This window comes from Mandrillus leucophaeus, unplaced genomic scaffold (assembly GCF_000951045.1).
Source record: "Mandrillus leucophaeus isolate KB7577 unplaced genomic scaffold, Mleu.le_1.0 Scaffold285, whole genome shotgun sequence".
Classification (NCBI taxonomy): Eukaryota; Metazoa; Chordata; class Mammalia; order Primates; family Cercopithecidae; genus Mandrillus; species Mandrillus leucophaeus.
In genome coordinates this window covers 3408963-3470775 of record NW_012102976.1, presented here as the reverse complement: position 1 = coordinate 3470775, position 61813 = coordinate 3408963, and the positions used below count along the sequence as shown (strand labels likewise).

The following is a 61813-nucleotide window of genomic DNA, read 5'->3' as shown; positions in this document are numbered from 1 at the left end:
TCAGTCTAGGGTAGTAAAGTAATTATATAATAAATTATATAGTAAAGCAATTATATAAATTGTCTAGAATTTGAACCTGATTATTAGTTTAAACTTTGAGTTATTAAAGAACACTCACTCATTTTTGCTGGTTATGTAACTTGGTACCAACTTTTCAGAGGCCAACTTTGCAGAGTCTATCAAAAATTAAGGTTACATTCTTTGAAGCAGCAATTCTCTTACTGAGTATCTGACCTACAGAGATAGATATCTAACCATGTATGTGTACAAAAACATATGTAGAGCAATCCGTTGCATTCTGGTTTATAAAAATGAAAAATGGGTAGTGGATCAGTCCTCCTCCCGTGCCAGAGTCTGATCTTGGAAGAAGTCAGAGCCTCTTTTTTGATGTTTCCCAAATGTTGCATATGGCACATGTCAAAAGCTGTGCAAATTTTATCTAATCCACTGTGTTTATTTTCTTCAACATAAAGGTGAAATATTTTTACATTTTCCCAATGCATTTCTCAGTAATAACATAGCCAGTAAAAATATTTTGGTTCATGTAGAGCAATGCTATTATATCTTAGCCAAGGAAAAAGAACACTCTCATATATGGGTGGAGGGGAAAAAAGAAGCTGCATTTGTTATCAAGAAAGAGCCGAAAATATAGCAATTACTATACTGCCCTTTCCCTAATTTGACTTAAATTAGTGACTTCAAGTTATCAGAGGATATGAAATATACAATATGTGCACATAGGAGACAAAAATATTGCTTGCTAGTACCTACGTTTATGACATTAATCTATCTCTCAATGATCTAATATAAAATAAACCATTTGAAAGCAATTTCATTGAAATACTTTCAGAAGTGTTGAAATGAAAATATTAATCTTTTGGAAGTGTCATTTTAGATGTCTTTTTTTTTTTTCTTCTTATCCCAGGAAGATGGGTTGGGGAGTACTGAGAATAACAAAACAGCCAAGGAGAAGCAAAACCAAGAGGGCTACTTCCTTTTTACCTTTCTTCTTTCCTCCCGCTTTCTTTTTATCCTCCCTCTCTTCTTCCTTTCATTCTTCCTTCTCTCCACAAATATTATGGAAAGCCTGCACTAAATAAGATACTGGCTAGGCATGGACACACAGATGTAAAACAAAACAAGACTCTGTCCCATGGAGCCCAGGGATTTTCCGTAGAGTTGGAAATGGATTCCTTGAGGTGGGTGCAAGTGTGATGGGGAAGCTGCAGGGTCATACTGAGCTCGCTCGTGGATACTCACTTTAGGCTGTTGCCTGTTCAACAAGTCTCCCTCCCACTTCTTGTGCAATTATACTCCTGCACTCTTTTTTTTTTTTTTTTTTTAACTTCAGTCTACTTTTTCCTTAACCACAAATCAATAAGTCAATAAATAATAAAAAGAGTTGTTTTCAGTCTTTCAGGAACATTGAGATATGTTTCATAAACACAATTAAAATTATCCCAGAGAAATAGAATTGGAGCTGGGAATTATATAAATTTTTCTGTCTCTGGCATACAGGTGTATTTTATGCCTACCTATGTAGTTTCTTTACAATAGGAACAAAAGACAGTTCTACCTCAAAAATGACTAAAACCCTTAAGAATTTATCACCTCACTTAAAATAGAAACCAATCTGTTCACTGTGGTCCAGCATAATCCAACCCCACTCTACCTCTGCTTCATCTCATCTCCTTCAGTACCTTGAAAATGCTGGGGTCTTTTATAATTTAATTTTATCATACTAGTGTCGATTTCCTTTGTTGGGATGGATTATATTGCAATCTCTACATTGTTTGTGCTTGTTTATTTATTTAGTCTCCTCTGCAAAATGTAAGCTCCCTGAGAAAGTTTATCTCTCTTGTTTGCTATTATACTATATCCACAGAGCCTGGCATAGATGTCTGGCACATGTTTGCTGGATGAATGAATGAATGAACAAGTGAATGGGCATACTAATTTGAAACAGAGAAAAACAGAATAGTCAACTTTTTAGAAGATGGACTAAAGTGTTAAAAATATGAGTTTGGGGTGACACAGTTTGGCTTCAAATCAGTTTTATCACTTACAAACTGTGTGACCTTTGGGAAATTACTTAACTTCTCTGTGTCTCTGTTTCTAGAGAATGAAGATAATCATAGTATCTGTCTCGACACTTGTTGTGATTGCCAAACAATATAACACTTCTGAAATACTTTGATCAGTAAATGCTAAAGAATGGTCAGGAAGTCCTGTATTCAAGACCTTCAGAAATACCATCACCCACTAGGATTTGAATGCCTATGAAAGTTGGGAAGTAGGTCGTCCTGCTGCTCTTCACTTTGCCTAGTTTGTGAGCCTGAGAGCTGGTGGCCACTGTGAGAGCTGGGAGGACCGTTGTGCTTCCTCCCATATGGTTGACCAGGGCATCCCAAATGCACATAGCCCTGTCTGACTTTACTAATGGAAACCAAGGCCTTCTCACATAGGTGCAATGTGGAGCTGGTTCTCAATGACAGTATTTCACTAACAGCGCAGAGGAAAAAATTAGAGTGCACAACTCAGGGAATCCCTGCCCAACTGCCAGCCTCATAGCATCAGGGGTTTGCTCGGCAGAAATGACAAGACAGTGACAATTTTTAGACTGCACACTGGAGTTTGATTCAGAATCAAGATTTGTAACAAGCTGAAAGTGATTCATCAGTTCAGTTTTGTAGATAGATGAGCATTCCCTTGTTTCCTTGGAAACTCGGACCTGAGCATATGCAGCTTGGAATGTGCACCCTCATGTTTTCAATCGAGCAGATACAGGATGAGTTTCTCCCAAGAGATTCAATATGTTGCCTAAAACAGAAGAACCAAGAATAGGAGAGAATTGCCGTATTAAAATCAGACACTACAGACATGGCTGGATTTCATAAAACACAGTAATTCCAGATAACAGAAACAGATACTCTCATAATCTGGCCCTTGATGGGTTAACCATTTTCTTTATTTCCATAATTTATTTTTATCTGAATTGAAAAGGTGAGTGCGCTTCTTGAAATATCCCTTTGTGTACATTTAGAATGTCTAATATTTACACCGCTTACTCCTTGGGGATCTTCATGAGCTAAAAGTAAGCACCAAGCTCCCAGTTTTGCACCGTGGCATACAGAGAACAAGATAGATTAATTCTTGCCCTGGAATGTTTATGACATATATGAGATAATGTTAGTCTTTTCAAATAAAGTCTTAAATTTAGCATAATCTTTAGTTCCTAAAATGCTCCAAATGCTGCCTCTGCTTTATGTTTGGGGCTTGGAATGCTCTGGCACTTGCACATTTGCACATGGTACATTTAAAACGCCTGCTACTTCCTACTACTACTAATAGCTTCTTAATGTCAGGCACCATGTTGGATCCTATGTACCTTCTTTCAGATTCTCAGGCTTTTTTTCTCTGTTTAGCAAATGAAGAAATCAATGTTCAGAGAAGTTAAAGCAATTTTCTATGGCCAAACCATTTTTTAGTGGGGAAATTGGAAGTTGAACACAAATCTCTCTGATTCCAAAACCTGCATCTGTTACTCAAGAACAACATTATCTACTATAAAGCAGAGTGGAAGGATGGAATGCTCTGCTTAATTAATATTCTTGTTAATAAAAAGTACAGGCCGGGTGTGGTGGCTCAGTCCTCCTAGCATTTTGGGAGGCCGAGGAAGGCAGATCACTGGAGTCCAGAAGTTCGCGACCAGCCTGGCCAACATGGTGAAATCTGGTCTCTACTAAAAATACAAAAATTAGGCCAGACATGGTGGCACGTGCCTGTAACCCCAGCTACTCGGGAGGCTGAGGTGGGAGAATCACTTGAACCCAGGAGATGGAGGTTGTAGTGAGCCGAAATCACACCACTGCTCTCCAGCCTGGGCGACAGAGTGAGACTCTGACAACAACAACAAAAAAGTACAGATATTCTGATATATCATTTATAATTTACTAACAGTCAAAATATTATAATAGGGCAAATGAGTGGCAAGGAAAGAAATATTAACTCAGTGTGGGGGAAAACAATCCAATCAATAGTAAAAGAGCGAGAGCTGCCACAAATAGTATGGATACTATGAGAAGTTGTTCACCTGCTTCCACTGGGTCTATAATTAGAGACTGAAAGCCCACATGTAAGGCATATAGTGGAAAAGATTTCCACTTTTTTTGTGAAAGATGATGCTGAAGGCCCCTTTCAATTTTAAGGCTATGAATCTGGACAACAGAGACCCATAGTGAATGAGATTTAATCTTTGCTGATTCAGAAGGTGCTTCAAGGCTTTCCAGTGCCTCATGGACATCACTGTCATCATCAATTACAAGTCCTGGGATGAGACGAAATGTTGGATTCCTAGCTAAAAGAAGACCAGCTAAAACAAGCTTGTTAAAAAAAATATATATATATATCTTAAACTACTGCCAGGAGCCAAAGTTCCCTCTAGCTCAAGGGTCTGTAAACCTTTTCTTAAAGAGCCAGTTAGAAAATCTTTTAAGTTTTTTTTTGCCCTACGTAGCCTCTGTCACAACTACTTGACGCTGCCATCAAAGAGTGAAAGTGAACATAGGTGATATGTAAATGAATGAACAGGGCTATGATCCACTATAACATTATTTATAAAGCAATTTGTTGGTGCTTATTTTTAATTTTCCAACCCCTGCCCTAGATTAAACATCTCCCAAATTTCACACATTTTTTTCTTATCTGGTGAATATGCAAAGAGCCAGTCTCCAAACTTAATTACAATGGTTTAAGACCACCTAGGATTTTTTTTTTCTTTTAATGTAGACCATAGATAATGCAATAAAAAAAAGAACCGATAAAATAAGTAAATTTGCAAGGGATTTCCAACACTAAATCAAACCAACAAGCAAACAAACCAACAAACTTGGAAGAAGAGAGTTCTCACAATTGCCTATGGGAAATTAACTAGGACCATCAATTGAACTGAAATTATCTCCAAGGATTTAGTTGACATACAGCCAGTGTTCACTATGATGACCATAGCCAAATATTATTTGTGCAAGTATCTACAAATGAATTTAGAGGAAATTGTAATTTTTCTCTTTCGTCATTTAAGTGGTGAGAAGCCCATCAAAATAATAACACATGGTAGGGCTTACTGTGCTGCATGGAAATAATGCTTAAGTAACACAGTGCCAGAGCACCTCTGTCTAATTACTTAGGCACTATTGTGATGGATAGTTTACAAACATTGAGGTAGCTATTGATAAAGCAAATGGAAAATATGAATGTTCTTCAAATTTCTGACATCAGAGATGGACACTGAGCTCCTGGTTTAAATGGGAGGCTCATGGCTTCTTTCAATTGCTTGAAGCTTCCTCTGGAGTTAGATTATTTCAGTTTCACTAAGTGGAAGTTAGAATCAGCACAGGGCTTTCTGTGGGACATTTTAATTACTCCTAATTTAAAATATTATAAACCACTATTTTTTTCCTTTTTAAAGAAAGAAAGTCTGTCATTGACTCACTTCTGATTTTAAAATACCTAACTTATGAAGAATGCATGCCTCAAACACCCAGACAATTCTGCAGAAAGGAGATGCTTGTGTGGGGACATCTCTGGAGTTGCTATTTATGCACTGTGAAAATCTGGAGGAGTCGTGTGATCTCTCAGCCTCAATTTTTTACAAATTAAGTCTACAATATGTAGCTCAAATGCCACTGTGGTAGTTAAGAATATAACCTATGGGGAAGCATTCTATAAAACAAATAAAGCTATGACTGTTATTGATGTTGTTAAATAATTTAAAAAATAATATAAGAATATTTATGCCAAACAAAAATTAATTAATTCATTGGAAAAAATCAGTCAACTCTCCTCTTATCTTTAAAAAACTGCCTTAATTGAATCACAGTAATTAATGAAGTGGCCAAGTGTCAAGATAGCCACAACTTTTGTACTAATAAGGATTCTACTCTATGAAATTTCTCTGGTGATGGTTCCCTTTAGAAACTTTACAGAGAAATTGATAATTACTTTCTTGATGGAGTATGTGGGGCCTTTGTCTCCTCACATTCTTTCCAGAGGGTTTATTGGCCTTCCACTATCCATTTCAGTGACTACTTTGAAAAATGTTTACCCCCAAATAGTTAAGTTCATGATTCTGCTTGTGCAAAATGCAAAATTTTTTGTGTCTGTTTTTTTGGTGAGAGAAAAGCCAAGTTCATTATATATATGTTTGACATATATATGTTTATAACCATATATATGTTTATATATACCTTCCTGAAATAATGAAATCATATATTTAACATATATTTAATCAAATATATATACTTTCCAACTTTTAAGTTCAGGGGTATATGTGCTGGATGTGCAGGTTTGTTATATAGACAAACGTGTGCTATGGTGGTTTGCTGCACAGATCAACCCATCACCAAAGTATTAAGCCCAGCATCCATTAGCTATGCTTTATGATACTCTCCCTCCCCTCACCCTCCACCCTGGTGTGTGTTGTTCCCCACCATGTGTCATGTTAATTTTTCAAGTGTAAGAAATATGAAGTTATTAAATAATAATGTTCTACCTGAAAACTTGCTATTTAGTTAACATTATTATCAAAGTAGCAAAAATAATATATATTACTTTATATAAAAACCACGTATTATATGACTATATATACACATATAATTGAAATCAGGTAGTTTATCTTGGCCTTAAAGAAAAACTCTAACATATTTATTGCTTAAACATGAATGCCTTTATAAACTTTTTTCCTTTCCAGTCTGTCTCCAGACTATCCACAGGTCTTTGGTTCATCTCCCTACTTAGGCTGAACTCTTCAATAACTACAAATTCATAAACACTGCAATTTATTCTGTAACAAGCCATAAATCTTCTTTTTGTTGCTTTTACATTAGAAACAGAGCTAATGTTTATTGAGCTCTTGTCCTGTGTGAGATACTTTACTTGATTTGTTTTCATTTCATCTTTATAGCAACACTCTGGGAAGTAGATATTATTATTGTTATTTTAAAGATGAGGAAACTAAAGAGTAGAGATTAAAATTGGTTAAGGACATGCATTTAATGAATGATGTAGCTAGTGTTCAAACCTAGGGTAGTTAGATAATGAAAACTCAAATTCTAATCTCTCTCTTTTAATCTGCCCTTTAAATCCATTAATTTAGAAATCACCAATCGGAATGATCTCTTGACATATATATAATATATTCTATATAAACTATTATATATTATATGTAATTGTGTAATATGTAATGTATAGGCATCATATTGTATATAGGTATACATATAAAATATATGCATATAAATGCATTACACACATATAGACATATATATTTTATGTATACATCAAGAAAATTACCCAGCACATTGCAAATGCAACAGAATTTACATGGTCACTTGCATGTTTTCTGCATTTCTACAAAAGAATCTGCAATGAAAGATGTTAAATAGGATGCAATTTGTAAGCCTTTCATTAAATAATGATTCTCAGCTGGATTTCTGAGAAGGGAATATTAATGCAACCATATGTAACTAGCATTGCAAGAAATTAGCGTTGCTGATTTAGTCTTGAATCAATCATTTTAAGCTATGCATTAGACTCTTTGCTGACACATTTCTGTCTCAGGCAACTTAGAAATTGTGGGCTGAATGCAGCTATCCTCCAAGTATAATTTGTATGAAATATCACTACTATTTCAAGTTTCTTAGGTTTGAGTAGGGAGTGATCAAATCCATATGCAGAAAGACAAAATGGCACTACTCAAGGTCTGATGGCTAATTATTTAATACCAATCTCTAACATGTACCCTCTTGGGCATGCGGTTTGGTGATAAGTCAAGTTTCAGATGCCAACCAAAAGCTGAGTCTCTGGATGTGGGGGCTGAAATGAGTTACAGTGTGGGTGTGGATGCGTGAGTTAAAACCTTCAAAGCCCTTATTTGGTTGCCAAGTTTTGAAAATACTATGAGCCATTTTTGAATTTCCTTGGAAACCGTATTACCAAGCCAGTTCTACAGCATTTTCTCCAAGATTGAAGCGTTGAAGTATGCTATTGCCCATGCTTATTTTATTAGTCACAAGAGGTGTTTTAATAACAAAGATTAAGTCATCACCCAGTGACAGTCAGGATTTTAGCTAAGAGATCATAAAAGGAGAGGAAGCAGAATCCTAAATAGAACTAGATATGACTTGTCTTCTGGAGAGAAACTATGGTGAGAAATGTTGCTTGGACATACAGATTTGTGGCCACTTCAATGACTAAAATGTCCAGTTTGGCTGAACTCTGTGTATCATATGACATGATTGCATTTGATTATTATTTCTCTTAACTTTCTTTTATTCTATAAGTGCCTCCCTCCTCCACTTTTAACTTGAGTACTCTGTTATTTTTATTATGAGGAGTGGATTTAGTTAATCACTACCTCATAGTATGGCTTAACTTGTTTCTCTATTTCCTGTATTTCTTGCACACTAGTTAGATCTAGAGACTTGATTAGATTGATTCAAATTTATTGTCAGTAAGACTCCATGAGTGGTGCCGTGTCCTTGCTATTGCATAATATCCAAAGCACATAATATTGGGTTAATCAGTGGGTAGCTTCCCAGGTGATGTATTAGTCACCTGTATTAGTCCATTCTCACATTGCTATGAAGGAATTCCTAAGACTGGGTAATTTATAAAGAAAAGAGGTTTAATTGACTCACAGTTCCACATGGCTGGGGAGGCCTCAGGAAACTTATAATCATGGCAGAAGGCACTTCTTCATAGGGCGGCAGGAGAATGAGTGCCCAGAGAAGGGGGAAGCCCCTTATAAAACCGTCAGATTTCATGAGAACTCACTCACTATCATGAGAGCAGGATGGGGGAAACTGCTCCCATGATTCAATTATCTCCACCTAATCACTCCCGTGCAGGGATTATGGAAACTACAACTCAAGATGAGATTTGGGCGGGGATGCAGTGAAACCATATAACCACCCACCATAAAATCTCCCATCAACGTTACACCGAATGATTTTGGCAGCAATGCATGAAGGCTACCTTAATCTATTACTTCATTAGGGGGCACTAACATATTTTTCAATGAATGAAATCTACAGCAGCTAAGGTAGAAGGTGAGATGGGCCACAGCTCCTGAGAAATAGCCAAAGGCACTGGACAGGGATGGTACAACAGAACAGAGCAAATGACTCAAACGGGCAAGCTTATAAGACATCATCAGCATTTTCTAATATATCTCATAAACCTATTTTCCAGTATTAGGCAATAGAAAATCTCCAGTCTCCTGGGGGGGTGGCAAAGCCTCAATGCAAAGTGATTAAATTAAAATGAAGTGTCAAGGACAGAATGGACCTACCTTTCTGTTCCTTGATGTATCTTCTAGTCGTGTCCAGGTGGTTTCAGTCTCATTCAAGCCTCAAGTAAAACTCCAAGTAACGAGGTGACTGTTGTATCTTTTAAAATGAATATTGTACACATACTTCTTCCAAGGCAAATATTTAGTCAAAACTAAACAAATTGTAGAGACCAAATTGTCTTGTTGTTTCTCAGTTTATTTATCTCATAATAACAGCCACCAATACGGGGGGTTTGAATGTTTTCAAAAATAAACAACTACTACCAAAAATAAAACAAAACAAAACAGGTTTAGGATCTGTTTTTTGTCCATACTTTTCTCTGTCTTTTTCACTGGGTTCCTTACCTCTGCCATAGAAAACATAAAATGATTTGAGTCATTACCCGAAATTTATTTCAACAACTAATACACTCTGGATGCATAAAACAGGTTAAGTTCACAAAACCTGCTCTTTCTCAAGAAAGATAGAAATAGTGTCAACATTTCCAATTGCTCTGCTTCCTCAGCACTCCTAGCTCCCTCCAACGGGCTCTATGTTTTAGTATGTTTTTCTGTCTCCCCTCCCTAGAATTTTTAAAAATTTTTTCTGTTTTATTCACCACTTTTCCCCCCAGTGCCTAGAATAGTATCTGACACATAATGGATACCTAACAAATATTTTAGGAATATTCAGGGCTGTATATGAAATGTACAAATAACATACTCCCTGCCCATTTCTTTAACTCCATATTTGTATGTGTTAGCAAAATGTTCTCAAGTTCTCTTATTTCTATCTTGAGTATTTAAATAGAACTGTTCAAATCTATTTCCTGTGTAACTATAGGAAACTCTGCCACTGGATTGTTTTGTGGATTCCTGGTAGGTTCTTAGGTGTTCCATTCATTGTCTGTCCAGTCTTCTTCCAGGCTGTACTACCCCCAGACTGCTCTATTATTTCCACTGGCCTTCCAGGTAACAATTCTATAGGCTATGGCTCCTCCTTCTTCCCCAAGCACAGACACAGACTCTTCTTCTGTTCCCCAGGTTGTCACAGGAGTCACATTAGGTTTCCAAGGTTAAGCAGCTTCACTGAAGATTGCAGAGATAATGAGAGCTGTGCAACACACGCAGCTCTAGAGCAGACGCTGGTCATGAAGTCTATTGGTCCTGCTCCATCACAGGTGAGCCCTCTGGCCAATTTCCCCCTTAGACCTAGGTCTCCTGCGATTTTCTGGGGCCCATGCCCTCACCCATGCCAGAGGCTCCTTTCCTTTCTCCTTGCTTTTCTATCTATACACTTAGCTCCTCCCCAAGGCCTGGCCTTAGAATGGCCATAAAACAAGTAATATCAGATGACTGTTGAAGTTTGTAGATTATTTTACTTAGGTTAATATCACAATAACATCTCTTAACATCTCTGCATGTAGAAAACACTTATATTTTAACTTGTTGCATGATTCCCATAGCTGATGGTTTTTCTTCTAGATTAGAGTCTAAGTCTTGCCTTTGAAAAGCCAAAGAGCCCCATAAAAGAATTTTCTCAAAGCAAAATGAACCATTCCCATTTGATATGTTCTGCTGCTACTTTTAGAGTGTGATGTGGTATACTTACTTTACCTTTGTGTTACCTCTGGAGAGCAGAAACTGAGACAAAGACTTTTTTCTCTTTCAGAAGTTGTTCTAGGGAATAACGGATGAGACTGCAAGACAGAAACAATTCAAGGGTGCATTTTTGAGCAGGCTATCGATATGGGTAATGAGCTTGATCCCACTGGCACTTTCTAAGGAGTTGTCAGACAGATTCCAGAATTGTCCCAGAGAATGGGAGGAGAAAGCCTTTATCGATCAGCTTCTTGTGGTGACAGAATGAACTCCCAACACTTGTAGCTTCCCATGTGTGAATACCAGGCCCCTGTCACTGTGTCAGAGGACCTCTCTCTATATCATATGGCTGCAGGAGGCACTGCAGGCTCTACCTGTGCAAAACTGGCTGCCACTGCTGTGACTGGGGTACAAGGTGGGCTGGGAGCATAAAAGTTGGTACCCCAAGTTGTTAAATATAAAATCTAACAGTGGGCAGGGACTTAGAAATCCTGGGGTTCCAATTCTACTCTGCACCATTACTGGTTCATGACCTTGGACCAATTCCTTTACTTCTCTAAGGCTACATTTATTCAAAAATGGAGAATGCTCCCAAATAATAAATAAATAATACAGTTAAAAAAATTAAAACAAATTTATTTTACGATTCATTTATTTCAAAACTTAGAAATTACTAAAATAGATAATAACAAATAACATCAAAGAATTATTGAAATTTGGAGATCATTTACCTAAGATACAAAACAGAGGAATAAAACACTCAGTAGGTCCCTCAATTAGAGTAGCTATTATTATCATATAAAATTTTAATTTAAAAAGATAGTTGAATGACAACATGAATTGAACTCAAGAAAATATGAACTCTTTCTTTGGCAGTAGGCCAGCAGCCTTCCTTGGAAGAGGATGCTGCTCTTTACTGTGGGAGGTGGGTTCCTACATTTGCATTTTTCTTTATGTGAGTTATGTGAGGTGTAGGTCCCCTATTGCCTGAGAAGGGTCTTAAAGCATGGGCAGAGATGTACCAAAAACATGGTGGCATGCTTGTGTGTCAAGATGTGCAGCCACCCTGTGGAATGCTACGTAACACAAAGGCATGCTTTGGACTGTAAAGGAGGGAAACAGGAGTAGTGATGTGATAATGATCCTTCTTAAAGGAGAAAAATCTGTTTAGTAAAGCCAACCAAAACCAAGGCTGGAGACTTTTTCACTTTAGAACAACATGGTTGTCAGCACTTTGATGGGTATTCATGACAATTTTGGCAACGAAGGCAAGGAATTTGACTGAAGTTTCAAGTTGAATTTTGAAAGATGGTTGATCGTTCCAGGAAGTAAGAAATTGAATGAAATGTCATTGAAGTTTGTCTGAACACATCTAGACACAAAGCCCATCAAGATACACCCAGGCAAATCTAGATTCCTTCCTCAAAACCTCAAAATGTTTTCATGCAAGGCATCAACAGAGCTGCCAAGCCAAAGAGAAACACATCCACCAAATCCTGCAGAAAGTTTCATCTTGTCAAAAATTCCAGGGAAATTGTGAAATAAAAATAAGCACCACATATTCTTTAAAAATTATTAGAAATACTAACAATTATTATTGTTTTAGTAACTAAAAAAACCCACTAATTCAAGACTCTTATAGCCTATAAATGTAAAACAAAAACAACACAATAGAAGACTCAGCTTTTGTTAACACATTTAGGTTTGCATGAAATTACATCCTTTAGGAAAAGGAGAATTGACATTGTTTTTAATGACTGGTCATAGCAAGATTCCTGTGGTCATTTCCCTCACTAGATAAAAACACTTTGTTAAAGGCTGGCTCTTTAGGTGACTCTGGAACCAACACAGTTATTTGAGATATGCTTGGGCTAGTTTATGTCATTTCTGTAATTAATTATTTTTTCTGTAATTCTTTATTATTACTTTATTTAAGAAGGTCTGTGTCAAAGAAGTGGAAACATATTAGCACTAAATATTTACAGAATATTTATTAGTTTTCAAGGTCCTCTTATGGTTGTTAATCTCACGCTGATATGTCTTGATATTTCAATTTAAAGCGTCTGTGTGTGTCTGTGTGGATGCAACCCATGTGCGTATGCATACATCTCTGGTAGAACATATAAATATGGAAATCCCAGGAGGCCATCCTATCCACAAGGTATTATTCCAGTGGAATCTGGAAAACTCCTTTTCTGCCCCTGTGCTCTTCTTTAACCAGTAATGCTCAAAATGACAGCCTTGGTGGTTCATTGCTTTGGCTCAAGTGTTAGTCCTTTGTAACTCCCCCAAGAGAGGTGATACCTACAGTCATGTCAAACATTGAGGATGTATGAGCCAGTTTTCCAGAAATGTTTAATTTGAAGGAGGTGAGCATCTTGGGAGGACACTGGGCACTCAGAGGGCAAGGTTGGAGTTACCATGGAAAGATGTAAGGTGGTAAAGGACCCAGAAAGAAGAAGAAACTGGGAGCACCTAGGAACCACTGTGCCCACAGTGGGCCCTCTGCATAACTCTAAGGGCATGTAAACTGGAAACTGTGAAACTCATGAAGCTTTCATTTGTTCTCCCTTCCCAACAGCAACCTTGCCCTCAGTGGCATAGGTAAAGGCAGAAGGCAAATATCACTCTTGGGAGGATGATGAACATAGAGTAGGAGGAAGTCCCCATGGCCTGACCAAGAGGGGAAATAAAAGACAGCGCTTCTGGTTATCAGGGACTGTGGAAAGAAAGGTCAGAGGTAGGAGCTAGTCTTCTGAGCTTTCTAAAACAGGCTGAAGCAGAGTGCCAGGCGAGGCATGGGCTGGCTTGCCAACACAAGAGGCTGGGTGTTCCCAGGACATTGAATGTGAAACATGTAGATTCAGCCAGCACCCAAACACCATGTGAGACCCTGCAGCAGATGGCATGCCAAAAGCTAGAGTGATACCTGCCATGAGGGCCTATATCCCCACACCAATCAGGGAAAATGATGGATGGGGAAAGAAACAGCTTTCATTGGAAGCTAATCTGTTAAAAAGAAGAAATGGGATGGAGGTACTTTAGGAATTTTAAGTCAGCCATAGAAAATAAAGATACCACCATTTTCTAGCACACTTGAGTATTGTATGGGTAAATTTATAGCAGCAATAATAATTTTCAAGAGAAATATACAATTTGGAGGGATCTTATGTATGCCATTGTTTAGGTGCTCTAATGGGGGGGAATTTTTCCCTATCCTTGTTCCAGGAGAAAATTCTAATGCTTTCGTGTCTTTCTCAATGGGTAGAAATGGTAAATCAACCTTATGTGAACTGTTTCTCTTTTTCACAGGACATTTAGTTTTGTGAGATCAGATGGGAGTCTCCTGCTCATGATGAGTATATAGAAGCTTTGGTGGCTGTTTCATTATCAGATCCAAATTATGAGTTTTTATTAAAAATAATTTATCTCTGCCTAAAAAATGCTCCCAGGAACTTGGAAAACTTTCAGCCCCTTGGAACTGCTAATTCTGATAACCAGGCCAGTCCTACAATGGCGTGTTTTGGGGTTGAGGCATGCATTCTAGGTAAAAGCAAGATGGCAGCCATCTTCTGAATGAGATTGATGGAGGCCTTGGGCTCCCTATCTTTAATGGCTGTGGTTTGGGCGTATGGCAGTGGGTGGCAATAAAAGTTACTTGAGATGTCACATTATACAAAATACTAATGGTTTTTAAAAAAGGTGTAAATTGAAATGAAAAGACTACAACTCTGAAGTTTCAAGACAAGCTAGGCAATATAAATAATCAAAATATCATTTGCCTTCAGTTTGAGTCCTAATTCTAAACAGCTTACACATTTTCAAGTCAGAGTTACAGGAAAAATATTGATAGCTAAATAAACAGGGTGAGTACATGATTAATGTTTTAAAATAGTAAACACTTCACATTTGTAGCATTCCTTTAACAGATTGGTCTCGGAGACCTTGTTTTCATTCCTGCTTTGCAATCTGTGTTTTGTTTATTTATTCTCTTCGTGTTGAATTCCTCTCTTTTAATTTACCTTTCGTCTTAATTTACTCTAGGGGGCAAAGTGAAAATGTCTAAAATAAGTGAAAAATCTAAAACAATTAGAAAATTTAAGGTGAAGCAATAATCAACTCTAAGAATGTAACTGCCTTTTTCAGCAAGATAAATTGTGGGCCATAAAAGGATACTATTATTAGCTAATTTTCTTTAGACTTGTAAAGACTCCTATAGCTGCATTTTATATTTCTAAAAAAGATATAAAATTATCCAGGAAAATGCAGAGGCTCAGAGGTGGTGGAGTCTTTTTTGCTTATTACCTTAGGAATGAAATAAAAATATGATAATGAGAGGCTCTGGCAGGAATTTCCCCTCACAGACCCCAACAGTCTTGTCTAAGATGTGCACATGTTGTTTGATATTAGGTGTGGAACAAAATCTGATCACAGACATGTTAGAAAAACAAATTGAGAAACATATATATTACTCCTGTAGTTTTTACAAATCAAAAAAGATGTTCTAGAAACTATTCAGAGATAGTTGAGAGATAGTTCAGAGATAGAACTATTCAGTGATAGATCCAACCTGCTTCAACCACGTTGGATCTCACATCTGCTCCAACTGGAGACTTTAATCTACTCTTTGGGTGGAGAAGCTAACAAGTCCTATGCAAAAAGCTGTGAGGGGGTTGTTTAACTCAAATGCTGAACATGAAGGCACATTCAAAAATATGTTGGCCATGCCACCCTATGGGAGAAGGATAGGCATACGTGATATTGATAATTTGTTGGAGATAAGACAAGTAGATCCTGGCTACTCAAAATAATTTCCCTGGGTAGAAATTTACATCCCTGCTACAAGCTGAGATGGGCCTGCAACACAAATATAGATCACTGTCACTCATGGGGATTATCCAATGTAAGAATGGACCAGCTATACACAGAATGTATATCTTTCTCATTCTTCTTTTTTTCAGTAGTATTCCTTCCTGGAATAATACCAGTGTATTTTTGTGTTGCTAATCGCCCACCAAAACCAAAGGCTTATTTTGGGAGGTAGTTTAGAAAGTATCTGTTTATGATTCAGCAATTCATTATTTTTCTAGTTAGTGTCATGATTTTTATGTAACTACAGCTGATTTTTATTTCTTAAAAATCAAGAGCCCATAGAAAAATACAACCATGTTGGCCAGAGTCAGAGCTACCCTGAGCCTGCCACTTCCCCACAAGAGCAGTAACCACAAAGGACATTTGGGTTCCAGGCTACTCCTCACTGGAGAGTCCTTGTGATGCTTCTGGGAGGTCCTTCAGAAATAATTTTCCAGGGAAATTATCAAGAAGATAAACGATCTGACTGCACTGCGTATTTGGATTGTAGTGCCTGGGTTGCATACATTGCTTCTACAATGTACACATAATTTAAGATGCTAAATCCTTTGAAACTGCCGTGGTAGTGTTGCAGAGATTTTTATAGGGTCAGCATTGTATCTACAAGTCAATCACGAACACAATTACTTTTGCAAAGCAATGACTGAGACTGGAAGATCATAGACAGTCAGCAAAATCAAAATAGCACTCCTCCCACCAGGGGCCTGATGTTTCAAACATTTCAAAACACTGCCTAATATTTTGCAAATCTTTGCTTTAACTATAAATATGCTTTCTCTCTGGAGTTAAAATCAGGGAAAATCCCAGAGGATCTCATAGCAACTTAAAAAAAAAAAAAAAAAAAAAAAAAAAAAAAAAAAACTGGACATAGAGTTGAAATTCCTTTGCTAGAAACAAAAAGAACCCACCCCCCTCCAAATTTTTTATTCTCTAATTAGACAAGCTTTAGCTATTTCATGTAATTATGACCTTGCAAAGTTTGAATTTCAACTGGGATGATGTAGTTCATAGGGTTCAGAAAATAAATAGTTGTATTCATGATAGCAGGATATATTAAGACTGATAATATAATCCATTATCTTTTTCCCTTTATGTTTTCGTCACGTATTCCAAATACACTAGCATCTAGGCAATCAATATATTTCCTAGAATTTTTTGACAAATAACAACTTTCTGATGATTTGAACAATAATGAAACACCCACACGTAATTTCTCACCATGCCATTGGTACTCTCGGTATATACATTTTAAATTAAGAGCCATGTAGCATTGCATCATTTTCTAATCTGAAATGTAGTGCTAAGTGGTTGAAGCAAAATTTTTCTGATTAATCAGATCTTATTTAATAAATGCTATTACCTTTGACCACTCTTTTGTTGTGGAGGCTTTTTATTAGACATGAGGGCGAAAGAACCTCCTAGTGTCATCTCTGGCATATTTGCTTCCCCCCTCCAAGCCTAGCAGGGCTAGGTCTTCTGCCCTGGCATATGAGGTCTAAAACAGAATTTACAGAAATCAAACCACAGTTCCGCCATTCCTTGATGTCCTCCCAGGTGAGCTCCTAGGCTTCATGCTCATACTTCTAAAGCAAGCAAACTTTAAGCTAATTATGTGCTAGTGTATTCTCCCTTGCTGAATTTTGGCAGGTTGCTTCTGTAAATTATGAAAAATAAATGTGAAATATGCAGATGTCTTTTGTTTGAAGCAGATGTTTGGTCCATCTTGCCAGAATCCAATCAGCTGTTCCCCTGGGGGTCTTCCCCCGACAACATTATCCCAGAGCAACTCAGGAACATGAAGGGATGATCAGAATAGCACTTCACAGGCCTTTGCAGAAGATTCTGGACTTAGAGGTCTTTGTTAAGGAGAATTAAAAATAGAAATATCCCAATCTATAGGAATCAGATTGTCTCTGGTAAAAGACACTGGATTCAGAGTGATGCTCTCTGGTGGTGTACAGTAGAATGGGATAAAGGTAGGCTCCATGTTGCAGTGGTATTCTTGAGGGGGCCTGCCTTTAATTCTGCCATATTGATGATTTATAATAATACCTTGGGATCTTACAGTGACATTTCTGCCAATGCAGCTCGCACCAGGGTCCAGTGTGTCCTCACACCAAAATCTCACCTTAGACAGTGGATTCTACAATTCAAAAGGAAGTGGATATGTGACCACTATCTGGCTAATTGGTTGAGTTTACACAACTATACAGAATACTTCAACTGAAAGATCCCTTTATTGATATATCGCAAGATGACAGGAAAATTAAAATATTTAGGACCAAGTATACTGTATTGAAGATGAAATCTCTCTACTTGCTGATTCAGGGACTCTATCTTATGGGGCCTTAATTTTACTGTGAAATCTGGGTAAAAAGACTTATTAAGAGTAAAATATTTGCATAGGTATAGCATATATGTATAAGTTTAAACAAATAATTCTGTAGGCCACATTAGTAAATGTTTTGCATTATCATAGCCATCGATCAGTTTCCGCTTTCATGAAGTCTGTTAAGCAAAAATAGAAACTATTAAATAGTTGTAGGGTCTTCCAGGGTCCGTGGAAAAAAAAACTGTAGAGCTGGTGGATGTTGAGGTTGCAGGTGGCAAGTATCTTAAATGACTTTAACCCAGAAGGTAGAGATGGACACTCATTCCAGACTCTGCTGACCACTAGCATATGACTTTGGGCAAGTTATTTAATTGCTCATAGCCTCAGTTTCCTCATCATGATAAGATCTACTATAGAGAATTTGTTGAGTGAGACAATGTAAGTCAACTACTTAGACAGAGTGTCTGTGCCTGACGCATTTTTGGGCAAAAACTTGATCACTGAGAGCTAATTCTGTAATTTTCCTGTTCACTTTCCACCACTTCTCAATGGGGATATATTTTATTATGTATGTGTTTACATGTGTATTTATTTACTTTTGCCTAATGCATGTCTTTCATATGGCAAGGTGAACACATTTCCCTTGCATCTATTTGCAGCAGAGTTGAGGAGTCAGTCCCCTGCCGACATCTGCTTCATTATAGGCATCACCTAAGATGCTATCTGATGTTTGCAGTCTCCCTTTAATTTACGCCTTTTGAGTAATAGCTTTGTTTCCTTCACTTTTACTCATGGGTCCTATCTCCAACACTGTTTCTCTCTTCTCAATCCGCTTCAAAACTCCAAGTTCTTTTTTTAACTGCAAAGCTTCATAGTCTTTTAAGAATCTCAGTGATGTAAATATAATGAGATACTTTATACTTAGCTAGTATTTATTGAGCACCAATTGTGTGACAGGTTCTGAAAATAGTGAGTGTGAACGAGACAGACAAGGGCCCTTTTCCAATGGCTCTTTCCCTCTGGTAGGGTAAATAGGGAACATCTCACTGCCTGTGTACCTGAAGCCTTTACTCATGCTTTTCAGAATCATGTACCATGGCTTTTTTCTTAGTAACAGCATGATAGAGTATATATATATTTTATTTGCATGCCTTGAGGCTTGATGTGCTATTCAGGGGCATTTTCACCATGTGCATAAGACCATTACAACTGGTTAAAGGTAAAAAGTTTGGTTAAATAATAGATTATTATTTTCTTCCTGACACCAAATAAAATTAATCAGTTACTATGGCAATGTATAGACACAACCTTACTGAGCATTTATTGTCCAAAGCACTTTGTTATCTCTCCTAGAAAAATCTACCTTCTGAATCTATTCATCAAACCACCTAAAGGAAAAGAGCATAGGGAGAGAATGATATGAAAAAAAAAAGAGAGAGAGAGATGGCCTGTAGCCTCAGGGGTGTTAATTTTAAATTGATGATACAAAATCTACAGGCTAAAAATAGCAATAACTTATGATGTTAAAAATAACATTTTCACATAATTCATCTAATTCCTATGTTTATGAATATGGATGGGTTATAGTGCTCATCTTATATACTATTGTTTGAGGGATTAAACGAGATAGATATGCAAGAATTTTATAAACCCAGAGAAGTGCGCAGTTACTAGGTGACGTATTGCCAACTGCATGAAGCACATAGGTGGGGCTTCTTATTGCTCTTTCACATAAAATAAACTGAATTGCAGACAAATCAAACAATGTATCTAAGCCTGTACAAATAGTAAACCTCAGGGCTTAACTGTGAGCCTAGGTCTTCTGACTCTACTATACTTAACTCTCAAATGAGTTATGAATAATTAAAAAGCTACATAACAATGAGACCATATTAATGAAATATAGACTGGATACGTAAGTATTTGAGACATATAAAGAAGACAAGCGTAGTTAATTAGGAAGGCTTCATGGGAGAGCCTATTCATTTTGAAGGAGGTGGGACTTGGATTAATCTATGTACTGTACTATATATATTGTATGTACTGTAGTCTTCCTAATTCCTTGCTTCTGGCTCAATTTTAAATTTAGATTTATGATTCACTATTATTTTTTAACTTGGAAGGTATTTGCCTTGTGGTCCAGCATTTATTCTCCCACAAGGACCAAATCTCATGTCCTGAGAAGGTATCCCTGGCCAAGGAGCAATCTCACGTGAAACAGAGGTGGGGTACAGCCCACAGCAGGAGCCAGCAGCTTTCCCACTCACCATTTAGAGGGGATTCCAAATAGTGATTCAGAGCTCAAAGGTACCGTGAACCATGGGCAACCCGTTAAGAAACTGAAATTTCAAATTCCTGGCCATTTTTAATTGCAATTTTCCTAGGAAAAATAGAAAGTTCTAAAATAGACATCATACCAATAACAATAATAACATAATATTTTTTTGTAGATCTACATCCAGAGTTAAAGGGAATATATTTTAAAGACATCACTAAAGCATTTATCTAGCTTTAACTGCCTCATCAAAGAATATTATTTTTAAAAAAGAAGCCTCATAAAGATGTATGAATATATAGACCTATGATTATTCAAAAAAAATGTACAAATCAAAATAAATTTGCCAGAGCAATTTAAAATAATTAACCTTTGACAAACCTCCCTCTCTGGTAATGGAATAGTAACTATATGAATAAAAGATAAGTCGTGACATTCAATGAATTACAATATTCATCCCATAAATTACTTGATATAATAGCTCTATAGTCTACATTTTTATAACACGAAAATGTCCCAAACACGAAAGAACCCATTCATTTCCAGTGTGTGGTTTGCAGATAGGTTGGGTAATTTCTTTTGCTTTCATCAGATATCCTTCAGTTAAGTCTTTACTATTCTTTTCCTCCCAAAATATACTTCCTGTCAGCCTGTCAACCATTTCTGCGGTACATACACCTGGTAGCATTGAGGCTAGTGCTCACCGCCTAGAGTAGCTCAGGAACATAAGTGAGTGCTACCCTGATTTGCATGCTGGGTGGGGTGATTACCGGGCCAGCACTGCCATCTGGCTGATGACCACATTTCAGAATCCGGTAGCCCAGGCACTTCCGCAGACTGCATGCCCTTTGGACAAGCTGCTGATCTCCCTGTTCCGTCTCCACTTCCTTGAGATAAAAGAGTAGCCATCATCTGCTTTGCCAGGGTAAACAGAAGCCATCTTTGACCACGTAAAGATGATTATAGACCCAGAGCAAAGTATTATCAGTGCTACATAATGATAACTAAGAAGTGTTTGTTGGCATAGACAAACCTCAGGCTGGCAGAATGGATGCAAAATGCCCAAAGATTTTTGGTCCAAAATGTGTTGCAATTTTAAACGAAGAATGGAAATGTATGGCAAGAGGCTATCTGCTGAGAAATGGATGCATCCCTGGCTGCTCATTTTGCCCATTAAGTATACGATTTGCTAATCATCTAGGGGTGACCAGATTCCTTCAACTCTTCCAAGCCATTTGCTTGGAAAGTGAACAAAATGGACCATGAAGGTAGTGCTAGTTTCTAATTCAATGTGTATACCTCCCCATTGTCTTTCTAATGCATTCACATCACAGCAGAACGCATCTATACTGACATATCATTTAAATTTTCATTATCTTTGCTGTCTTAATCATAGTCTGGATTCAGTTATACTATAATAAAAACAGACACATTTATTGAGCACTTACTATGTATCAGATAATGGGTCAAGTCCTATACATATATTTACTTCTCTCCATAACTCATAATGTAGATTCTAGTTTCATTTCCATTTTGCATAAGGAAATGGAAGCTTAGAGTCACAGTGATATGCCTAATGGAATATGCTGTGCTTCCCCAGACACACCACGCCCTCTGGCTACCCAGATTCAAGACCTTCACAGAAGGGTTATCTTCACAGATAGGGTTATCTTTTCTAACTCTGGAGTTGTAGCTGTAAATAATGTTAGTCACAATTCCATCCAGAGCAGGGCCTCATTAGGCTCCCTTTTCATCCCAAAGTCACAGAAGTAGGTGAGTAGGGCTCCTGCTAATTCCAGTCCTCCAACTTGGTCCTGATGCTACAGAAGCACTCCTGAGCAAATGGTGCACAGTGCCCATTGCTGTATTGTCTTTTGGACAAGGTACTTATTTGAACCAAAAAGTACCTTCTCTTTCTCTGTGTTTTTGTGTGAAAGATCACACATATAAAAGAAAGGACATGTGAAAAATAAGTCTTTAATTCACAGACCAAACTATTGCTTCTTAGTTTGAGAAGCTTACTAGTATCTGGTCCATGGAGTTGGATATACTTTTACTTTTTATTGAAGAAATCCAGAGAGATTTCATTTTCTTCTTCTTTGGACCTTTTTTTTTCTTCTTCTTTGGAGGTCACCATTTCTGAGTTGGAAAGTTAGGACTCATTGGATGATCATGAATACATAAGAAGGTAGAAACTGGTGAAGGGCCCACTTATTAACCTATCATTTAGAAATGATTTTCATGGGTCATTTATTAACAGTCCATGGAAAGAGTTCTGCAAATATCCCTGAAAGAAATGTGGTTCTTGCCCAGTTATCACCTTTTACTGTTGAGAAAGTTGAAGCTCAGAGAAATTATAAACTCCATCCAGTTTTGTACAAGTTAGTAGCAGAGTCTAAAGTCTGCTGTTTTACCCTTATTTTGGTGTTCCTTTAACACGTATTATTGTACATCTACTGTCCCAGGAACTGAGCAAATTACATTTGTTGTTTACCCCAAACTTTGATATTAGGAAAGAAAAAAAAGGTATCGTAAAACAACGAAAGGAAGATCTGTTTCCTTTTTCATCCTTTGTGCATTTGTCCTTTTTCTAGTTTCTTAAGTTTAATATTTCTTTTTCAGCAACCTATAGGACATTGCACTAGGCCTGGAGGAGAAAGAACATTTTAGGCTGCAGTGACAAGAAAGTGATAGTTTAATACAAGGTTCCCCCAAAATTTTATGAGAAGCTTGTATTTTACATTTTATTTTCATTGTTGGTTTTTTGTTTTTAAAAATGGTGAGTAGGGCAAACGTGAAATTTCCACTGAAGTGAATTTTGGTCTTTTTTACTGTGATTCATGGTAAGAAAAAGTTTTGTATTATAACTTAGCATATATGTAATATATATACATACAGACACATACATATATATACACACACATAGTTATAACCGAAACATGAAAAATGTCATGAAATATACTCGTGTTAATATAAAAACAGCAAATTTAACATCAAATATGATTTTATTAATATTCAAATACTACAAGATGTGTCACCCTTTTTATTCTACTCTATTTCACTTTTTTAAGGTAAACAAAGCTCAATAAATTAACCAAAGCAATTTGAGCAAATGTTTCAATTCTCCATTTAATTTTGTTTGTGAAAATACAGAAAGGTCAGGTGACCAGTGAATTTTGGTCTGGCTTAGCCCTCTATCTCAGACTGAGAGATTTGTCATTTAAATGCTAAAGGTTTGTTACATATGTATACTTGTGCCATGTTGGTGTGCTGCACCCATCAACTCGTCATTTTACTTAAAGTATAATAATAATAAATAAATATAAAAAAAATAAAAAAAAATAAAAAAATAAATGCTAAAGGTACAGCGGGGAATCTCTCCCTAATTTCTTTTTTGCCTTCCAATTTCCTGAAATCCAATCATGTGAGTAATCTCGAGTGATAGCTGAACCTCTCTGAACTTTCATCACACCTGTTAAATGAGGGGTAGGTATACATGACTCTCATGATCCCTTCCAGCTTCAAAAGTGTGTGATTCCATGATATTTTTTTTATTTGATACCTGGATACTTGTGAAAACAAAGTCCTCTCGAATGTTTTTTATGCATAAACTAAGAATTTGTAGAACCACAAATGTATTCTTCTTGAAGTTACTCTAAAATGTTGACAGATGTGAAAGTGAGCATTATCGAATGCTTAGTTTTACATTTGCATTCAGATCTGTTGTTTCAATGGGGACATTTTTATAAAATAAAAATGTGTTACTGCTGTTCTTGGAATTCTCCTGGTTCCACAGCAGATTTAATTAGCTTAAGCACTGCATTCTTCTGTGCACTTTGGTTTTGGAGGCTTTGCCATTGTTAGCTTTATGGTATCCCAGGGAGAGAGAGGTCTAGTTTTTCACTGTCACAATATTACGACTGTAGCGCCTCTATTTGTGTGAGAGAATTAGAGTGGTAGCATTGCCAGTACCAAGGCATATTGTGCACATTCCTCAAAGGTGCAGGATGGCATTCCAGCTAAGTTTAGTAAAAGTAATGTGGGTAATGGCCTGAAGTAAAACCACCTTTATTGGTTATGTAGCTCAGTTGCCAAAAAGGTGAACTGTTTTTATATTTTCTCCACATACAGCTGTGTGAATGTTTGAGCCCTTGGATTAGTAAAGCAAGCGAATCAACTGAGAGAGATGTGGAGCTCATGTAGATTTGGTATCGAAGATTCAGCAGTCAGTGAAGGCTTAGGAAATTTTTATCCTTTCAGTCCAAAAGTAACTGAACTCAAGTTTTTGTGAAATTGATTTTCTATAGAACAAAGCCAATGTGTTCATTTACAGTGAGAAATACAACTGCCATATGGTCTGGAATATTTACATGAGCGTGACCCATGCGTACTCTCACCGTTGGCAGTCTGTGATAGAAGCCAAATGATAACCAGCAGGTTGCAGGGTGAGCTCTGAATTCCAAGAAGGGGTATCGGTTACACGGGTGGAATATTTAATGCCATTGGGCCAAGAGTGTTCATGCGTCCATCTCAGGAAAAGGAATTGGAATGCTTGCAGTTCGTTGGCTAAGCCTCCTTTCCCTCTGGATAGCAATAGGATGCAGGGTGTAACATTATCTACCCTTCAGTGCTGCTGTGAGGGATGGAGATGATGCACACCTCACAGTGTCTAGTGCATTATAAAAAGGCTCATAAAATGGTTATTTTAACCTTTGTGACTGGGCTTTTGTGTCTGATCAAGCACTTTTCTTCACTTCCGAGTGACGTTTTCTTTCTTTTTTCTATTAAACATATCATGATCATAATTGTTAAAATTGTAGAAATTTTGAAAATCCAGAAAAGCACCCCCCAAAAGCTATCCTACTACTACACAGAGAATAAAAAGCTCCTATTAAGATTCCAGCATAGAGTCTTCTCCAATATATGACTTGGGTTGAAATATAATTGTCTAATATGGAAGGACAGAACTATTTGATGCCATTAAAATTCTATATTCAGTCTTTCCACGGGATCTGACCTAGTTCATCTGCCTCACCTAAAAGTTTTTCATAATCTAATTCTGCCTTGTCTATCTCTGGCTAAGGAAAATAAATAATGAGAAATAAATTCTCTGGATTGGGTCTTCAAGTCACACTAAACCAGGTAGGTAAGTAGCAGGCCAGAAGTAATCTGTGAGGGGAAAAAAAGGGTATTGTTATTTGCAATGTAATTCCTGGTGGCTTGGATGTCAGGTCTGGAGTGCTGGAAGGGAGGTGGAGAAGGAATTGGGGGAGGGTAGATAGAGGTGGGGAATGGAAAAGAGGACAAGGGAGGTGTTTAGCTTTCATTTGCAAGCGTGATACCCGCTGCTTTGTTTATGGATTTGATGCTATTCATATAGTCTTTGCAATATTAATTTTTAATTTATGATGCTCATTAGGAGACACTTAAAACAGAACAATTATCATTTATCTTGATATATTATTTACTAGGACTGACTGTCATGGTTAGGGGCCCATGATTAGTGAGAGGGGGATGGAGAAGAGCTTCCAAAGGTGCTGGGGTAAAAGGATAGGAGCTTAGGAAGCAGTTGTCAGAACCCAAGGCCCAAAGTTCTGATGTCGAAGTGAAAGCCACACAATCCCTAATCAAGACTCAGGAGGCCCTCTCCAAGACAAGCCTGGAATAGTACTTAATGAACCTGCAGGATCATATTAATGAGACTCTCTCTTAGGCTACCAGCTCATCAATTATTCATCCAGCTGCATTCCTGGTACTTTGCTATCTTCCTCCTCTTTTTGCATTGGTGTGATTACTTTTTTTTAACCCTCCATTTCCTTACCTGGAGTGTAAACAAAGCCTTCTGTTCTATAGTTTCCTTTTCTTCTGCTCAAACACCATCTCTTCTCAGTACTCATCCAGGATATCAAACATGATAATGGAAGTCTGCTACAGGGGAAATCTAACTTCTGAGAGTGTCAGGGAATTAGGGCACTCCTGACTTTTTGACTCCTTCATACTCTGGGCTTGTCTGTACATTGCGCTGATTATCACACGGTGTTATAATTATCTATCTATGTATGATTCTTCCCCATTAGACTGTGAATTCCTAGAGAATGCCTGATATGTAACAGTTACTGAATAAGTAAATGAGTGAATGAATAAATGAATGAATATGGGTGCTCAGTTATGCCTAATATTCAGCCCTGTCTACCTATAGTCAAGAAGATTGGGAGGCTGAGGCCTAAGCACTGCCTGCATGTTCCAGAGGAAGCTAAATGAAACAGAACATAACAGAATTCTGCGTTTACAATCTGGGTCACTCAGGTGAAGATATGTCTGTAAGCTTGGTGTAGAAAACTCACCAAGTCCGTGTGGTAATCAGTTCTACATATGATTATTTTAATAATTTGTTTTAAAGAAATTACCACAATCGACCATAGTTTTAGGCACAGAATTATGTTTTATACAAGTGAGAGGAGAATTTCAGTGAGCTTTCTGAGTGAAGATCAATGTTCTTAAGGAGGAGGGAGCTTTGGAGTGGGACAGCAACTGAGCTTGTACTAAGTATATTATTTGGTTCACTCGCTCAAGGTCAATCAGGAAGCCAGTTTCCGTTCTTCAGGAAGAGAAGTGCTGGAGGCTGTGATGCTGATCAAGGTCATTACCCCATATAGATAGTGAGGATAGAAAAAAACAAAGACTGCAAGTGTTTTTCATTTGTCCTGGGCAGGTGGGATGATGGACCGTAGTGGTAGCACTACCCGAAAGGCAGATTGACAAGGTGAGGCAAGGCAGAGATGGGTGTGAGGAACCGTCTTGACATTCCATCCCCCAGCATTATGCCCAGCAAGTTATGACTACTCAAATACTAGAAAAGAAAGCAAAGATCCAAATGATTAGAACGAATAAAAGGAAGTAAGAATATGGGGATATAATTGTTCAGCTTTGGCAGGCAGGCTGCAAAGCCAAAAGTGATTGGAGACTTTTGCCAAATGGATTCTTGTTAAATCTCAACTAAGTTGCAATTCTATGGGGTCGTATCTAGAGAAGCATTGTCTGGAAGTTCTCTCTATAGACCTTTACGTTGGCTCTCATCAGTGAGTCATGCTGAGAATGGGTTATAAGTATGCTTGGGCTATTGCTGTCCTTACTCCTTGAGGCACCTAGCTGGTCTGGGATGGTTGGGATCCTCCAGCTGTTTGTCCTGTACCAAGAGAAGCCTTATCCATTGATCTTATGTTATGGATTCTAAAATTCATGTTATTTTTTTCTCTCATTTAACATTTCTGAAATTGGAATGTGTTTTCCCATGAATATTCTACAATCTCTTTTGGCCAGGTGGCAGTGATGAGGTAGTTGTTATTGCCTGCACATGCCAAAACCTGGTCCCAGCTGTTCATGCTATACAAACTTCAGTTGAGTGATGTGCATTGTACTGCTTGCATTGGGTTGAGTTTCCCTTAAAGTGTCTTCAATAAAATACACTATGATTTAGCATTGAAACAAAACAGTTATTATGCACATGGAAAGGCAGGGAAACAGAGAAGTATGTATAAATGTGATGTTGATAAAGGAAAATAAGTCACAGAAGTGATGAACAGCCAAATGCTTTATGAGTTTTGAAGAAAGGAAGATGCCCACAAATAGATGCAACCTGTCTGAAACGAAGCTCTTCAATTAGAGGTGGGAAAAATGGTTTTCTCTGTTTTAGGGATAAAGTAATGATGTGTCTTTCAGTGGATAGATTTTTAGCTTCTAATCATTTTCTGTGTGTGTCATGGTGTAAAATACATTGGAAACCCTGGCTTTAAGCTCTTGGATTATTTTTTCTCATTCGAGCTTTCTGGTAAAGAAATAATTTAAATTCAGCATAAACTTTTAAAATTATTAAAATAGTAGTACTGGTTGTGTTAAAGAATAGCTACCTTGTGACTGATTTACCATGTCTTGTATACAGTATTAATTTTTATCTAATTTCAGTTTAGCTTTACATGTTAAAGATGGAATTAAACTGCTGGTCCTTGAGGCAGTTTAAGTTCAGGCAATTGATATAAGTGGTGGGTACTGAGTCCAGCTTTGCCATTCCCAGTGGGAGCAATGGGAAGCACTCAGAGGGTAAGAGTCAATAGGTTCTTTCTGTGTTGTGTATAATATCTGTAATACACACTTCATGCTGACTGCATGTGATTAAACAGGATGCAATCTCTAATTTTTGGAGGTCTAATTAGAGGCTGGCCTCCAACTATCACTAGCTTCTTCATCAAAACAGACTAGGTCATTCTGAAAATGCAACTTAAGGATATAAATTAGAAAATCAAATAATTTTAGGTACAAAGTATCTTGAGATGATTTGGTTCAATTCTTTTATTTTAAAAATGCATAGACTAAAGCCCAAAGAAATGAAATGGCCACCTGGCATCTCACAGCTTATTTGTGGCAATAATTAGGCCTTCTGCGCCTGGTGGAGTGTCCTGCCACCATCACACACGTGGGTCTTGTGAGGCAAATTTCCACATAAACAAAATGTATAATTTTTATGTATTTTAGTTATGTATAAAACCTTATTAGATCCAATTCTTCTTCTAAATCTTCATGCTATTTGCACCGATGAAAACTTACTGAGATTTCATCACTAGAGACTTAATCCTGGGCTTAAAAATACACTATTCAGTCTTAGAAGTTTTCACTTCTGAGTTATTATGACCTTGGTGATTTTTACTGTTCATCGTTTAATCTTTCTATTTTCCCAATATAAAAAAATGTAAACTTGGAAAAAATGCTTCAATCTCTCTTGGATTTAAAAATGTATCAGCTTGACTCTAACCAGGAGGGTAGAGATGAGGAAGTAGGTAGCAAAAGTCATTTTCTCTCCTCTCTATTCCACTTCCTCCAATGGAATTGACAATATATTTTAGAGGCCTATTAAACTGATAAATACATTCTGGATGGAATGACCCATCTTACTGATTTTAGGATATGACATTTAAGGGCTTCTGAAGAAAGAGCAGAGAGGGCTTGCCAATATATCTTAGTATACAACAAATTGAGGTTGACTCTGCCTTGCTTTTTTATGTTTTGCAGCAGATGAAGCTTCAAAACTAAAATAGAAAGGAAAATATTTACAGTGTGTAGTGTGTGTGGGGGGTTATCTAAGATGTAACGTGTATGTGTACACACATAGACACACATACCTATTTGCTTCATGCATGACATAGATTTTTCTTCCCCACTACAGATCTTAAAGGTTAAGAATACCATTGTCCAGTATGTCCACAAAAGCCTGAGTGAAGCGTCACCCTTCTCTATATGGAAACTTAATTTTTTTTTAGTATTTATTCTCAAAATTAACTTCACCTTGGTTGTGTAGTTTATCTAGATTAAATATCAAGTATCTTTTCAAATAAAAAATATGAAAATAAAAAAATTTAAGAATAAAGAAAACAAAGAAAGAAAAGGAGAAGGAAAAAGGAACTCTCTTCTCCCTGAAATAAAATATAAGGGGCATGATAACATCAGAGAGACTTTCAAAACCATGCCTAAAAAAAGCCTGGTGCCTGGAAAGATGATACATGATGGTCAAGTGAACTGAAACTCATGGCTTGAGTCACTGTGAAAATAAGTAATACATGCATTAGCATTACAAATCTGCTTCTTGACAATGTATAGAGAAAGGTTATTAGAATGAACAATTTTAGAAAAGTGATAGCATGCAAACTGCCATTCAAAATAGAAATAATTTACTTTACCTATGACTATTTTACAACATGAGGAGCTTTGCTAGATGTTTTTGTTGAAAATGTGTTGTTGTTGTTCTAAAAGTCTTTGGGATAATAATTCAAAGTTGTGCTGAGCCGTGGAGTGAGCACAGGGGTAGAGGTGATGGTGTTTTGTCCAGTTCCTGACAGGGACTTACTTACTAGGTATCTTACAGAACCAGCTCCAGGGTGGGCAGTCCTGAACCTACGTGTCCCAAACTGTGTGGGGGCTGACTAAGATCATTGCCCTAATTACCTCTAACTTCAAAATTCTGTGGTTCATTTGCTTGTCTTGTGTGATAAAATCTATCTGAAACCTTTACCAGAAATGAAGATAGAAAATAACCATTAGATCGGAAGAAAAAAGTCTACATCCATCCCCCGCTCAAAATAGAAATTTTTCCCATCGAAAACTATATTCTGGCCTCAATTACCATCACATACACTTGCTAAGAAATTAAATTTGTCAACTCTTATTTCCAGTCACTAGTGGGGCATAATATCTTCAAAATGTCATTTGTGCTCATTCCCCCTCAATACAGTGAAGCATCAAAGTTGAATGTCCACTTAGGCTTTCTCCTCTTCACCCTCATGTCTTAGTCATTTAAAGAACAATGCTTTTGAGTAATGGAGTTACTGTTTCCTCCTGATATTTTTTTTCTTACAGAATTCAGTTTCCTTGGCAGCTCCTAAAGGGAAAATTCAATCATGAGATGTACCATAGAAGAGGGCACCATGCTACTTTTAATATTAGCCCTTCTTAATCTAGATAAGGTCATCTAACTTTTCTGATTTTTGCCTGGGGAGAACCAGCCCCCGCCCAACTTTATTTTTTAAACATATATCCTTTTGTCTGGTTGGCCAGTAATTGACTTTGTCCCTTTTTTCATTTATTTCCCTGTCTCCTGGTTGTATCATCTTCTCCCAGGAGTCTTAGGTTAGAAGTTTTCCCTTTTGTGAAACCATGACAGGTGCCTAATTGAATGATGAATGTCCCTTTATTACTCTGTAATTGAACTGCCAGCTTTTTGATTGGTTTGTAGAGATGTTCCCGCCCGCATCAGGCACTGCAGGGGGCTTGGTAGTTGGCAGTCTGGTCCTACACTCCATCTGTCTAATCCCATCTAGCCCCCACTTGCTTTTTTGGGGGTGGTGATAGAGGTAGAGAGTGAGGGGGAGGGAAGTCATAATAAATTATGCTAATTCCATGTGGCTCTGACAATGAGAAGATCGTATTGTTCCGTGCATCTTGGGGGTAAATGCTTCAAGACATTTTGTCATCATGGGTTCCTAGCCTGACAGGCCCAGGATGAAGATTAATGGGCCTCACCTGAGTGACAGAACAGGGGATTGTGGGGAAGAGAGGGTCATTCATCATACTCTGACAGGTGTCATTCAATCCGACAGCAGCTCTACCGTCACCCAGCTAGCAGTTCCATTTTTCTGCCAGTTAAGCAAGGAGTTTAATAACATCCCCAGAATTAAAACTCATTCTTTGTAGCAGGTCTGACAGCTGAAAATAAGAAAATCAATTCTTCACATGTTATAGCACAGTTAACTGACTGGGGCTTTGACTCTAATTTAGTCTTTGGGCTGCATTTCAAGCAAAGAGCTTTTTGTAAGACATCGTCTATTAAAATTTACCCATAGTGCTAACTTTGGGGTTGTTATTATTGTGGGTGCAACAAAGATTCAGGCTTGCATGTCCAGTGTCATTTTACTCACTGCATGCTGAAACACATCCCTGCAGTAGCTGGGTCTCTCCTACTTTATCCTCATTAACAATGTTTACTGCTTCTCTCTTCATTAATATTGATCCCCTCCCCAACTACCAAGAACAATAAGACAGACACTAATTTGAAACATTTGGTATCATTAAACTGTTTGGATTTCAGGTTTCAGGGATCCTGGAAGGCAGAGAAAATGGTTCAAAAATTAAGAAGGGGAGTTAAATTTTGGAGCTTTAGCTTGAGCTGATGAATGATGACACTCTAGGTTGATAGGTGTGATAGACTGCAAAACAGAACTCTGGATTCCCTTTGTCCCTCTTCTTCTCTGCAGAAGTAATCTGTCTCTTCATCTCCATGAATCTTATGCCTGTTGTTAGTTTTGACCAATATAATGTGGCAAAAGTAATGCTATGTAACTTTGAAGCCTGGAGCTTAAGGGATCTGTACTTTCTACTTTTACCCCTTGTGGAACCTAGATACCATGTAAGATGTCGGTCCACCTTGCTCTAATGAAGCTCAAACTAGCTACATGGAAGAAAGAGAGGCTACATGGAGGTGCATGAAGTCCCCAGACATATGAGTGAAACATTTTTGGATTTTCCAGCCTATTTCAGCTGCCAGTTGGATGTAGCCACATGGAAGCCATCTTGGACATTCCAACTCTAGCTGATGTCATACAGAACAGAAGAATGGCCCTGCTGAACACTGCCTAAATTTCTGGCCCACAGAATTGTGAGCAAATAAAATTGTGGTAGTTAAAACCATTAAATTTTGCGGTAGTTTGTTATATAGCAATGAATAACTGAAGCTGAGGGTGAGATATTATAAGGGAGATAGGTACACAGCTGTTTCCTGTAAACACTGATGTGAAAATGTGTAGTTTTGGAGGCAACATTGTTCAAATTCTCCCTGTTTGAGTACCTTTGCCAACTCTTGTTGAGCCCTCCCCCATGACCACTTTCTCTTGTATATGACAGAATAGTTTTCAGTACTTTTTTTTTTTTTTGGTTGAGAGAAGCTGTGTCATTGTGTAGCTGAAGATAAATTGTCACATTATTTCTATCCTTCATAGTCTCATTGTCCCCATCTTATACAGCTAGGGTCAAAGAAGGCATTTTTGTAAAATAAATTCCAAAATTGGAGTATTTAGTTCATGGCACAATGCTGAGCATAAAGGGTTGTGAGTTATAGACACTGATGAAATAAACCAGATTACTGGTTAGTCTCACAGGGTGCCATTTAGGCACAGCACATATAGATAATTATTTTCTTGTGAATTATCTAATTTGATTTTCAGTGGTAATTAGATTAGCCAAAGACTTTGGTAAAATAATGTATTGGGACATCACAAATGAAAATTATTCTATCTCTGCTGCCTTTACGGAGACAGACACCATAATTGTAACTCTTTAGATTTCCAAGTAATAATATCAGAAAGCACTGGGGTAAAAGTGTGATGTGAAAGACAACTATTTGTTTAAGGAGAAAATCTTTAAAGGTACATGTTATAAGTACACAGAGGGCATGTGATAACAATTTTGGACTTTCCAAATCCAAAAGTAATGGATATTTATTATCGTAGAAGAACATCTGAAGTTTGGGGAGAAAAGAATTATATAAGGGCAATAGCATCTTGAGGAAGGTCTTGCGCCCATGGTTAATTCCAGGGAATGAAACAAAAGTAAGGATCACCACAGCAACTTTTATTATAGTAATTTATACAGCAGAAATTTTCCTTTCCTTAAAAGCATCATTCAAAACACACACGTGAATGTTTAGACATTGGGTTCATGATACAATGTCTTTGAGACAAGTAAGTTTCACTTGCCTGAGGAGTCTTAAAAAGAGGCCACTAAGGTGCCATGATGTTGAATGAATGGACTGTGTTGGCCTTGCCTCCTTAAGAATTTCTGCTGGGTGCAGTGGCTTGTGCCTGCAATCCCAGCACTTTGGGAGGCCGAGGTGGGAGGATCCCTTGAGATAGAATTTGAGACCAGCCTGGGCAACACAGTGAGACCCTGTCTCTACAAAAATAAAACATAAAAATGAAAATTAGCTGGAAATGGTGGTGCATGCCTGTAGTCCTAGTTACTTGGAAGGCTGAGATGGAAGAATCCCTTAAGTCCAGGAGTTCAAGGCTGCAGTGAGCTGTAATTGCTCCATGACACTCCAGCCTGAGTGATAGAGCAAGACCCTGTCTCTAAAAAAATAAAAATAAAAAGATAAAAAATTCTGCTGTCCTTAATTAAAAATTGATCTGCAGACTCACATGCCTGTTCAGAGTCAATATCTCCTGACCCCTAAACAATTGTGCTAAAACCTAATGATTTGATTATATCTCCTTAGCATTTTTCATGAATTATTTTCCTATTTTAGGTTTTCCTACTCCATGTCAACACTGATATTACAAAGGATCCCTGTCTTGATACCCTACCCTTGGGATAAATGGTGGAACATTTATGTATATATGGTGGTAGACTGTCTTTTCACTGAGCCTGCAGCCCAAGAATTAATTATAAAACAAATTATCAACTTCTAATAATCTTTCTGCAGCTAGAATAATCAGATCATTTTAAAGCATCTGGGGCAATGCTTTAATACAAAGCATACTGTATTAATTAATGGTTTATAAGCTAGCAGAGAGCCTGGCACATAGCAGATGCTCAAGAAATGGTTAGGAATAAATATTAACAAGCCAATCCATAATTATCAGCTGCTTACTGACTATAGCAGTTAAGAGTTTGCACAATATGAAAAAGTTACATTCACTGACTTCTAAAAATGTAGTTGAGACTAGGCAATTCTAATTCACTGCCCTGAATCTATGGATGTTTTTGTTTGTAACCAAGTACCAGGCTCTAACATATAAATGATTTATTGGAGGTAGAATTTTGAATTAAGAGTTAGAAGAGCCTAGAAATAAACCCAGGCACATACGGTCAATGATGTTTGACAAAGGTGCCAAGAATATACAACGGGAAAGAGATAGTCTTTTCAAAAAATGAAATTGGGCAAACTGTATATCCACATGCAAAAGAATAAAATTGGACCCTTACCTTACACAATACACAAAAATGAACTTGAAATGAATTAAAGATTTAAATGTGAGTCCTGAAACCATAAAAGTCCCAGAAAAAATAAGGAAAAGGCTTATTGACATTGACTGTGGCAATGATTTCTTTGATATGACAACCAAAAGCACAGATAGAAAAAGCAAAAATTGACAAGTGGGATTACATCAAACTGAAAAGCTTCTGCACAGCAAAGCAAACCATCAACAAAATGAGAAGACAACCTACAGATTGGGAGAAAATATTTGCAAACCATATCTGATAAAGGACTAATACCCCAAATACATGAAGAACACATTAGCAAAAACCCAGATAACTCAATTAAAATAATGGGCAAAGGAATTGAATAGATATTTCTCCACAGAAGATGTACAAATGGCCAACAGGTATATTAAAAGGTGCTCAATGTCACTAACCATCATAGACATGCAAATCAAAATCACAGCGAGATATCCTGTCACACCAGTTAGAAGATCTATTATCAAAAATATGCAAAGAACAAATTTTGGTGAGGGTGTGGAGAAAAGGGAACCTTTATACACAGTTAGTGGAAATGTAAATTAATGCAGTCACTATGAAAAATAGTATAGAAATTCCTAAAAAGTAAAAAAAAAAATCGGGGTACCATATGATCCAGCAATCTCATTTCTGGGTATATATCCAAAGAAGTGAAATTAAGGTCTTGAAAAGACACCTGCCTTCCCATGTCCATCTCAGCATTATTTACAATAACCAAGACATGGAAACAACCTAAGTGTCTATCATTGGATGAAAAGATAAAGGAAGTGTGGCCTATACATACAATGGAATATTATCCAACCTTAAAAAAGAAAGAGATACTGCCATTGGTGACGACATGGATGAATCTGGAGAATGTTACGCTAAGTGAAGTAAGCCAGACAGGAGGATAAATACTGCACATTTTTACTTATATGAAAAATCAAAAATAGTCAAACTCATAGAAGCAGAAAGGAGAATTATGGTTTCCAGGGCCTATGGGAAGGGAGAAACAGAGAGGTAAAGGTCAAAGGGTACAAATTTTCAGTTACGCAAGATGAGTGAGTTCTACGGATATACTACTGTACAGCATAGTGCCTATAGTTAATAATACTATATGGTATATTTAAAAATTTGCTAAAAGGGTAGATCTTCTGTCAAGTGTTCTTATGACAATAAACAGTAATAATAAAGAGGGTGGGAGGAAGCTTTTAGAGGTGATGGACATGTTTATGACATTGACTATGGTGATGGTTTCATGGGTATATACTTATCTCTAAACTCATCACGTTGTGTACTTTAAATATGTACAGCTTTTTGTATGTCCATTATACCTCAAAAAGTTTTTTTTTTTTTAAATGTGGGCTGTACACGGTGGCTCACGGCTGTAATCCCAGCACTTTGGGAGGCCGAGGCCGGTGGATCATGAGGTCAGGGGATTGAGACCATCTTGGCTAACATGGTGAAACCCCGTCTCTACTAAAAACACAACAACAACAACAAAATTAGCCGGGAGTCCCAGCTACTCGGAGGCTGAGGCAGGAGAATGGAGTGAACCCGGGAGGCGGAGCTTGCAGTAAGCCGAGATGGCACCATCATACTCCAGCCTGGGCGACAGAGAGAGACTCCATCTCAAAAAAAAAAAAAAAAAAGGTCAGGAACAGTCCGAGTGTAGTGGCTCAAGCCTATAATCACCGCACTTTGGGAGATCGAGGCGGAAGGATTGCTTGAGCCCAGGAGTTTAAGACCAGCCTAGGCAAAATAATGAGACCTCATCTCTTAAAAAAAAAAAAAAAAAAAAGCTGGTAACATGTGGACTGACTGCACTTACATCATGTCATGGAAACCTAAATGATACGTTACTTAGTGATATAGTTATCTATGTAAATTAAAAATAAAAGCAAATAAATTATAAACAAACAAAAATGAGCCAGAAGACTTGGATTGTAGTCATGTAGACTCTGCTGCATAGGAGGTGACTTTGGGCACCTCACTTCACATCTCTCAACACCAGCTTTCTTACTTACATAATTGAATTCATAATATAACCCTTTATGAGGATCACCTTGTGTGATGTGTATTAAAGCAATTAGCCAAAGCTTAGGTTAGCCCTATGCCCATCACCCTTACCAAACCTGCAAACCAGTTGAAACTTACTTGAATATGTTTTACACTGTGACTGAAACTTCAAATGTCATGTATTAAAAACAAAAACAACCTTTAAGATAGTAATCTAGGAGCTTCTGAAATGTATAAGTAATGACATCAAACTTCATTTTGTTTTTAGTCCAGACAAACCTTCTGCATAAATACCTATTCCATGGGTCTTTACATATGGCCCCAATTTTTCTAAATAATAGAAAACCGAAATGTATCCTTGGGTTTTGTAAATGGTAATGCACATTGTCTATGGAAGCAGCATCTGTACCAAGGAGGTCACCATTTCTTGGGAACAGAAGATGAAGAAGTGAATTGAAGAATACAAAACAGGAGGAAAGAAAACGCAAAAGCACTCCATCATCAGATGCGAAGGTCCTAGGGAGTAGAATGCAAGAAATCTGTCAGCTTGGGCAAAACTCAGAACTTGGGGATGAAAAATATGAATGCTAAAATCACAAATGTGCTGATGGCCTTTTTGCTGTATGGAAGAGAACAAATAATCAACCCACTACAAAGATGCAATCGTGTGGACAGCTCTGGAACAACAGCACCTACTTTGCAGTATGACATGTAGTTTCCATTCAGGGAAGCCCCAGTCAGAGGAGCAGTGTTCCAGTGGGTGGGTCTGACGTCAGGAAGGTGGATTCCATCCGACTTACAGCTGCGCCAAAGGCCGACTTTGGCAGCAATTCCTGGGCTATAATTTTATAAACAGTCTTCTCTTTCCAGACTTCCAATGTGAATTTAGACCTCAGCACAGATTCTGTCTCACATCTTTATTCTGTGTCATCACATTCTAATCCGATGACAAACAGTTGGTCTGAGATTTCAGTATATTACTATATTAGTGCAATTTATGTCCTGTGTGGAAGTTGATGAAGTGTAAAGACTATACTGCGGACTCGCCTGGATTCTAATCCAGCACCTAAACGGATAGTGTTGCTTTGGTGATCACAACGGCACTGTGTTATGAAATCAAATAGTTAGTTTGTGGTGCTGGCTCACTAGAAGGCACTGGCAGTGCTATTAATCACATTTTCCAAAAACTGGGCCAAAGCGCTGTGATTCTTCTTAAAATAATCATCACTATAATTTGGCGTTGAGTCATGCCATGTTTTGCTAGATAAAGTTTACAGAAATATTATTTTTAAATGCATACACTACTTTAAATAAGAAAGATATGTAGAATGCAGTGGATTCAGCTGAGAAGGCAGAAGATAACTACAGAGGTTACACGAGGCTGCCACTGCCTCATCAAGCAGACAGCGGCTTGATTCTCCTTGCTTAGAGAAAGAGGTAGTGCTAGATGGCAAACCAATTAGCCAAGTGCATTCTCATTCCAAGTTTCCTTCAGCTTTTTTTTTTTTAAAGAAATTTCCACCACTTGAAAGTAGTGCAGTCTCCTGGCACATCCCAGAAGAAGTAGACCTTAAATAGATGAGCTCAAGAAGGATAGAAAGTAAATCAATTTCCATTTTCACAAGCCTGGGTCTGTTCATTTTCAGAGACGACAAATCATGCAGAAAATAGTGCCAAATTACTCATGGTTTAATAACAATTTCGCAGAAAAGGCAACTGATCTCCACAGCTGTTATGCTCAGGACTATGTCTGGAGAGAGGTGGCTAGACCTGGATTGGGATATCAGGGTGAGGACTTAATGCCTCAGGGACTAAAGCCTCACTCTTTGCTTCCTGACTTGGCGTGGTGACGTAAACAAGATGCTCTACCTCGGGCAGCTGCCAAGTTGCTCTGCAGTACTCAATGCTATTTGTCATGTCTCCTTGTGACTGGCCTTTTTATCCTTGCTGAAACAAAAGAGATCAAACAATGTCATGTGGTATTACTTGAAGTAAATTCTTGGCCAACTCAACTATTTGCACGGTAGTGTCTGGTTTATAACTTCTCTTTATTTTTGCTAGATCAACAGATATTTTTCAGGCCATGCTCCTTTTTGAAAGGGTGAGTATACGGAGTTGGGGAGGGATTATTTGCTAATTTTGCTGGACTATATTAAAAATTTTAAAAAGAAGAGAAATAGGTGATTAGGTCTTTAGTCATGAGACATGACCTCAGTTTTCTCATAATGTTTAACAGGTAGATGTTGACTTATTGGGCTATTTCTTTCCTTGAACATTGCTCATTGTTGTTAGGGCTATGACATCAGCAGAGGCATGGGAACATAGTTCATTTTCTATAAGTGTATATCAATTTCCCTATCTCATTGGGCTTGCTTTCATAAATATTTTTTTCAAAATTTCTCCACCAGAAGCACATCTAAGAGAAATACAACATGACCCATATGGATACTTTTGAATTTTTTAGTAACTACATCACAAAAGTAAGAACAGTAAAAAATAGTTTTCATAATACATTTTTTAACCCAATATATCTAAAATACCATTTCAACATACAATATTACAAAAAATTCCTAATGATACATTTCATATTCATTTTTTCATACCATGTCTTAGAAATCCAGTCCATACAACATACCTCAATTTGAACTAGCCACATTTTAAGTGCTCAATAGCCACATGTGGTAGGTGGTCACTGTATTGGACAGCACAGACTGAAACTAAACATGATTACCCCAGCTGTTTTCAAAGTGTGTTTGCAATACCAGTGTAAGATTTTGCAGTATTCAGAAATAATCAAGGCTATAGAAGCCTTATATTATTTTGTGTGAACACTTTCAGTGTGTCAAGGCACAAAATAAGTATGTATAAATTTGCTTGCCAGCAGGATTTCTTCTTAGTCACCTATTTAAACTACAAAGATGCCAGTAACTCATAGTGAAATCATAAATATTGGATTTATTATTCCTCCTTTCAATGATATGACACACATGTGTACTTAAATGGAGAGACAATTTACAATTGTGAAGCATACTTTTTATAATTCCTGTCAAAATTATACTATTTTATTTTTTTAACTAGAAAAGTCACATGATAAGTAAACTCTAAATTGAAATTCAGAGATATCACCTCTAAGATGAGAATACAGTTGACATATGGTTTGGGTGTCTGGGTCATGGTTTGATTCCACGTATGTTGGTTCTTCCATGTAACAAACTGTGATCTCAGTTTGCACCACTCTAGTAAGAAGTGACTATTACTTTGATTTGGTTAGCTAATCGGAATCTAAGGTTTAAGTTGAAAGGAAAAACAGGAAGATTTAATTCTATTATTTATAAGATGAGAGGGTTGGACTACAATCAGGGGTTGACAGACTTTTTCCGTAAAGAGCCAGGGAGTAAATATATTTTAGGTTTTGTGGGCCACACACTCTGATGCAAGATTCAACTCTTGATGTAGAGGGAAAGCAGCTACAGAACATATATAAATGAATAGGTGTGGCCAGATTTGGTCCAGTATTTGATCACTGGACGAGGTCAAGGACAATAGACGTGATCTATTTCTACTTCTCCCATCCTCTTAAGCAATGTTGGCTCACTGAATGCAGCATCCCCACTGAATGTAAATGCAGCTCACAGTCCTTTACAACATAGTACTCCAGGCAACCACTACATGACATTTAGACTTGGCATGTTCATCGAAACTTAGTTTTTGTCATCCCTAGATGATTTCTAGGACCGTATCTATTTGAGAAATTCTTATTTTTACCATGGATATGCACTTTAATATTTGGAATAAAGAAAAGAGTACTATACACTATATTTTAAAAACTTTAATGTGAGGTGAAAGGAATTTTTAGAAACTTGTGTTGTTTGAGAAAGAAGGCCTGCTACCTGCATTTGTCCTGGGATAGACTGTAAGCTATCTACTCACCTCAAGGTCAATCTGTTCTTGGCAGAAAGATGAAATCTGCTCATCACCATCCAGCCTTTAATCTGAAGGAGAGGAATAGTGATGCCACAGGATATGACGTAGTTCGAGGGAGAGGTCTAGTCTCCTTACCAGCAGAGGCAACACCCAATTTATAGGTCAATTGAAGGACCTTGCATGAGATCCCGAGGCTCGATTTGAATGTATGGCTGTAGGAGGATAGTATTAGGCTTGGGGGCTTATGAGGAGTGAGAATAACAGACATAGATATTCTAGAAGGCACTGGAGATAACCACTTTGCTATTAGAGAAAAAAGGCTAATATTGCTTCTGTTGGTTTTTGGAGAATTCATAGGGTTTTTTTTCCAATTGAAAATTGTAATTCTAAGGCTGGGTGTGGTGGCTCACACCTGTAATCCCAGCACTTTGGGAGGCCAAGGCAGGTGGATCATGAGGTCAGGAGATCAAGACCATCCTGGTTAACATGGTGAAATCCCGTCTCTACTAAAAATGCAAAAAATTAGCCAGGCGTGGTGGCACGGGCCTGTAGTCCTAGCTACTCAAGAGGCTGAGGCAGGAGAAAGGCATGAATCCAGGAGGCAGAGCTTGCAGTGAGTGGAGATAGTGCCACTGCACTCCAGCCCGGGCGACAGAGTGAGACTCCATCTCAAAAAAAAAAAAAAAAAAAAGAAAATTATAATTCTAAAACAGATTATTTATTAGCACTTTTATTTAAGGGCCATAGCTTTCCTCTACTCATACTTTTATGCTCTGAGTCATGCCTGTGGCATAAATAATAAAGAACTGATTATTTTTCCATTACAATGAATGAGTAGGATGAGTTGGTTTAGGTATCCTATTCCATCCCAAGAATGGTTTCTTGGAATGTGGATCACTGAGTAGAAAACAACATTTACGTCAGCAATGGCAAACTAACGTCATTGCAGAATCCTGGAATGTTAAAGCAGAATCATGGCAGTTAAGCCCAACATTTTACAGATGAAGCAATTGAGGTGAGGAAAGGTGAGACCTTGACTTGTTCAAGGACACTTAGCTAGTAATGACTGAGATTAGAACCCAAATCTCACTCTGCCTCCAGTACAATTTCTGTTTATACTCATTAGTGTTTTCATGTTTTCTTTTTTTTTCTCTTTGGCAGACAGCTAGATCCTCCTTCCAGTCATCCAGCGAAGGTCTTCTCGGTGCCTGGTGCTATGCCAGATTCTCTCATGTAGGTTACTGTATTTAATCTTTCTGAATCTCCACAGCATCTCCTTGCTATTATCCCCATTTTACACTTGGAGAATCAGGATCACAGAGTGATGAAGTGATGTGCCCAGGTGACATGGCCAGCAGGTGACAGAATCAGAATTATAATCCAGTTCTCTGTACTCCAAATCCAAATCTACTACACTAGATTTGATAGGAATATTTAGCTAACATCCGAAATAGTTCACTCACTTTTTAACTTGCAGGTGGAAAATAGAACAGCAGTTGCTTTAGTGACTCTAAAACCAGCTGCTTGAATTGTGGTTGCCCCTGTCCCTATTCCCTCTGGTCTCTGTTGCAATGTTAGTTTCCTTAGTGAAGTAATGGGTGAGAAATAAACAACGTAGACAAGCTGTGGGAGGTGAGGGATGCCATTTGTCTTAGGTTCGTAGGGTTAGAAAAGATCTAGAGGGCAAATACAAGAACTCCCTTCTCTTTACAGACTAGGAACTTCATGCTCCAAACCATAAAGCAAGTTAGGGCTGAGTCCTAGAATAGGGGGAGAGTCAATAGGTTCAATAGGTTCTTTCTGTATTATCTATGATACCTGTAATACATACTTGATACTGACTGCATGTGATTCAACAGGTTCAACTTGTCTTTATTTTTTGGAGATGTAACTAGAGGCTGACTTCCTCATCAAAGTAGAATGAGTCATTGTGAAAACACAGCTTAAGGATATACAATAGAAAATCAAATAATTTTAGGTACAATGTATCTTGAGATGATTTGGTTCAATTCTTTTATTTTACAAATGCATAAACAAAAGCCCAAAGAAATGAAATGGCCACCTGGCATCTCACAGCTTGTTTGTGGCAATAATTAGGTCTTCCACACCTGGTGGAGTGTCCCGCCACCATCACACACACAGGTGTTGTGAGGCAAATTTCCACATAAACAAAATGTAGAAATTTTCATATATTTTGTTTATGTATAAAACATTGTTAGAGCCAATTCTTCTTCTAAATCTTTACGCTATTAGCTCCAATGAACGTTTATTGGCATTTCATCACTAGTTAGGGACTTAATCCTGGGTTTAAAGGTATACTCTTCAATCTAGAAGTTTTTACTTCTAAGTAATTATGACCTTGGTGATCTTTGCCATTCATCTTTTAATCTTGTCTAGTCCACTCTTTACAGACTAGGAACTTGATGCTTCAAATCACAAAGCTAGTTAAGGCTGAGTTGTAGAATAATAAAGTCATATAAATATAGGTAGTCTTAGTTCTTGCTCCTATTAAGCTGTGTGGTTGCAGGCAGTTTGTTCTCAATATATACGTATGGATCCAGACTGAGGGTTGCCCTTAGGAAAGTTAACTCCCTTGCACTTATGGCCTGCCCTGTGAACAAACTGTCAGAGATTCCATTGTTTAAAAAAAATTCTAGAGGCAGAAAAGTAAGGTGATGCTGGTGGGGGACTTGAGGTAGGACACTGCCAATATGCATGGAAATGCTTACCAGGCTGCAGCTGACATCTGAGGTGGCCAAGGGGACATGGCATTTGCTACAGTTTACCTCCTACCCCACTCAGTGACATTTGTGTGTCATATTAGGTCCGCTCTGTCCCTGACATTTCAGAAAGACTTAAGACAGATATGTATAGTCCCCTCTGCGACAGCTAGGAAGTAATTAATGAAGAGATAACTCTTCTGTTCTACTCATTCTGGGTTTTTCTCACTTCCAGCCAAATGTTTAATTGGCTCATGGTGGGCCTCATGTCCTCTTCCTTGAGGGGTCTGGTTCTTGTTTGCCTTACTTTTGTCAAGTTGAAATTGTCATGACTGCCCTTTCCCTGTTCTCCCACTCATGACAGCACCAAGAGGTGGTTCACTGGCATGAGTAACCCAAGAGGACTCCTTACTGTGTCCCCCCGTGAAAACATTCCTCATACTCCCCAAGCTGCGTCCCACTAGGACCTAGAAACTCTAACCCAACAGAGCCTTAAGTGGCAGTGATGAGACACACAAATTCAATAGGTGGGTTGCTGGGAGATCATGGCCCTGTGTATTCTAGCTCTTGGGGCATAGCCTCACATATTAGGTGTAGACTTTGCAGTGTACATCCTGGGGTGTAGCACCCTGGCCCTGCAGGTTGTGAACCCTGAGCCGGCACCTTTGTGGAAACTTTTATAGAACAATCAAGTGTTCTACCAAGTCAGCTGCTTTCAGGTGATGCCATATGTGGCAGTGTCAATAGATCCCATATTCCCATGCTCACCTCTTCCTTGTTCCATGTCCTTTACTGAAAAATGACAAGCATTGATCACTAAATAAATGATACATCATTATCGTGGTTAGTGCAGTAAAGAAATGTGCTGCTTTGAGAGGTTATAATATGAGTCTTGGCAATATAAGAGTTTTTTAAATAGGAGAGGTTATGATATTTTTCCTTGCCAAGGAGATCAGGGAGGCTTCCCTGAGGAGGTGATAATTGAATTGTCTTGTGGAGAAGGCCTAGGAGTTGTCTAGGTGAAGAGGAGTGGAAATAATGGTCCAGAAAGAATGAAAAGCATGTGCGAGCATTGAACATTCAAGGAAATGAAAGAGCTCCTGGCTGTGAGTTGAGTTTGGGGAGATGTGATGTGAGAGAAGGATGGGGAGAGAGAGGAGGCAAACTCCAGTCAAATGAAGGAGTTTTTATTTTATCTTAAGTGCCATGGAAAGCCATGGAAGCACAGTTGTTATGTAGACTTGAGTGCGTGAAATAGGAGGGTGGGGATAAACAAATCAATTTTGTAAACCAACTTTACAAAGACTTCCCTGGCTGCTGAAAGGAGAAGGCATCAGAAGGGGCCAGAGAGAAACTACAAACAGATCTATGAGGAAGCCGCAGAGTAGTCCAGGTGGGAGATGATGGTAGCTCAGCCAACCGGAAGCCCTCAATAAATCACATTGCCATGGTTGTTCTAATTGCTTTTCTAAGCGGTAGAGGACAGGCTCCTCCTGTTGGCTGGAAAGCATACATTTCTTTTGGATTTATTTGGCTTCTTGGCTTTTTCAGGAGTGAATGTGCGCTTGTAAAGGCATAGATTTGGGAGAGACATGGAAGCACAGAATGTGTGTATCAGTGCTGTGCCACACCAGGCTTAGCTGGTGCCTCTGCTCATGTTTAAAGGCTGTCACCTGGACCCAAGGCATTGCTTTGCTAATCTGGTGCCATCCACAGCTGAGTGGTCATAGCCCAGTAAAGAATTGAGATGAAGGTGATGGAGTCATTTGGGTAAATACAGTGGCAGTGTATTAGTCCATTCTCACACTACCATAAAGGACTGCCAGAGATTGGGCAACTTATAAAGGAAAGAGACTTAATTGACTCACAGTTCCACATGGCTAGGGAGGCCTCAGGAAACTTACAATCATGGTGGAAGGGGAAGTAAACAAGTCCTTAACATGATGTCAGGAAGAAGTGCTGAGCAAAGAGGGAAAAGCCCCTTATAAAATCATCAGATCTCTTGAGAACTCACTCACAATCATGGTAACCACTGCCATTATTCAGTTACCTCCCACTGGGTCCCTCCCACAACACATGGGGATTATGGGAACTAGAATTGAAGATGAGATTTGAGTGGAGACACAGCCAAACCATAACAGGCAGGAAAGGAGGAGTTAGTGCAAAGCCTCTCTACACCAATCTCTTTTTTTTCTAAGGGTCTTGGGGATTAACATACCTGCCTCTCTTTAGACATTTTACTTAGATCACAGACAGTGAGTCACTGGACACACCAGGCTCTTTCTGGGTCATGAGGTCCACTCTGCCCAGAACACTGTTCCCCTACTCGACTCTTTTCCTTCACTCATGCACTCACCTTTCGAACTCCATACCAGCTCTGGGTCCATTGCTCCAGGAGGCCTTCTCTGATCAGCTCTGAGAACACCCTTTGTGTTCTCAGAATCTCCTGTGCTGACTCCCTTCTTCATTATCTGTCCACATTGGACTCTCTCTGGTCATATGTCACTCTCTCCCTAGGCTGTGAAGTTCTTGACAACAGGTGATAACATCTCATTCATTTTTGCACCCTTAGAACCTATCGTGATGCCAGAAACTCAAATATAGACATGAGCAAATGGTTAAAAGAAGGAGGGGATGGATATAAATGTCACTTGCATTTAGACAAAATGCAGACAGATGAGACTTGATTAGTCAGGAGAGATGAAAACACTAGTTTTGGGCAGGGCAGAATGGTCAGTCTGGTGGTATTCGTAACAGGACAGGCCGTTTTTGCCCCCACATTGTGTTCTTGTCTCTTTCTGCTAGGTCCATTCTACCTTCTAATACCTCAGGCTGCACTCGTGACTTTCTTTGGTCTGATTCTAGGGTGAGGTAAGTGTGAGGAGAGCTGAAGAGGCAAGTGCTAGGGGTTGGCTGAAGAGGCCAGTTTGTATGCACCATGTTGGGGTTAGCATTGGATCACAGGTAAGGCTCATGTGGTGTCTGCAGAGGGGAAATTAAATAACTTATTACCAGGTATGTGGTTTTTGTTTGTTTGTTTGTTTAAAAAAAACTTTAAAAAAAACCAAACCCAACTTATTTTCCTCCTCAAATTAGTGCATGTGGATAGAATATCAGGTAATGTGAAAAGAGGAAACCATATTGGTGATAATACATGGGGTCTTGGTCCTCTGTCAATCTGCTTTCAATCCCCATCTCTGCCCCTTCCTCCCTCAGGGGCTCAAACAAGCCACTAAACTTTACAGAACCTTGGTTTCTTTATCTGTAATTGGAAGGGATGCTAGTTTTTTCCTGATAGGGTTGTTGTGAGGATGAAATGAGATAATACCCACTTAGCACAAGGCCTGGCACATGGTAAGCCTGGAAGAATGTTAGCCAAAGCTATTATGATAGATTCATTTGCATTGTGAGCCATTGTATATTTTAAATGGTTCATTTGTTTAGGTATTTACCTATGAATCTTTCTAATGCAAAGTATCATTTATATGCATAAATGGTTCAAATTATTCTATATATATACTATTGAAATTTAGCAAATAAATAAAGCTGAGTTTATTTAGAATAAGAGCTTTATTTTGCTGCCATTGACTTTTTCTTTTTGATTTAGGAAAAAGAATACTATACTTTGTCTTTTGAAACTAATCAAAACAGCACTTGTTCAATTTATTCAGCTCCAAGTGGTTCTCAGTAGTATTATCTCAACTGGGAGATATAAAATCATTGTAACTTTACATTCTTCCACTTTATCTGATGTGCCTAAACTTAGCAACTCAGGGGAGTCATGTTCTTGCCAGGTAGGTAGAATGCTACTGTTTTAGCTCATGGCAAATACAGACATCTCTTTCAGGAAGAATGGAAATTGGGTAAGATAAATCACTTACTCGTAATGGCATTTATGAATATCATTAGCTTTTCTGGAATGTGGTCCATTTAGGGTTCAGACTAAAGGCAGCATACTGTACTGGAGAGAGCACAAGATTAAGAATCAGGAGTGCCAATTCTAACCTTTCCTAGCTGTGTGACCTTGAGCAAGTCACTGAATCTTCCCAGGCTCACATTTTCTTCTTCTATGAAATGAGGCTAAAATCATTCCCTGTTGTGAGTATTGATGGAGATTCTATTACAATTGTGAAGAAATTATGTGTATCACTCACTCCTCCTGAAGGACAGGCTTTCTCAGAAGTTCTGATATTCAAATATGTGTACATTTCAAAGGACACAGAATTGGTGATGTCAGTGACTATGAGACTTATTTATCTTACACCTGCCAACAACATGTCAGGTGAGATATATACCACCTGATCAATAATAATATAGATATTGGTAATATAGCTATAATGGTAACATAGACATAATATAGGTATTCTATATTTCTATAATCTACTCAGGAATATATGAGAGAGAAAAATGTAAACAGTTTATCAGTGGACAAATATCTTTCCAATATACCAGATTTTTTAACACTGAAAATTTATTAAAAGGAAGAAACTTTTCTTTCAATGCAGACTGTAAATAATTTACCTCTGAAGTGGGTTTGCTGAGCACTAAAAATCCCATTTTTTTTGCTTTAGTGCAAGAAAATTCTTTCATGAATGAAACTGGACCCCTATTTCTCACCATATACAAAAATCAAATCAAAATGGATTAAAGACGTAAATCTAAGACCTCAAACTCTGAAACTACTACAAGAAAACATTGGGGAAACTCTCCGGGATATTGGCTTGGACAAAAATTTCTTGTGGAATACCCCACAAGCACAGGCAACCAATGCAAAAATGAGCAAATTGGATTACATCAAGTTAAAAAGTGTCTGCGCAGCGAAGGAAACAATCAACAAAGTGAAGAGACAACCCACAGAATGGAAGAAAATATTTGCAAACTACCCATCTGACAAGGGATTAATAACCAGAATATATAAGGAGCTCAAAAGACTCTATAGGAAAAAAATCTAATCATCTCATTTTAAAAGGGGCAAGAGATTCAAACAGATATTTCTCAAATGGAAAACAGACATATGAAAAGGTTCTCAACATCATTGATTATCAGAGAGAAGCAAATCAAAACTACAACAAGATACCACCTTACCCCAGTTAAAATGGCTGTTATCCGAAAGACAGGCAATAACAAATGTTGGTGAGGAAATGAAGAAAAGAGAACACTTGTACACTGTTGGTGGAAACGTAAATTAGTACAACCACTATAGAGAGCAGTTTGGAGGTTCCTCAAAAAACTAAACATAGAGTTACCATAAAATCCAGCAATCACATTGCTGAGTATATACCCAAAAGAAAGGAAATCAGTATATCAAAGAGATATCTGCACTTCCATGTTTATTGCACCACTGTCCACAATTGCCAAGATTTGGAAGCAACTGAAGTGTTCATCATCAGATGTTTGGATAAAGAAAATGTGGTACACAGTGGAGTACTATTTAGCCATAAAAAGAATGAGATCTTGTCATTTGCAGCAACATGAATGGAACCGGAGGTCATTATGTAAAGCTTGAAATAAGTCAGGCACAGAAAAACAAACTTTGCATGTTCTCACTTATTTGTGGGAGCTAAAAATCAAAACAACTAAACCCATAGAGATGGAGAATAGAAGGGTGGTAACCAGAGGCTGGGAAGGGAAGTGGGGGTAGGAGAAGTAGGAGGGAAATGGGATTGGTTAATGAGTACAAAATAAAAATGGAAACAATGAATAAGACTTAGCATTTGGTAGCACAACAGGGTGACTATAGTCAATAATAATTTAATTATACATTTTAAAGTAACTAAAAGAGTATAATTGGTCTGTAACACATAGGATAAATGCTTGAAGTGATGGATACTCCATTCACCCTGATGTGATTATTACACATTGTATGCCTGTATCAGGGTATTTTGTGTACTCCATTAATATATACCCCTACTATGTACCCACAAATATTAAAAATAAAAATCTTCCATAATACAATAACATTTTTACGTTTTTTAGTTCCTCCACTATAGTTTATATTTTCTTTTTTCTTTTTTATATACCCTAGAACTTAAAGTATAGTACAAAATAAAATAAAATATTATTAAAAAAAATTTATATTTTCATTTCATTTTGTGATTCTGAGAAGCAATTATCCTTTTACTCGGAGAAGCAATTTTTTAGTAAGGTATCTCAAAGTCTCCCTCTCCCCTTGGAAATATGCTTCCATTATTCTTAGAAGCTCCATCTATGAGCTTTCTTTTCTTGGCCAAGGGTGTAAATAAAAAACCCAGTTGAATTTTGAATTTAGGCCCTCGCCTTAGTTGCTGTAAGAAACAGATTGAATTATTTATAACCGTGGACATCCAGGTTTTCATCACCACCGGCAGATGGGTGTTTTAGAGCATTCACCTTTAAGATATCCAGAATACAAGCTGTTGATCCTCTGTGGATTGTAAATTTCTAGACTTGGGCTTCTCGGTTCCTGGCGGGTTTTGTCAAGTTTTATGATCACCATTACATTAGCCCCTCTGAAATGTTGGGAAGCTGGGAGCCTCCTTCCTATTAGGAAGCCTTGCCTTGACTTTCTACCAATAAAGTTGTTCTTAGACCAGAGTTCATCCTAATAAGCATCTTGAGAATTGCCCCTGAACTAAGAATTATTTCCCCCTCTGTCTGCTCTAAGCCTCAGAATCTTACACAGCCTACATGCCTTGAATCTAAGACAGGGCTTATAGCATAACAACTTTTTTATCACCTTCCATCAGGCAGCAAAGCCTCCAGGTGGATTAGGCTGAGTATATAAGAAGCTTATAAGGTAGCAGATGTCAGGCCTCAGTAAAGGTCATTCTGCTAGGGCTATTCTCTTTCCCGACACAGTTTTCTTCCTGGACTAGTGTAGGACGTGGAAGGAGGACTGGTATTCTGCCACAGACCCTTGGAATGCTCAAGATACAGGATCCTCTGTGACGGATGTGCACATGGTCTAAGAACCTAGGGCTGAAAGTGGCAACATGTAAAAGGACAATGGAATACAAATGGGATAACGTTACTTGATCATCTTTCCAAGTATGAAACACGAAGGATTACTAGAATGTGATGCTGCTGTGATTTCTGGATACCAAATCTTTCTTTTATGCAGAAATTTATATTCCTTCATCAGAAAAACATAAGTTAGACATCCTCATTATGGTTCCATTTGAGGAAGAAAGATTTAGGAAAGTTCTCTACCATCTAACCAGGATTAATGCATAAAGCTCTTACCTAGTCAAATGTAGCCCAAAAAGTTGTTAAAGGGATGCAGAACAGATGGGCTAGAGAGGGAATTTAAAAATCATCTTTAATAAACTCTTCCTAAGAGCCAAGATCCACATTATGGGGGCAAATTGCACAATAATATAATTGTCTTAGGGATATAAAGACTCCATGCAGAATATTGGCTCAATGCTCTGGCTCAGTTGAGTTGAGTGATGTTGGCTATCTAGGCTGTTGATGTGTCACTTACTTGCAGGCCACTGGAGTAATACAATTAAACCAGCCACTTACATAACCCTCCTATAACAAACACAAGTGCCAGGATCACACTGATGCAGGGGTGTGAAGCAGAGTGCATTTCTCAAGATGCTTTAGGCCATCAGGATCTGGTGGCATAGCACTCTGTTCTCATGGCCCCAACTTTTCCAAGAAGTCTGACCTTCTAGCAGACAACCTAAATTAATGTCAAGTACAAATGGATTCTCCATAAAAACATTTGACTAATTCATTGCCTAGATCTTAACATTTGTGGCCAAATTTCCAGTTTTCCTGATGAATAACTTCTTGTTAGAAAATGTCAGAAAAGGGAAAGACATCATGGGCTTCTACAGGAAGTAAATACGACTGTTTTCTCCCTGAGTCATGGGTCAAGGGTTTTACCAATTTCCCTTCTAGAATTTTTCCTAGGCTCCAATCTAAAAGGAGTTTAGCACCAGATGGGTGGGGGCAGGGATGTGATTAGCTATTTATTTATATTTCTACAATGTTGAATATACTGTTATTGCTAGGGATTTCCATTCACTTTCTCTGCATAGAAATTTGGTATTCCTGGGGTTGGGGGCTGGTGGTAGAATGTCTTTACATGGCCATACAAAACCCATCACAATCTGGTGAGCCCTTGGAGTGTCTTGCTTAAAAGGGTTCTCGTCACTGGGAGTACTCACTGGAGCCAAGCCAGTTCCCTGGGGAATGCTGGTGTCTGCTACTTACAGAGTTGGCTGTCAGGTTGGTCCTGTGTGTTTGTAATTAGCTATGATGTCTGGATGTTGATAGAGTGAATCTGGCCCATTGGTTCCCCTCCAAAGAGGGGTTTCCTGGCTAGCTCTCCTGTGTCAGAAATGCCAAGTTCGGAGTTGCCTGGAGACACCAGAGATGCAGATTTATTTGGCTGAGCTCTGGTTGTGAAGCCAAGTGCCGAGAAAACAGATCAGAGACCAAACCTGAATAGTAATCAGTGGGCTTCTCCAACCACTTGGCTCTTTTGCTTTCCAATGTTATGTTTAATGTTTTAGAATATATTTAGTAAACATGTCACTAGCAATTGCCAGTCCTCAGTCTTTCCCCACTCTTTTTTTTTTTTTTTTTAATGGTTTTCCTTTTTCCTTTGGGTTAGTATGATAGGCTGGTTTTACAATGTATCTGAGTGTGTGTGAATGTGTTTCAGGCTAGACAAATTGGAAGATTTGTTTTTACTAGTTCTTAGCTTGTTATAGCATCCACTCCTTATTAACTGGTAAATAATATACCTTCTTCTCTTTTATCCTCAGATTTGGCTTGTTCTTCTCCCCTGAGAAAGCTGAGCTTAGAGTATACATCAATTCACACAACTTGGTTTGAATTTATAGATGCATGCAAGGTATGCTCTTATTTTTTCTTGCATTGAGTTCGAAAAACAATATTCCTTTGTGCTTTAGTCCATGTAGGATACAACTACACTCTACCAACTAAGAACTGAATGGTTTCTAAAGTCTTTCTCTTTAATTATTCCAACCCCAGTATGAGATGAAGTTGGGATCCTTGTTCTTCCCAGTCCTTGCCTCCTTCTTTCTCCCTATCCTTACTACTCCTCCCTACATGTGTATTTTCCTTTAGTTATTGTGTAGCTCCTTATAGATCCCTGAATGTATCAAGCTGCTTCATGCTTCCTTGTCTTCATAATTGTGTGTTAGTTTCCTGTGGATGTTGTGACAAATTACCACAAACTTGGAGTCTTAAGCATCAGAAATTTATTCCTTCACAGTTCTGGATCCCAGAAGTCCAAAATCAACATGTAGATAGGTTTACTTTCCCTCTGGAGGCTTTAGGGGAGAATCCATTCCGTGTCTTTTCTGACTTTTGGTGGCTTCTCTCATTCTTTGGTTCATAGCCATGTTAATCCGTCTCTGCTTCCAAGGCGACATTGCCTTTTCCTCTTCTGTCAGTGTCAAATATCCCTCTGCCTCCCTCTTATAAGAACAAATGTGATTACATTTAGGGCCCATCCAGATAATCCAGGGTAATCTTCTTTTCTAAAGATTCTTAACTTAATCACATCTGCAAAACCCTTTTTCCATATGAGAGAACATTTATGGGTTCTAGAGATTAGGACTTGGATACCTTTTGGGGGTTCATTATTCAGCCTAACATCCACTCGCTATTTCCTTAGCTTGGGGCATTCTGTCCACTTTTTGTTACCTAGTCAGTACATCTCAGACTATCTATGATGAAGGATCATTTAAGAAATTAAATTTAAATTTGTTGCATTTATGACAAAAAATGACAATTTTTCAAAATCACATGCTTGCACTTTGCAGCAATACCAAATTACTATTATAATTTCCAAACTCTTACTCTTCTCTCGCATCAAACCAGTAACCAACAGTTTGCATACTGCCACTAGTCCACAGACCACACTTTCAGTAGTACTGATCTATATGGCTCCTACTCATTTAAGCACCATCTTTTCCAGGAATCTTTTCTGGCTCTCTATTTCCGACTTGAGTTTAATGACCCTGACCATTCCCATTGTTACTAAGATTCTTTAATTTCTCTTCACTTTCTAGTTCTTAGTTATTTGCTTGATCCTCTCTCCTTTAGCCTCTTAAGTGTTAAGAACCATGCTTTGGTAGACTTTGAGCCTACCATGGATCTTGATATATAGTAGATGCCTAATAAGTTTTTATTGAATAAATGATTGAGATATACATGGAGTCTTAAGGTTGCATCCCAAATGAACAGAGAAAAGATGTATTTGGGGAAAATGTGAGGAAAGGATGAGACTGAAGAAACTGAAGGAAACCTAGGATGGTGTAGTAGATTACGAAAATGGTCACAAATTCTTCCCATCGAGAAGGGAAATTTATTTCTGTAACCTTTAAATCTGGGCTGGCCTAGTGATTTGCTTTGACCAATAGAATGTGGCAGAAATTATAATTGACACCTGAACTAGGCTTTCCAAGGTTTTATAGCTTTTGTTATCCTCTACCACCATATGAACAATGCTGGCTTAGCTTCCTGGAGAATGAGAGACATTGCAGAGGGAGGTACCATCAGTTGGCTATTCAAGGCATCTTTTGAAGCCCCTAAATATATGAGTAAGCACAGTCAAGGACAGTTGAGCCCAGATCACTCGAGTAAAATCACCTGAATGAGCCCAACGCAAATTGATAATACACAGAATCATGAGCTAATTAAAGTGGTTGTTGTTTTAAGCCACTAATGATGGTGGTTTGTTATACAGCAAAAGCTAACTGATCCAGAGAGGAATCAAAATGAGGCATGAAAGTTAATCAAGAGTTGTGTTTTGTCCTCCCCCAATGCAGAATAGGGATGGGTTTAAATTGTGACAGGGAGGACTAGAATTAGATGTTACAAAGTACTTTTCCTTTGCAGAGTGTGAAACATTAAAAGACATAGATAGCGAGAGGAATAAACATAGATGTAATTTGCATCCCTGGCTGTAAAACAAAAAAAGGCACTAACAGATCCACGTGGAGCTTAAACCCAAGACCTATTGTCTTTAGAGGCAGAGTCAACAGGCAAGTTGATGATTGTGCAGTTCAGCCCAACTGAATTAAAAAAAAAAATGACATTAAGTTTTCTTGAGATTTGCAAGTATCGCTGAAAAGAAAGGAGGAAAGCAGTTGAAAAGTTCAGCTTTAGATTTTGATAACTTGAACTTGTGCTTCACCCTCCTCATGGCTCATTTGGCCTACCTTTCATTCATTCCTTCTGCAAATATTCACTGTTCCCCTCCCCTGCACTGGGCTAAGGGCTAGGTACTAAATATTTGATGATGAATAGGACAGACACAAGACCTCACAGATCTTACTGTTTGGAAGAGAAAACAACCTAATAGGCAACTATTACACTTGGAAGCTTAGGCTTTTTTTGCTTTTTTCAGATGCATCAAGCATACCTTTCTGCTTTTGTGATTCCCACCATCATGTGTAGCCAACTTCCATCAAGCCTCAGCATCTGTGCCTTTCAGCATGACACTTAGATCACTTCAGGACTAGTCTGAAATCAGCTGTTTGAAATTATGCATCACTAATTTATTGATGTGGATCATGACGAATCAAGGAAAGTGGAGTCAGAGCTGTGAGAAAAGAAGAAACACATCTGGTGGAGGGTTTTATGGGCTTACAGGTGAGCCTGTTCGTGCCAGCCTGCAGTGTAGAATTTTAACTTCTCCTATAAAACATCTGAGGCCTAGAGATCACAAATCAGATATATTGCATCCAACGTTAAAAACATCTCATAATTTACCATAGTAAATCAATCAATATTTTCCTAGAAATATTGGAACTGAAACAAGAGTTGAGTGAAAACAGAAAAATCTCTAGAGGTTTAGTTGGCTTAAAGGTATTTCTTGAAATATTGAATCCCAGGGGCTAGAAAACTGTATTAGAGATATCCTTGAAAGGTGCTTTTCCAAGTGATGGAAAAGTGGCTTCCAGAAAGTTGTTTATTACTTGGTAGAAGGAACCAGTTAGTTAGGTTATGGGAGGACAGTCAGCTCTCCATTACCCAGGGGCCAGTTATTCCAAAACTGTGTTTTGATCCTTGTGTCCATTGCTTCATTTTGATCCTTTTGTCCGTTGGAACTGCCATCCAAAGGATTGCCGAAGAAGTTGGAGAACATGTGACTCAATATTAACAGTATACTAAAAATTAGCAGCATATTAGCTATACTTATTCTTTAGATAGCTCTGTGAGGAAGTGGTTTCATCTTTCCAATACGGTAGTCCTTAATACTTGTGGATTTTATTTATTCCACTATATTTGCCCATATTTACAGGAGTAGGAAATCCAGGGGAGGCAATTAGAATACAGTTTTCCATTTCCCATATTTTTGCTTCTATTTTTAAGTTTTTAGCGTAACCATTTGTCTGCCAAAAAAGAAAAAAAAAAAGTTCCCAGAAAGCTCTAGGAGAAAGACCATGGAACTGGTGGCTAGGAAAGAGATTTCTACTCTGGGCTCAGAGATTATCTAACGTTTTTATTCTCTGGTTCCTTATTTTAAAAATGGACCCAAAATAGTGCACTTTAGTCCTTGTGGTGGGGAGGAGGGTGTTAACACTAATTAACAGGAAAAAGACACTTAAAAAGTTAAAAGCACTGTGTAAATATAATATCTGAAATGTGAAACTCCTAAGATTATACTCTTTGGAAACCACTCCTACAACAACTCTTGGTTCTGGTCCAGGGACTCTAGGAGGTTGAGAGAGTGGCCGTGAGCCCTTCTGCTCCCTGTGTGAAGGTGCCTCTCCCTCGCTACAGAACCTCTTCTTGTTTTGGCATCAGGTCTCAGCAGCTCGCCCTTCCTAGGTAGGTAGCGGTCCACTTGCTGTCTCCCGAGAAATCCTGATTGGCTCAGTTTCCTTATTCATAGGCATGGTATTAAACTTGAGAATTGGAAGATAATTTCTTCCAAGTCACAATCATTAGTTTGCACACAGCCATAGTTCAGGATTTGAAATCTCAAGATCTTTTTATTAAATGTCACCACTGCCTCAATTTTAAAATCGTAGAGGCACTTTTTTTTTTTTAAATAAAAGCACATTGTTGAGAATTTGATCCCTTGAATTCCCCTAAAATTATTCTCCTTTGGTGAGAAAACTCCTACTGATTTTTATCTTGTTCTGTTCTTTAAACTACAAGGGAAAACACATGCAAATCCACATATATGCATACCAGAAACAGGAAATGCTTTGTTACCAAAATTCAAAACTGGATGAAGATCAAAAAACTACTTATTAAGTACTATGCTTATTACCTGAATGATGAAATAATCTGTTCACCAAACCCCTGTGACACACAGTTTACCTATATAACAAACATGCACATGCACCCCTGAACCTAAAAGTTAAAAAATAAAAATAAAAAAATTACTCAGAGGAGAAAAAAAATCAAAACTGATTCTATCCACCTACTTCATTAAATAAATAAATACATCTTTTATTTCTTAATTGCCCTAAGTGAAGTACACTGTGGTTTTTGAAAACAGAGCATGTTAATGCAAATGCCGGAAAAACTCACCTGAGAAGCCACAGAGTATAAGAGAAAAGCTCTTGGACCCAGGGTCAGGAGGCCTATGCTACACACTTGTGTGTGACCACAATAAACCGCTTAACCCTCTGGACTTGAGTAGAGGAGAGGCCAAGCTTAGTAAAATTTATGAGAATTCTTCCAACTGCAGTATTGGATTTTGATACCAAAAGGAATTCTAATGTACTGCATTTTTTGGGTTTCTCCATCTTGTTTAGGGTCTAGGATGACTTATTTCTTCTTTTCGTCTCTCCTCTCCCCTTCCCTCTCTTCCTTCCTTCCTTCCTTCCTTCCTTCCTTCCTTCCTTCCTTCCTTCCTTCCTCCCTCCCTCCCTCCCTCCCTTCCTCCCTCCCTTCCTGAGTGCCTGAGATGTGCCTGACACTTGCTAGGAGTGGTGATATAGCAGTGATGAGGACAGGCAGGTCCCTGACTTTATGCAGCTTATACTAGTGAACTCAGAGAATAAACAGTGAGTCCATCAACGTCTGTTAAGATTTAGCAAGTTCTCTGCCAGCATGGCTGCAGTTGTCTTGGAAATCTGAAGGAGGTAGACCATGCAACAAAAGGCCAAGACAGATCCCTGCCTGGCATTTTAGCCTCCAATTTGTGTTGTCAGTCAGGAGAAAGTTAAGTTTAGAGGCTGGAGTCTGGAAGGCAAAGGGCAAGGCATGCTCTAATGGGTACCCGTCATGCAATTCTTTGGTCTCATGGTCTTTTTTATAATCTCTATTAGAAGGGCAGCTTGGGAGATCAGGTGTCCTAACCCGGTCACAGAGCAAGAGGAGCCACATTTCCTGCTTGTCAGAGGCGTGCATCCACCATCCCTCCCCACCCCTCCTCTCAACCTTGGAGTTCTATGTGATTCCAGATGATGAACCAAAGAGACTACTTGTATTTTGAACAGCTGCAGCGTATGAACATTTCCTCATGAAAAGAGCCTTTGTCCCTTTTTATCGATACTTGAAAGAGAGTGCAGATAAGATGATTCTGGAGATTGTTTGGGGAAAGCTCCCCCAAAATTGATCTGAAACTTGTGATAATCATTTTCTGGATGAAACTGGCTCAGACACCATCCAACACCTCCAGGAGTCCTTACAACTTTGCTTATCTGGGTGAGATGAGTCAGCATTACATAGATTCACTTGTCACACAAAGGAAGAGACTCATAAATATCAGATGGAGGCTCCCATGCTCACTTCATAATCCAGTTGCACATGCCAATGAAGGAAGGGCTTCTGGAAGGGCTAAATGAGTTGGCAGATGTCAACAGCTCAGCACAGCACTTGACACAAAATAAGCATGTCGTAACTGCAGGGATTAATAGATATAATATAGATTGTAGATGTGTTCCTGCTTCACTTCATGTCACAAAAAAATGCTAACTGAATTGCTTAAATGTTGAAACATACTAGGAATAAATGCAATTGCACTTTATTTTGTTTCTTTTTTCTTTAGTAGAAGCTATATATTTATTTCATTTTACCTACTACTCAGGTACTCACACCTCAACATATCATTGCTTCTTCCTCTTGTTATGGGGCCAGAAATTTATCATGAAGTTTTAATTGTTAGACAATTAGGATTTTCCAGTTACCAACATTCTTTGGGAGAGAGAAAACTTTATTTAACATCTTTAGGCCAGCACCTAACGAGACAGTCGGAAAGAGCAAACCAAATAATTTCGGAAAACTACCTTTGACTACAATTCTGATCCAAGAGGATCAGAAGTGCTATCTATTGAGAGACTGCCATGTCTCTCAATTTAACAATATTAGGCATTCTCACCTGATTTTTCACTTAAGTCATATAATACCCCTGCAAGTAAATGTGATTATGCCCCTTTCCATACATGAGGAAAACGAACTTCATGCTTGTTAGGTTAGGTGCTAGAATTTGCACAGGTCTGTCTAATGTCAAAGTACAATCTCTTTTCCTGACTGTCAAAGATGGGGAGAAGAGTGGAGAATAAGAAGTTAGGTTAGAATGGGAAGACTCCTAAGACAAAACTGGCTTCTTAGCATTTGCTTAGGATAAGTGTTAGAATGAATAAACAAATTAACAATAGCAACAAAACAGGAGAATATTCTGTCTTTGTCTGCTTAGGCTGCTATATTAAAATACTAGACGTTGTGTGGTTTAAACAATAGACATTTATTTTCTCAGAGTTCTTAGGGACGGAGGACAGAGATCAGGGTGCTAGCATGGCAGGTGAGGCCTAACTTCCTGGCTTGCAGACACTAAATCTTTGGTATCTCTTCTTATAAAGATACTAATCCTATCACATCAGGGCCCCATCTTATGACCTAATTTAGCCTTAATTACCTTCTTAGGGGTGCTATCTACTCATATAGTCACACTAGGGATTAGGACTTCAACATATGGATTTTGGAGGGACACAATTCAGTCCATAGTTATGCTTCTCTCTGAGTTAATGCTTGTCTATGTCTACCTTATTTTTATATTTTCTATGCTTAATATGGGCCCCATTATAGAATTCAACATATCTGGGATGGAATAATGAATAAATAGAAGCGGTTGGAGGTCCCTTCTTTCCAAAAGACTATAAAAATTGATGCTAAAGTATAATAGGGTTGTAAAAAAGGACTTTCAGCAGCTTAATTTCTTTAAAAAAGTCCCAAGAGTTTTCATTAGCTAATTTCCAAGATAGCTAGTTTTAATCTAGAATAAGATTTCTTAAGGTTTCTCAGTAGTGACACCATTGACACCATACACCAAATACTTCCTTAATGTGAGGATTACACTGTTCATTACAGGATGTTCAGCAGCATCCCTGGCTTCTGCCCACTAGATGCCTGTAGTACCCCTGTCCCACTCCCACTGCCACCCTGTCTTGGCCTCAATCATAATAATAATAATTGTTTCCAGACATTGCCAAATGCCCCTGGCAGGAGTAGGGATGTGACAGTCATTTGGTCTAGATTCTAGATTGTAGACCACAGAGTATTATGGATCTTAGAGAGGCCTCTAATTCCAAAACATAGAATCTGCTTCAATCTCATTGGGATGCATGATCCCTTGATTCTTCCCTTTTCTCCCTCTTAACTCAGTCTGTGCCTCATGTACACTCACAGATTTCCTACTTTGCCCCCATTCCCTTTTGCCACTTGTCCTTCTGCTGTTTCTGTCTCAGCAGAAGTGTTCATTTTTCTGCTTCTGCTGCCGAGCAGGTAAAGATTAATTGAGTAAGAAACAACTTTGGCATCTTTGATATACTTCTTGGTTCTGCTACCAAGGTATTCTATCAAGTCTCAGCTAAGCAGTGGCCAGAAGTTTGCCTCTCAACTTTATGGTGAATTCCTACTCTCAAACCCTATCATTAAACAAAGCTCATCTACAACTTTGCTTCAAAGATCAAGACTTCCTGATGTGACTGCTGTTAACATCCGTCTCCCATTGACAGACGTTCTATTTCTTTATTTGCTCTGAAGGAAAGTCCATTCTCCTGTTCAAGGCACTCTTGATCTTCCCTATCATTACCTTTTTCTTGCTTTCGTCCCCTCCCCTTGTTTCCTTGTTTCCCCTTGCATCTTTAATCTCTCTCATTCTCCTTGTCTTCTGTTTCTGAAAACTTGCTTAAGTTTTCTTTACCTTAAATTAAAAAAACAAAAAATCCTTTTCCCTAACTCAGTGGTTCTCAATTAGGAAAGATTTTACATTCCAGTGGACATTTGGCAACATCCAGAGGCATTTTTGGTTTTCACAACTGAAGGTAGGAGTGTTACCAGCCTCTTGAGAGTAGAAACCAAGGGTGCTGCAAAACATCCTGTTTAAAATTACAGGCCCTCTTTTCCCCCAATCCCAACAAAGACTTCTCTGCTCCAGATATCAACAGTTGCTGAAGTTGAGAGTGTGCAACTGTATAATTCCCTGGAGATGCCACATCACCTCTGCTCTTTCTTTTACTTTTTAACTTCTTGGAAGAATCGTGCACACCTGCAACTCTACTTGCTCACCGCTCAATCACATTCACTTACTCTTCAATCCATTGCAATCTAACTTCCTTCCATAGGTCACCAAACCATCAAATCAAGCAACCTCAGTTCAATCTTTAGCTTCTGAGCCTCTCTGCAGTCTGTGACATTACCTCCCCAGCCTGTAGCTTGGGAAATCAGGTAAAGATCAAAGGATCATGCATCCCAATGAAGTTGAAGTAAATTGTCTATTTTGGAAATGAGAAGTCTTCCAAGATCCACAATACTTTATGGTCTGGAATCTAGACCCTAGATCAGTGGTTCTTAAATAAATTTGCTCCCCCTCTACCCCTTTCTGGGAACAAGTGTCAATGTCTAGAGAGAATTTTTAGTGTCATGATTTGAGCAGGGGTCACTACTGGCATTTAGTGGGTAGAAGCCAGGGATGCTGCTCAATATTCTTCCATTTTTTTTCTTATGACTTATCTTTTGGTATGCCTCCTTAGCTCTACCCTGTCTTTATGCTCCTCCAAATCTGACAGGTGTTTCCATTAACTCTGTGGTCTCTTTTTCCTCCTCCACTTTGTTTTATCTATGCTGCAGGTTTGTAAACTTGGTGAAAATACTTTAATCATACTAGATATATGGGATGCTTTTCAGGGTTCCTTGCACAAAGGATAGCTCAAAAAATATTTGTTTGCTTGACTTAGGATATATGTCTACTTATATGTCTATGTAGAAAACAAAACAAAGCA

The 61813-nt window shown here is 38.2% G+C and overlaps 1 long non-coding RNA gene across 1 annotated transcript; it reads right to left on the bottom strand.

The window, feature by feature from the left end:
• Positions 1-2612: 2612 nt before the first annotated feature.
• LOC105543547 lies at positions 2613-52862 on the bottom strand. The gene is made up of 6 exons (XR_001006643.1): positions 52835-52862; positions 33702-33897; positions 30306-30460; positions 10943-11005; positions 9347-9693; positions 2613-2820 (listed from the first exon to the last, which is right to left on the bottom strand). It is a non-coding gene; the product is annotated as an uncharacterized LOC105543547 (long non-coding RNA).
• Between the last annotated feature and the right edge of the window lie 8951 nt (positions 52863-61813).